At 26.8% G+C, this 72,089-nt stretch overlaps 1 protein-coding gene and 3 non-coding genes across 4 annotated transcripts; 3 read left to right on the top strand and 1 right to left on the bottom strand.

The window, feature by feature from the left end:
* Positions 1 to 31,972: 31,972 nt before the first annotated feature.
* On the top strand, positions 31,973 to 37,324 carry LOC129606459 (uncharacterized). The gene has a single exon (XM_055516799.1). The coding sequence runs from the start codon at positions 31,973 to 31,975 to the stop codon at positions 37,322 to 37,324; it is 5,352 nt and encodes a 1,783-aa protein (XP_055372774.1).
* A 21,916-nt stretch (positions 37,325 to 59,240) lies between these two features.
* Positions 59,241 to 59,313, bottom strand: Trnaa-agc (transfer RNA alanine (anticodon AGC)). The gene has a single exon. It is a non-coding gene; the product is annotated as a tRNA-Ala (tRNA).
* A 795-nt stretch (positions 59,314 to 60,108) lies between these two features.
* On the top strand, positions 60,109 to 60,180 carry Trnae-uuc (transfer RNA glutamic acid (anticodon UUC)). Its single transcript has one exon. It is a non-coding gene; the product is annotated as a tRNA-Glu (tRNA).
* Positions 60,181 to 61,737: 1,557 nt separating this feature from the next.
* Trnae-uuc (transfer RNA glutamic acid (anticodon UUC)) lies at positions 61,738 to 61,809 on the top strand. The gene has a single exon. It is a non-coding gene; the product is annotated as a tRNA-Glu (tRNA).
* Positions 61,810 to 72,089: the final 10,280 nt, after the last annotated feature.

Here is a 72,089-nt window from a genome sequence, read left to right as displayed (position 1 = left end):
AAATTCTAACAGAAAGTCTATATAGATACTTGCACTTTGTATGAAAACAACGTCACTTTTTTGTTGTTCTATTTTACATTTTCATAAATGAGTCTCATATAATATATTGAAATGACTTTTTGAACTATCTTCACTATATGGAAACTAAATATATAGAACAGGTTACTGCTTTATAATTTAGTGTTATTTAAAAATATGACCGCTGCTAGTGAGTTCATAGTGCTGGAGGATATTATAGAGAATCATATTCAATGCGAAGTTATAAAATAGGAGAACTATAGAAAATAAAAAAGGACAAAAGAAAAATAAGTAAAATTGCCCTATATTTACTCACAGTAACAGAACCTATTGTATAACAAGTATTTCGAAATTATCGATTTGCCTACCTTCGACAGTAGTACAGAACTTTGAAAAAGTCCAATTACAGGAAATTTATTTTTACATACATATGTTTCTATCTATGTAATGATGGTTTTTTCATTTCATATTTCGATATGCTATTCAATACAGAATAAAAAACTTATTCCAATCCTTCCTATTGTTTTTAAATTTTTTTCATCTTTTCCAAATATCCTCATTGATTTAATTCTATAGATATTTTTATTTTGTATCTTGTACACATAATAATTTATTACGTCTGCTTGTCTAATCTCCACATAATGAACTTAACATATTTAACAAATTGTATAACGGTTTCAACATTTTTATGTTGTAGAAATAAAAATGTTATATAGCTATATAATAGTTAAAAAAGTTTATTTTTTTAATAACAAGCTTCTATACCCATTCGTAGGATACAAAATAAGGTGCTCAATCGTTATCACTTTAAAAAAGAATGTATTTTGGATATCAACTCCATAGCTACGAGGATCGAGCTGTGATATCGATGATGATTTCATAAAGAAGTGCTTGACAAGATATTTTTAAACTCAGTTCTAACCTTAGATTTTTGTAATCCAGTTTTAACCATAGTTATTTTATAATAGTTATGCATAGTAGAGATGTATAATAGATGCATAGTTATTTTATATAAGTAGTGCAAAATAAAAAAACAAAAAACAAATATTTTATTAAAATTCTAAATTCGAAATAGAAAATAAAGAAAACGTTAAAGCAACGCATTAGCTTTGTTAGGGTTATACTTTGTACAAAGCATTAGTTGTAGCATGTTCCAGCTTCTTATAAGCAGAGCCATAAACTGCTGCAAAACTCCAAAGTTTTAACATGAGATAAAAATTCAAATGTAATTTTGCAATTACGATAGAGCTACACAATCGTATTATTTTGAAAAAACCAAACAGACAAGAAAATTTCTATTAAATATTTTAAATTATTTTCCTGATACAGTTTAATTTTTTCGTGCAATTTTCCTTTGAATTAGTTTCCTATATATAATATGTTAATTATACAAGTTATTTTTTTTTACTCCACTTGGTAGCATTGGGATCTTCCGCTTGACTTTATAGTCAAGCATCAGTTTCTACAGATTATTGGAGTAAACAAGGCGGAGATCAGCCTGCTGTAGTTTTTCTTCATATTATTATTATGACGATTATTGATATTTATTGTTTATTTGTGTTGGTGTACAATATCGAATAATTTAGATACATGGGCAATTACTTTTATATTAATATTTTATTTTATAGTATTGGATATTAAGTTTTCTAATATAAAGTATAATTGTTATACCGGTCTTTTAACAGATGCCCTTCCATTGGAGGATCTGTGGCATAACCACTGTACTGTCAGTACGGTCAGATATTTAATAAATTTTTTTAATGTTAACGTTACAATGTTTTGAGTGATTAGAGCACAAGAATCGAAAATTTACAGTAAAATTTTATATAAAAGTGTGGTTATATAATTGATCCAAGGTGCAATTGACAAAGTACAATTTAATAATATAGCAAAATAAATAAATTAATAGTCATTAATTTAATGAAGCAAGTAAAAATATTAAAGAAACTGTCGTTCATTTATTTTTAACTAAATTGAAATTTGATCAAAATGTAGGAGTTGAAACCTTTATGCAAAACAATTACATATCGACAAATTTACTCGGTTAGTTTAATTATATAAATTAAACCAATAATTTGGAACCAACACAAAAATTATACATTTAATGTAAAAACTAATTTCAAATTGGAAAAACCAGCAATAGTTTAAAATTTAAATATCAAAGAAAACAAGAAACTTTTATCATAATGCAATTTTGTAATAAATTTTACTTTGTTGTAAAATAAAATAAAATTATATTTTAAATTTTATAGGGCTTCCTTATTCCTATATAATTTTAACATTTTAAAGCAATTTGTTTTTATAATAAAATTCAAGATAATGGACAGTAAATTTAAATTTACTGATATTATAAAGTAGATTATTAAATTAAAAAATTTTTGACCCAAAAATGCAATTCATATAATAAACATTTTTCATATGAATTTTAATTAATAAAAGAAATTAATTAATATTAAAGTAATTTTAAAAAAAATTAAATTACTCAAGAGAATTGTTTAGTCTTTTCAAAAGTCTATTGCTCTTTAATTAATCTTATACAAATTTGAAACTTTTATTTTAAATAATCTTTATTAAAATTTTATTATTAAAATATTTTCATCATATTAATTTTGGAAATTTACTTAATTTAATTTAATTATTATTATTTCTTAAAGTAATGAATGTTTTTGTTAATCGGAGCTAAGTGCAAAATTCATAAATCTTAGAAGCAAACAATAAATATGAAATAAAAATCTTATTTATTTCCGAATAAGTGAAATCATCCTAAATATATGCAATTTAAAGATTAATTTTTATTAGACCAATTTTAATTTGTTACGATTAATTTAATATTTTCACTAATTTTCACTTTTATTCCCATCCAATTTTTTTAACACTATGTGTTTAATTCTACAAAACTTGTGTTTATAGAATTATAGAGGTGCGAACCTATTGGTATTTAAATTTTGGAATTTTAATTTGAAAATTTAAATTTGAAATCAAACTTTTGAAAATTTTTATTTCTGACACCAACATGGGTTGGTAGCATGTCTTTCTTAGTGTCTTTATTTTGTTATTTGTGTCATTAATCAATTTTCTGCCAGTATGTATGATATAAATAACTCTTTGTTTTTCCTTTTTCAAGAACAATGCCTATTCCTTATTTCTATATAAGAACAATGCATATTAATTAAATTCAACACCACACTTACTTTCCTGTTGTATATTTAAAATACAATATGTCTTTTACTTCAAACATAGGCAAACCAGCTTCCATTGGCATTTCAATTTTCATAATTATAATATTGTTCGACAACTGTGACAATTTATTATTAGGAATTTTGCTAGCAGATTCAAAATTTTAATATTAAAAAAAAATTTAAATATGCTTACCTTTTACAACACATATTGAAAAATGCCTTCCTAGAAAACATTAAAAATGTGTGACAAAATGCTAAATAAAGTAATAAAAACCTATCCAAAATAGAAATATGGACTTATGGACACAGAGTTTCAATAGTTTTAATAATAGCACAAAACCTAAAAATACAAAAAAAAAATAATTGCAATAACAATAAAAGTCAGGCTATATTTTAAAAAGCAAACTGAAAATATTTAGATTTTATGTTTTCCATTAACACAAAAGTTAATAAATTAAATAATAAATTAAAATGATTTCCCAAAAATATTTGGTAATTTCATTAAAATTGTTACATGCTATGCAAAATATTTTGTACACATTTTATTTTCTTTTAAATATTTAATTATAATTCATTATGTAGGAATTAATTTCATTTTAAAGTTTTGGTTTAACTCTCATGTGTTATTGGTTTTAAAATAATTTTTGCAATATTGTCTTATAAATTTAATAAATTATTTTATGTACTAAATAAAATTAGTAGAGTAAAAGTACAAGTTTAATTTCGACTTTTTTCCTATATTCTTATGTAAAATATTATTTTATTTATTACGAAGAAAATTTAATAATGTAAAATTTATTTGTAATTTTAGTAATAAATAAAAATTCGATTCAATGAAACACAACCATCTATATATTTTTATTTCATATTTAGATCGTATAAATATGGAATTTTAAAGAAAATTCTTCTGTTGTATAGATTCATATTCTCGTAATTTATTTGGTTATATTATAAATTAGTTTTCAAAGAGAATACCGTTCCATTAATGACTAACTATAATGAATCTGCAAAATTTTAGTTTTTAATTTCAAAATATTACAAAAACTAACACCAACCTATCATTTAATGAAGTATGTGCCTATACAAATATGCGAAAAAGACCAGAACTTTGCTTAACTTTAGAATATGTTCACAAATAATTATAACAATAGTATTTGGTCTATTTTCAGATTCGTGAATTTGGTAGTACTGGTACGTTATAAATTGGCCTGTAATTTGTTAAGAGTAATCACATAACATTTATGTTGCAAGTTTTTGGAATATTATCAATTTAAATTATTATTCAAGAGAAATTTTGAAAAAACTTCCAAGAATAAATATTAGGCTACTTTATATAAGTATACTTTATGTCACATTTGGATTATTTGGATGAAGTAACTTTATTATAAAGAGATAAGAGAAAATATTCGACTCAATTGATTTTAATTTTAAAATTATTTTGTAACTCTTAATAAAATAAATACAAATTTTCTAAAATTTTAAAAATCGGTAAAACAAACTTTTAAAAATTGGTTGAGCTTTAATTTTCAAAATTTCTAGTTGCTTTTCACATACATACAAATACCATTTATCTTATATTATAAGAATTATGTAAAAAATTTGGACATATTAAAAAGGAATAATTTTGAATGCTCAGTATATTTAAGAAAAATAAATCAATTTGATAGCTATTAACATATTCAATTTCATTTAACCCAACTATGTTCAATATTACAGCAAAATAAATTCCTGTATCCTATATTTATTCAGCATTACTCGTATTTATATATGAAAGTAATTTAGATTACTTTGCTAAAATATAGTTAAGGAAAAAAATATATAAAGGAAGTTAAATGAACAACACCTTTTAAACAATAGAACGAAGTCGGAGTAATAAAGTGTTAACTCAACAGATAGATAATAAAATGTGATATATTTCAAATTACGTTATACTGGATCATATGTCAGAATAACAAAAGAATGAATGCAACTATAATAATAATATAAAACACCTACAGTATTCATATACAAAATTTCATCAAACAAAAAAACTAATTTAATTTCCGTCGTAAACGAGATAAAATTCAAAGCAAAACGTCACTTCTTTTCTCAACTCAAATGAAATTTATGTGGAGTTATATTAGAAAATAAATATATTATTTTATTATATTACAATAGACATTACCTAAATGTTATTGAAAGACTTTGACATGAGATATCAAACACCTTCTGTATGATATTATTGGGTTATAATAAAATGTACAAATAAAGTTATTAACTATAATGTTATTGTGTTATAAAACTTCGAAACAGGTAGCAAAAATAACTAATAAAAATTTGTAAATGGACTTCAATTTCAAAGAATATAGAGAGATATAGAAAAAATACGATACATGGCTTCAATATAAATTATAATGTTGTTGTGTCAGTATAATATACGCACGTGTAAATTTGTGTAATATATCCATGAATGGCTATAATTTTGTATACCTATGTAAAAATATATAAACGAAATCAAATGTCAGTCAAACTCCAAAATGAAAACAGCTAGAACAATTTCCTTACATACAATAACGTAATGGTAAACATACCAAATACCAAACACACATACCAAAATGACAGAATTTTTAGCTAGAAAATCTACTTATGGTCGAAAAAATTTACAATGTAGATACTTTGAAAGTTTTTAGAGTTCGCATGTTTTGATTACCACAATTTTTAATCCAATAAATTCGGATCAAATAGCAGCTTTCCCAGTCAACAAGTTAAATTCTTTTGCTTAAAGGTAATCTACTATCTGTTCAAATTACTGTCATTTAAATACATACTAAAACTTTAAAATTATTGCATACATTCGGGATAAGCACAAAAATATGGGATGAGTGCTAATATAGGATAAGTGCTAATATAGTCTAGTTCAACGGTAAAGTAAGTGAATTAAGATGAATAACAAAATTTTTTGATGGATATGGCATTTAATGTTCCCTTTTCGCTTTAAAAAAAAAATTAGAAAACTTGCTGTTGCAGAAATTGATGGCACCAAAAATTAAAATTTTACAAATTCCGAAATTTTGGAATATATTGGAGGGAATGCAAGTGGAAAAATATTTCTTCTAACGAAATAGATTGTTTATTAGCGTCTTAAAACTACTAACATTTTCGATTTCAGTAACTTATCATTTTCGATTTCAGAAACTAATAAGTATTCTTCTTCAATATTTGTTTTTCAAAAGTGCCAAAACCCTAGTTATAAACCCTCATCCGTTCATTATTCACGAAAGTTTAGAAAGGTATGTACATATGGATTTATTCTGCATAAAATATAATAAATTATTAATTAAATTGATTGTAAATCTTCCATTTCTAATAAAATGCATGAATATTTCTAAGAAGTTATTGTGTTCTTTCTCTCCATATTTATCATTCTCAAGCTATATCTATCTGAAGAAAAGGGAAAGTAGTATGTCTAATATGAGGAAATACGAAAACATATTTGACATAATTTGATTTTATCTGACATATTTATTGAAAAATACTGAAATTACAAAGAAATCATGTATGAATTATGAGAAAAAAAAATAATAGAATCTTTAATAAAAAAACACAATTAATTATTTAACACTGCAATCAACTAAAGAATGGAAACTGTTCAGTACTCGTATATATAAAATGTTATACAAAAACGATTGGAAAATGTCTGCATGTTAATAAGATACATACATTGATTTCTTCTACAATTAGAGGGAAAAATATGCTTTTAATAACCAAGATTCCTCTATGAGAATTAAATATTCAAAAGCATATTTAGTTGTATATGGTATTTTTAGAGTTTATCCAACTTGATGTTTGATCAGAATTGGTTTCACATACTCAACTACTAACAACGTTATTTAAAATAATTAAACTGTAATAAAATATTTTTTACAAGATCATTTTTAATAATTTTTTATGATATATTTTCTGATAATTGAAATACATACATAGATTAAAAAGCTAAAAGCAGTTTCTTTGCCCCCAAAATATTGAAATTTTTCAAATACGAAGTAGATTTTATGCTTTATGCTGTTGTATGATATTATGCCCAAAATATTGAAATTTTTCAAATACGAAGTAGATTTTATGCTTTATGCTGTTGTATTATATTTCGATAGCATCTGTAAAACTTAAGAATAAAGAACAACGGAAAAAATCTAACTTAGTCATCATATATCCAGACGTACTGAGTATTAGATATATGAATGATATAAATTCAATTATATCAATTTTTAGGTTGAAATGCAAAAAGAAAATTTAGCATAAAATGTCCTTAAAACAATTCTTTAGAATCTTAAAAAATTTGTAACATTCCAGTTAATATAACCTCTAAAAATATCTATTTGGTTTTCATTATAAATGTACTTTCGGTGGTCCGATTTTCACAAAAAATTCGTTGGTTTTGAAATTAGTTTATTTATTAAAAAATGAAATTATGTCTGAGAAATTTTGTTTTTATTCGATAGATATGGTTCACCCACAATATCTTTCATTTAATTTTTATTTCCAATTCATGAGTACTGTTGTACTGTTTGTTGCGTTAACTAATGAGATTTCAGCCTCAAATCTTTATAATGTTAAAAATTATAGACAATATTATTGGATATTTCATAACAAATCTTATTATGGGGATTAAAGATTTGTAATTTTAGATATAAAATTTTTGCTGCTTCTATATTACAAAATTACAAAAGTAGAATTATTGTATTTCATTAATGTTCCTAAGGGATTTGTATAATATAAATATGTATATTAAATTATTTTTATTTACACATCAAATACATTATTTCCATATATTATGCTCATACCGTCGTCCGGATTCTTACTTGCCGTATACGCCATTTTGCCATATTTGAGTTAGGGATGCCATCATAGGTTTTAAAACCCAATTTTTTCAAATATCCAACCCGTTTTCCCGTATATTTTCTACTTTCGGAAATAATTATTGTGCACTTTGCCGTATGCGCCACTTAAACTTTGCTTTTCGAACTGGAATGCCGTAAAAGCTATTATTTTGTATATAGGGCAAATTTTCAATGCGAAATTACGTTCTTGTTTTACGAAAATTGATTTGCCTTACGTGCAGAAATATCTTGGAGATTTTCAGTATACTTTCACTAATTAGCCTTTTAAAAACTTTTAAGTCAAATAATATTAAACTTAAAATTATACAAATGAATGCTGAGGACTTTAAAAACTTTTCTAGAATTGCTTCTCAATTACATTTTAGCACACTCCCGATGGCAAAGGTGAAAATTTTACAATATTGTCAAGAAGATCTATTTTCACTAAACTTTAAAACTTCGATTTTGGAAATACAATTCAAAACAGTTAGCTTACTCTTGAGAGCAACAAAAAAGCAATTGGGATCGCCTCATAATCTTTTTGAAAAGCTGGTGTTAACAATAAGTACTGAAAAATTAAAAAAAATATCAAAAGAAAAAGTAGACGACATAAAATCACTTTTCGCATACCTTCCTACGAAGGATAAAAATTATTATGAAACTATGCTAACATAAGAAAATGTTAACTTAAGTAAGATTAAAAACTGATTATTTTATTAAATATGTTAAAACGTTTCTATATAAATATTATGTAATGAGTATAAGGAAATTTTTAAGTCTGCGTAACTGCTGTGGCCTCTTATTATCTTTAAGATGATTTATTGTTATTTTCATTATAAAAAAAAATTGACACATTAAAACTAAATTTAAAGTAAATTTTATAAATTTTGCTTTTTAAAAAAGCCAACTGAATTAAAAGGTGTTTATAAAATTTAAGTTTTTTATTATAAGAAAAAACAGAAAGTTTTTCTGTAACTTAATTTTATTTTTCATATTTTGAAACATATTTTATTAATTTTTCTTTATAGAAAAGCCACCTGAATTAAAAGGCTGTCAGTATATTTAAGATAAATTTAAGTGTTTTAGAATAAAAAAAAGTCCGAAGAGTGTTCTGTTTCTAAACTTGTTACAAAACATAAGTTATATGTTATATACACATGAGTTATTGAATTAAATTCAAATAAAAAATATTAATGTTTAAAAATTTATTAAATTTATTAATAAAAATACATGCTAAATTATATTTTTTAGTTGTTTTTATTAAACATAAAGTTTGAAACTTTCCCTTTTTATAATTTTGGCGTATACGGCCAGTAAGAATCCGAACGACGATACATTAATATGAAAACAACGAAAAAATGAAATTATGGTGTTTCAAAAGGAAACCTGAGGACTTTCAACTTTATTTGCAAAAAAAATTTCTATGAAATCAAATACCCATTATCAATATGATATACATATAGAATTTATCTTCTATGCGGTTGTCAATCACAAACCTGAAAAAAATAAACGTGTAAAATAGATGAAAAAATATAATGTGTACAAATATATAACCATCGTTAGGCTATCGCATACAAAAATGCGTCATTTGAAGAATTCATCATATTATTATTATTAACATGCACCAATACAAAAAGGAATTTCCCCATGTCCAAGAAATTCATTGTCATGTACAAATAGGAAAAAAAAGCATATTACTCTTTTCAAATATTTTAATTATGGGGTGACTATATATAATAGGATTTACGTTTCATTTCCTTTTCACAAAAAAAAACCATTCGTAAATCTAATAATGATGAATGCAGTGTTGAATCAGGACATTAAAATATAAAAAAGGACTCATTCCTTTTGTGATTACCTATTGTTTTAAATTAAACTAATTAATAAAATTAAAGTAAAAAGAGCTTCTCCTACTACGTAATTTTCTTTATTCCTTGTTACAAAATTTGGAGTTATTAACATTTCGTTCAGTTATTTTAGTATGTTCATTTTTAATTTTTCTGTAAAGGATATTGGGATTCTTAATTAGAAATATTAAAAAATTTTACTATTATGAGATTAAATTGCGCTTCATGATTCCATGATGTAATAAAAACAACTTCATTTTATCAATGAAATTTTCTTAAATAAACGGACACTCATTTTTATTATAATTTTCAGAGATGTTAGAACAGGTGTCAGGCGGATTCGCCTCGAGGTTTCATTCACAATGTGTACATCTTGAAAAATTTTTGAAACGCAGTAACTTGTTAGAATGCAGAGATGAAATGTTAACTCTAAAATCTTAGTAACTAAATAAAATACGGATGCAATAATTATTGAAAGGGTATTTATAAAAAAATTTATCACAAATAAGTGCCCTATTGAACCGTACGAATTGATCTACAAACTTTCAAAGTGTTAAACGCTACGTTATATAATAGAATTTTGGATAATCCAAAATTTAGTAATTTCTTCTTTCGAAAAACAACTATTTTAACTTTTCTTACATCAACTTAGGGTTTTTTTTATCCAATTAGTCTACTTAGCAAAACCTTTCTTTGCTTTCAAACTTTTATTTAGAAAACTTAACATTTTGTTAGCTGGTATTATAGTCATACATCATATGTAAATGTTTTCCATTTTAAATTTGTTAATCTGTAGACCATAATATCAATGCTGTATTAAGTTTTTTTAGTATTAAAAATAATATATCACATTGAATGTTAGGCTATTATATAAATTACTCAAGATATTTTTAAGATTAGATAAGAATTTGAGCCGGAGACCTCTAGTTTGTGGAACTGGTACCACAACAACTGCCATATCGGTTCAATTGAAACTTAATTATTGCAAGCCTTTCAAAGAAAAATAAAATTTAAAATATTTAGTTAAGTTCATTTGAATTTTCATTTAAAGTTTATTTTCTTTAATTCTTTGTTTTCAGAAATGAGACAAGAATGAAAAGCATTTTCAATATTTTTAAAAATCTTTTTAAATTTGTAAATTTTAGTACTGCACAACCATATAGTCATGTAAGTATTAAAATAATAATTAAAGTTTATCGAACTCTGATGAATGTTAACTCCAATAATAGACGAAGCAAGTACCAAAGGTATAATATTCGAATTATTGAGGTCACTATTACTACACACACGAGTGTATAAAACGTTATTGTTTGCTTATCTAAAAATATTGCCGTGGCATTATTTTTAGACTACAAACTAAACAAGAAAGAAAAAATTGCTCTACCTCACCTTGTTAAATTTTACTTTAATTTTCTTTATATATTTTTTTTATTTTATTTATATTTTTATATTTATTAAAAAATAAACACTTAACAAAAATAGTTGCGTGTTGTCATTTTATTTAAAAATGGCTGACTTAAATATTATACATTTTTTTTATTTTTTAATATTACAAAATATACCGTTAATTTTAGACAGGTGAAATAAAACTGATAAGAAAGCAATAAAAATAAATTCCCAAATTGATAAACTGTAAAAATAAAACAAATAAACAAAAAAAAATAACAAAAAAAAACTTAATAATAACGGTATTAAATTTTCATGTTGATCAAAAGAGGACGAAATAACAACAACACAAAAACGAAAGCCATGAAGAATTTTTATCGCATGCAATATTTTTTTTTTGTTTTATATTTTTCTTAAATGTTATGACTTGGGTAGGTTCTAGCCAACGCAGTTATATCAATGACAATGAGTATGTGTTTTTTTAAGCTCGTCAATAAATAACACGATATCAGTTGTGGTCTACATATGCTCGTGCGTATATGTAAGGTAAATATATATATTCATATATATAATCATTTGTATATATAACATATGTATGTAATATACAAAAGTTCAGGTGCAAATACAAAATTATTTCATTGTTAAATTAGTAGGTCATCATGTCCTTGAAATTTTTTCCACGTTTTACGCAAAAAACAAATTCACTTTGAGATTAAATACTTTGTACATTTTGTTGCGTTGGAGAAAAAATTTAAGAATACAAACTATGTTATGTTCAAATTCTATGAGGTAGTTAAATGAGCCAAGTACACATACATATATTAAACATAAACAGAAATGTAAAAATATTTTATTCAGTATTTTCACCTAAATTTTTTGTTCGATGCTTGGTTATGACAATGAATCTAAAGCCTTTTCGGAGTATTTAGGCAAAATATGTATGGATATAGAACTACTTACCTACCCCTTTCCAGTTGATATCTGGGTTCTGGAGGAAAAGTTCTGCATAAAAATGAGTGCTTCGAAAATTATTGAATTCTAGTACAATAAATAAAAAATTTTGAGAAAAATCAGATTTTAATAAACTTTAACGTTTTCAGATAAAATAAAAGAAATAATAAATATAAACATACATACATATAATGTATGTATGTATGTATGTATATGTACATAAAAAATGAAGAAATTAAAATTGCACAGGTATAAATATTTTCAGAGAAATAAGAAGTTTAATTATCGAATTTGCAAATCACCTCTTTTTATTAATCTTAAATTAATCGATGTAGCTGAAACCAATAGTAATACAATTTATCTATAAATTCTATTGTAATACAAAAGTAATATAAAATTAACATGTACGATACTTATAACCTTAAATCTTACCAAAAATTACCAAAAAATATATAAAATTAAAATTTCATAAAAATTAAGATTGAATTCAGAGTTAAAATGGAAAAACAATTGAGCTCTTTATTTACACTTCTATCTTATTACACTTCTATAATTACTATCAATCATGTTAAGATCCTAGAGAAATAACAAAATGAATAATTAATATAACCACAATTAAAATTATATTATTTAGAAAGTACGTTATTCAATCGGTTAAGTGCTGACTACAGAAGGCTTTTTTTTTAAATTATACGAAGAAATGTTTAGACTAATTGACTATTCATTTATAATTGACGTGTTACAAAATTTTTATAGGGTTTTCTCTTGTAGTAAAATGAAGATTTGACATTGAATTACTTATTCAGAAACATACTTTGAATTTTCTTTTGATAAATTAATTTAGATGTCTTATGTTTGCAAGTCCTTTAAGAATGTCGAGTCTGGTAAAACTTCCAAAATCATTCAACAATCTTATTTACGTTTTTATATTCCTCCCAAATATATGCTAAAAGTAGAATTAATTTAGCAGTAATTCCATTGTACGAAATACATGCTTTACTCATTTTATCCCACGTTTCAAAAAAATTCTAATTGCTGATTCAATTAAAATAAAAGGTTTTCTTTTGAAAACTGTTGTTTCTATATGCTCGTAAATATAAAATTAAAGTGATCTTACTTTATTTTAACAAGCTGAATTTCATAGTACATTAATGACATTCTATAAAATCAATATTATTTTTTCATATGTACATACATAAATAGCACGTCGAAAGAAATTATAGAAATTGCAATATGGGCTCAATTTTAAGAATAAAGTTCAATATTTTTAACTAAAGAATATTTCAACCTAGATATGATTAAAGTTTAAAAGTTTTTCTTATTCCTCCTACCATTCGAACTTTCAAACAAACAGGAAAATATTACAGTTTTTTCATTTTTTTTTTCCGAACTTCAAACTTAACTTTTACAATTTTTTTGCAGGGAAACGTACAAAAAATTATCTGTAAACAAAATAAAAAATATTAAACAACAAGAGCAAATGGTATAAACATTGTAAAGAGAGAAAAAAAAAATGTTTTTTGAACTTGCTTTCAACTTTACCAACAGTACTTTTTCATAGCAAACTTTTCAACAATTTTTATCAGAAAAACAAGAGTAGCAACAAAAAAAGCCACAAACACACATTGAAAAATTTAAAAGAATCTCATATATAATAACTAGAAACTTTAAGTTTTTTATAATGTGTGCAGAATACCCTTACACAAACCAACAATTTCTTGGGTTTCATATTTTTAATGATAATTTTTTTATGTGTTTATTTTGATTGCTGATTTTGTAGGAACACATATAGAAATTACTTTATATGCTGGTTAAAATTTACCTACATACATGTGTGTATGCCTCTTTCTATTGAAGTATATTTGAAGTAAAAAGAAAGTTAAAGACAAAGTATATGCATTGATATGATGGCTGTTTGATAAGAAATGAAAAACTGCCGTCAAGATAACGCTTCTAGGAATTTTCTTCTCTTCCTTTCTTTTAGGCAATTTTTTTCTTCTCTATTCATTTTTTACAAAAATTTCCTCAAAAATTTTCGTATGTATGGAAATGTATGTATGTTACCTGCACATGTGTTCCAAAAAAAAAAATAATATCAGTACATGGTGTTTTTTTGATTAAAAATGATAGCATTCATAATAAACTTAGGTTTTCCTTTAGTATATTTATTTCTCATTACATTGCTACATACTGAGTACTATTAAAGTAAGTAGAAAACAAGCTCTTAACAAAGTAATTTCGAAAATTTACTTTAATTTTAAAATATAATAATGAAAATTGATAACTAATATTCTAAAGCGAATTACAAATAAAACTTATTAGCAAACTAGACATAAATTATTCTTACTTGTTCTTGACTTTATCATAAATGGGTGAATGCAATAACTAGGTTATTAAACAATCTTAGAACAAGAAAAAAATGCAGCGTTCGGGCTTCATTAATATTAGATAATTTCAAATGAGTGTGTAGGTGCATGCTGCAGGAAGTACCGGAAAATTGAAATTGGAGAATGATATCAAAGAAACATGTGCAAATGTACAAAAAAGTAAAAGAAAATAGCTATTCTCCTACTCGTTTCATACTTTAAACATTTTTTACGCTCAAATGTAATTCAAATTCTAAAAACTAGAAATTTAGAAAAGCATCCTGCAACAAATACGAGTGTAAGTTGTCACCCATTTTCCAAGCATTCCGATAACCCAAAAAATGACTAGCGCTCCTGCAAAATTAAAAAGATATGAAAGAGTATACCGTTAAAGAAATAAAGTTGTCGGTAATTTACAATGCTAATGTCACTATGTATTTGTCTTATTTGTCTTAAAGCACTCATTTTAAATATACCAGGTTATATGTGTGCTTTCTTATCCTTATTCCAGGTCAATTTTTTTTTTGTGTTGCTACTTTTCCGTCTTCTGCACGCATAATGAAAATTTAAAGAACTAAGAATTTTCTTTTTTTTAATTCCTTTTCCCTTTCTTTTTCGTCTCGGAAAATTATAGTAAATAAACGAAAAAAAAATAATGTAAAGACTTCTGTCCAATTATCTTCGCCTTATGCAATGCAATAATTAAAGATTAACTTTTGTTTAATAGTATGTTGTATTTTGCACTCACACATGCACTATCATAGTTAGTACAACTGTATAGAAAATGTTTCCCTTTAAGATTTAATTTTCTTAAAAATATGTGTGTTTAATATTCTTTTCCTGATTTGTGGGTTCATTTTTAACACAAGAATGCCATTCAAACGCTTTAAAGCATCACCATTGGGAACTGTACCATTTGAAATTTCATTTACTAAGATTAAATATCACGAAAGGAATTTGAAAAGACCGGAAATTTGAAACAATTTTTTTTTTTTAATTTCTTATATCCAACAACAACTTTCTTTTATTTTTTTTATATACTAGAATTATAAAGTGTTATTTTATTTAATTAGACGAATGTCCTTCAATTTTTAATATTATGTTTGGGTGTACACACATGCGTATTCGAATATATTAAAACTATCTGAACCCGTATTTCGTTTCTTGTTCCAAAAAATTTTAAATATAAAAAAATTTTTAGTAGTAAATCTTAGTTTTGTAATTATCTTATTGCAATCCGTTGACAAATCCTTAAAAAAGAATTAGATATGACAGAAATTTATTTTAACCGTTCGTGTATGATATTCATATATAAACAATATTGTTTTAGGGGGTCAAAAAAGAATTAAGAATGGGGTAAGAATAAATAACAACAATTGATTCAAGTTAAATATCAAATCAGTCATTTAATTGTCATTGGATATTTTCTTAAATTAATGTGTATGTAAAAGAAATATTTAAAGAAAATCAAATTTGACAATCTTTAATGACCATGAAAAGTTAAAATTAAAGAAATTATTTTCATAACACTATAATTTTAATATAAAAAGGGGAGAAAGCAATTTTGGAAAATGTTTTTGAGAAAATGAGAACACATGAACATGAAATTTAATTTGGTACGATACACAAAAGTGATTGTCAAATAGTACCTAAAAAGTTTTATTAACCAAAACGACATTTCCGAATTGAAATAATTTTCACAAAAAAGCATTCATTGTGTTTATTTCTGAAAATACATTAGATATTTTAAAATTTAGACTTTAAATGGTATATGAAATAGTTCTGTTTTCTTAGAAGACGTTTGCAGCCTTTTGCTTGCTCCCAACCGTATTAATTTTCGGTTTTCTTTTAAAATTAACCAAAAAAAGAATCAAAACTCATTATAATAACTAAGCTATCTTATTCGTATAAAATAAATCGAATAATTATATTAATTTATAGTCAATGTCTGCAATCAATTTGACCATCTTAGGTCAAATGAAGAAAATTAGTGGGAAATGTTGTGATTTCTTAATTTTAAGCTACAATTCTTATACGGACATTAAACACGGAGAGTAGAATAAATTTAACAATATCCTTCAGACTTACCTACATTGGCTGATACTTACTTCGGGTGCTATTACTTTCCGGTACGTTATTACACTATTTTAAGAAGCAAGTTTTTTAATTTTTTAATCAGGCCGAATTTCTATTGATATTTACACCATTATAGTATTATATTTACGAAATGCCCCCCGGGTTTATTATACTCATAAAATGAAGAACTACCATAATATTTTTGATAATTTTAAACCAAAACTAATTATTTTCATCCCCTTAATTTAGTAAAATTGACATTAAGAAATGTTCAAACAATAAAAATAAAAAATCTTTTTATCTTTTCCATCTTTATTTTTTCGACAAAACATAAACAATTTCCATTTAATATCTTATAACAAACCTACACCACATATTCGTACTATATCTGAAGAATACTATCATTTAATCATAAAAGTGCTAATTCCAAACTCTATTTTCTTGGATAGTTTAATCAAACATAAAATAAAATTTATTTAAAGGCGTCTGTAATTGGAAATTTTCGTTTTAAAAATGTAGAGGGGGTGCATACCCCCTTGAATATTATTTAACTTGTTCCTCTTGAATTCGTCTTATATTTTTATTTCATGTAGCTTGCTTTAATTTCTTGAAATATGAGACAACAAGCACTCGCATTCATAAAAAAAAAAACACAAAACTAAAACGAATTATTCCATGAAATTTTACTATCTATAACTAATATATTACATTAAAGTCAGTTACTTGCATACTGCAACCTTAATTCACAATTTATGGAAGAAAGGGAGATCAGATTGCAATTTTTATTATACTTGAGCAACAAAGGAAAATATTGATGTGAAGAATAATAATTTTAAAATCAATGTATACACAATAATAAAAATAAAATAAAATAATATTTATTAATATGTATAAGTATATGTATACTTATATACATGTGTGTACTTGAAACGGATTATATTTGAATCATACTGTATATCGTAATATTTGTAATCAGTAAAAATGAGAATTTGACATAGGCCAGAGTAAAGAGCATTAAAATAAATTGGAAAACGTAAATTGGCACCCTCTTTGAAGAGAGTAATTTGGTACAATGTACATTATAATTTAATGCAATTTACTGTACAATTATATAAATAAAATATTCGGAGTAAAGAGTCAGATTTCTTCTCAAGCAATTAACAGCATAAAAATTGTGCCTCATGTATGTAAAAGGCTTCGTTGTGAACACTTATTTATGCTGCCAGCGCTTTTATGTATAGGAGAAGATTTTTGTATTAGAAGCAGAACACCGACTATTAAATTAATTAAATTCAAAATGCTAACTATATTTAAAACTTTATTTATATGCATTGGAATTTTATTTTACTTCGTAATTAATGAAAAATCATATTAATAAAACTTTATAAAAGAATTTATTGATATTCTCGAAAAGAATTGAAATTTTTGAATATGAATGTAATTTTTAATCTATAGCGACACTGGACCCATTTTAAACTACAATTTCAAACCACATATCAAGATTATCTTGTCGAATGCCTCCAAAATATTGTGACTAGTTCAGTTGATTTAAAAACTTACTCTTACCTCAATTACTTCAGTATAGAAATAGAGTTGCTTTGAAGATAGCAAGATTACATAGTTCCGTTGTAATACGTGTGACTGACAGTAGCAATATTGTTGTTCTACTCTATCTTGTTTAAATCATTTGTATTTTTAATTGAATATCAACTTATAGTAAGTTGAAATATTCATGAAAGAATTAAATAACCTTAAATATTTGTTAAATAAGAGTAATTTTGGATTTGTTATGTTAGAGATCTGAAAGAATAACAGCAGTTCTGGCGCTTTTTCTCTCCATTGTAATTGCTTAAAGAAGATGTATTGACGTTAAAATTTCCAGTTTCTCCAAAAATAAGCTCCAAAATTTATTTTCAGCTATTAATGTAGATATACGCTTCGAAATTTAACCAAACCCGTTCTATCGGTAACCATCCCTATCAAGAAAAACAAAAACGTAGTCAATTTCTGGAGTTTATAAACTATATTATATAGTATATTCTGTAATTTAATGATTAAAACTTTATATAACTACATTAAATTTTTAAGCATTTCATGTTAAATTTATTTTCATATGTACTAATACATAAATAATACAACGACTTGAATTACACAAGCAAGAATACTAAGTTATATTAAAAAAAATTCAAAAGTTCTAAAATAGCTAAAAAAACATGCAACTCGGTTCAGTGAAAATCTTAAAGTTTAGTTTGTTTAAGGAGTTTCATTGTATAAATCAAATAGAATAAAGCAAAAATTAATACAATAATAAAAATATAAATAAAAACTTTTCAAGGATATTGATCCCACTCCTCATCCCCTGAACATAATACAAATGCAATCAGAATTTAATATTAGATTTCATAACAAACTATAGACGAACATAATATTTATTGACAAACACTTGAATTTATTTCTTCCTTGCATAAATATTGCAAAATTTATCTTCTTAGTCAACATGTTAAAGGAGGTAAAACACTCCCTTTTAGTATTTAACCCTTAAACTCATTTTTCATATATTATGAATTTCAATTGGATAAATAAAGAATAGGCTTCAAGAGTGTACCTTTACCTTTCGTGTTTTCCTTTTTTCCATTAAAATATTGTGTAGAAAATAACATCAATATTTAATATTCTTTCTGAAAATTTAAAGACACATGCAATTATTGGAGGAAAAAGAATGTTAAATTATACCCGCCTTCAATAGGATAACATTAGTGATGCAATTAAGTGTTAAGTTTCAATTTGTGGTTGGAAACAATAAACTTTGAATTTCTATACAATATTTCCGTCTTCGCCATAATATTAAAACAACCCAATATAAAATTGTATTTTTGCTTAATGTTACAAAAAACAGGAGTTTTTGGTAAATTCCATTAATTATATTGACAAGACTCATATAAAAACTAAAACCAACTTTGAACTTCTAGTTAAATATAATTAAGTTTTAAATACTTAAAAATTTAAACTTTCGAATTCACAAGAGATATTTAAGCTGAAATTTATATATTCTTGCACTTGCATAATCTAAATGAAGAGAAATTACATTACTGTGATAAGTTTTGTTACACTTTCCTAATAGATTTTATGTATTGACATTCAAAGCTCGCAATCCTAATGAAAATGGTTAACTTTTAAAAACTTTCGTACAATGTTAAAAGACAAAAAGTAAATCAGAAGAAATTAAAAGAAATAATATCAATTCCTCATAATTTTATAGGCCTACAAACTCCACAAAAACAATAAAAGCGAATATGGAAAACTTGAAATTTAAAAGACACACAATTATGCATTGAATGCAACTCAACCAAATTAAGTGCGTTTCATGCATTTTTGATTGATGATTCATTTTTCCTCGGGGTATGATTATTTCCATCGATTTTGTAAGTAAAATAATAAAATGAGGCAGTTGTTTTATGGAAACACAAACAAAAAGTAAGTTGTTTCGTTTTCTTTACATTATTTTTACTATGACTATAGTGTATGTTGCTTACATTTGTATGAGTAGAAATTAATTTTCTTATTTATATACATACATACATACTTACGTATAGCTTTTTCTTATGATTCCTTGTGCTCTTTTCTCTAATTTTTTGTCTTCCTGTCTGTATAAACTTATACACAAGAATGAAATGTCAATGTCTTGAAAAATATTCTTAAAATATATGGTGAAAGAAAAATGCACCCCTATATTTTTACCACCCTCATTTTCTTTTTGCAATATCAATTCTACAAAATTATAAACAAAAAGAAAACAATGCAAAGTTTCATGCTTCTTGCATGCTTGTCTTGTCATTATATTAAGGTTGCTGCTTAGTTCGCAAAATTTTAAATAATGTAATATTTCTCACTTTAAAATAGAAAGGTAAGCCTATTTAATTTTACTAGTAAAATTTTTTTCCTTATTATTGAATCATGAACTAAATTTGAATCGTTCGCACAGACGATCAATATCAGACATCTGCAATCTTTCTTATATGTATGAGTATAACGAATTATTAAATTCCTTCTTTGACATGTTATCTCATCTTCTACCCTGGATAAGTTATAAGATCATAAAGAATTAAATTATTTCACATCAAAGTAATTTAATTGAATAAAAATTTAAGACGACGAAAAAATGTAAGAGTACACTGACCCAATAGTTAAGTTTCTGCCTACTAAAGCAATTCACAAAAACGATTTTATTATTGTAGTTCCGCAAAATGAAAAACTTTATAATTCTTTTCTCTTCTCTATATAATTATTATTGTATATTGTGACGAATTGAAAATTAATTTGATCCTTTATTTTGAAAATGAATATTTGGCAACCCTGAAATAATATATGTACGTACACATTTAAATATGTTTATATTTTATTTGCAATGATGCATCATTTAACCTACCGTTCAAACTTTTTAAACACGATATATTTTATGTGTAAGGGTAAAATCAGCTTTGAAAATGTTTTTTACTCCTACCACTAATTACAGAGTGATTAAATTTTAATGTAATTTTTTATTACAACGAAATTATTTGTAAATTCTAAACTAATTATTCAGACATATTAATTTTTTAATGTTGTTTTTAATAAACTATTCCTCCCGCGTAAAAGCACCAACGTTCAAAAATTCTTAAACTCAAACTTTGCTCAATAATTCAAATCTTTATAATTATACACAAAATTCTAGTATGTTAACTCTGAAATCACGTATTATTTTAATATGAAAAATAATCATTAAATTTAACAATAGAGTATAATGAATCACCTTGTAAATAAACTCATATTTATTAAAGTAAAACTATATACAATAGAATAAATGAAATTGAGTCCTTAAAGATAATATTAAACTATTCTGACTAGCTTAGTTGGAATGGTACAGCAATATTTTTATTGTTAAAAAAAATACACGCGTCTTTTAAGTTTTTTATTTATTGAAGTTTTTCATGCAAGAAGTTAGGAAAAAGTTAATAAACACTAGGCAAAAAATAGTTAAAAAAAAATTTCTTTCTTTAATTTTGTTAGACTCTTTGTATTTTTGCTACTTCACAATTGTATTAGCACCATCCTTTTAAAAATTAAATCTAGGCAATTGCAAAGTTAGCAAAGCAAATTCTTTATATAAAATTTAATAAGATGTTTCTGAAATGAAAACTTTAATTTGTTACTAATTTTCTTATAAATAATTTTAAACTTTAATCTTCTAAAATATGAAGTATTTCAAATTTGAAGGGGGAAACAATTAACTTAAAAAATTATCTTTTTTAAAAAGATTCGTGTTGCATTTTTTGTGTAATAGTTAGCTCAGACGAAATCTTTCGACTTTGGAACCTGCAGTCCAAAAACTCGATGTTTAAACAAAAAAATAATTAATGCAATAATTTGGTTGGCTTTGTTATTTTTGAATAAGTGAATCCTTTTATACAAATTCTTATATTTTACAAATTCTTAACCTCAAATATCAATCATCCAAATAAAACCATTATGATTTATTAAATTATTTTGTTATATATATGTACGTGTAGGGAAACCCTAAGCTAGTAAGTCTTGTTTTATTTTCTTTTTCAATTCAGCACGGAGAGACTTTATTCGAAGCTCGTAGTTTTTCACTGGGTTGTAGGTCAGCGTTTGACGTTCTGGTGTAATACTGAAATATGTAGATACCTAATACATGCTTACTTAGATGTATAACACGTTTTAAATAAAAGTTTTATCCGTTTTCAATTCTGCTTTAAACTATGCTACTTGGCATATTTATTATTATTTCTGAATCATTCTGGAGTCTGATAAAGAGTATTTGGAGATAAAAAAAGTTAAATTTTTAAAAAGTTAAAAAATATTTCAAAAATTTTAAAAGAGTGATTTTCAATAAAGATCGAATTTTGCGTTTAATTATACTTTATAAAATTTATTAAAAGTGTATACTTTAAATAAATCGATTTTAGAATTTATTCCAGATATTGGTTCAAGTTCAATTGAACCAGCTTTCAAAAAATCTTATTATGAAAATTAATCTTAAAAATCAATTTCAAATTTTTTAAGACATTGAGATTTCAAATTTGAAATAAATGTGCAAAAAAATTTTTGCAATACATGAATCTTTTACTAAAATAAGATAAGATACATTAGAATTTGGAAATACTATCAGCTTCGTTGTAAATACGTATGCTATGTGTGAATTTTCATACATTTTGTTAACATTATTGTTTGTTTAAAGTAAAAATTTAATTAAAGTTGCACAATATTCTCTACATTCCCACGCAAATTAAAACAGCGATCATCACAAAATAAATGTGAAAAAAAAAGCATAATATAAAAACTCCTTCAATTTTAAATGTATAACAAGCTCTTTCACATAAAATTTTCTATATCCATACATTAAAATTTTATGCCCTCAAACTTATTTAAATTAATTTCCTGTTAAAAATAAAAATCCACATGCAACACAAAAAAAAAGTTAAACTCTCCTTTTTGACGTAACTATTTTTACTCTTAACTTTAATAGAGAATATAAAACCTCTTAATTCTTTCATTTACACAAGAATTTTATTGGTAAATATTTAGTTATTTATCTTAACTCTTTTCATTGTGTACATACGAGTATATATATCTAGATATATATAGAAAAATCTATTATATATAACAATATGTACATAAAAAACTTACTTATATTTTAAATCTAGCTGTTAGCAATTTGAGATGAACAAAAAAAAAAATAGAAGAAATTGGTTCAGATATTTGCAAAGTTTTGTTGTATAGTTAAAGATAAATTACGTTAATCTTCATGTGTAAATATTTGGTAATATATTATTTCGAAAAAACATAGCTACCTATATAATCGTAGAATATAATGATGTTATATATAAGATATACATATGAAAATAAACTAAGCTATGTACATTTTAAACACTATATGCCCCTACATATGCATGTATATATACATATATTGAATTGAACTAATATTGGATTTTATAAGAAAATTTTAATCATTTCTATACGTATGTGTATGTAAACACTCACATGATAATATACAACAAACACACATACAATAGCCTTAAAATTTTTAGTGTAACTGAATTATAAATAAATATTTATATTTATATAATTTGTACATATGTATATGTTTATATTAAGATTTGTATAATAATTTTGTATAACAAAATTAATATAAAAGGATAAATAGTAAATAAAATAATAATAATAAAGTATACATTATGTACACAAAAGTCATATAAGCTTTGCATATATATAAGTATGTATGTACATAAACCAGTGTCCATTCTTTTTTGTTATATTACTTACTTTAATATTTTATAACTCTTTCTTTATTGTATATTTGAAATAAAGGTGCTTCGTTTATATATACGACAGCTAAAATCTTACAAATCATTTTGCTATTGCATTAATCTAACATTTCCAAATTTACCAATTTCGTCACCTAGATTAAATTACTAATAATTCTTGACCACAAATACTGCAAACCCCGTAAAAATGAGTTTAAATTCAAAAATATTTTTTAAGATTATTGCAATTTTTGAAAATCATTAGGTATTATTTTAAAATTATTTGAAATTTTTTGATATTTTTTGTTTTTATTACAATGACTAGTTTTGCGCCGGAATTAGTCAAAATTATTTGTTCGGTACAGTTCCCTATCCTTATTCATTATGTAAATAACATACGAGATTTTCATAAAAGCAATAGAGCAAAACATTAGCGTGATGCCTACGTTTATATAAAAGTGAGACAAATGATTTAATTGCGTACATCATAGCAATTTTACCATACTGTTTAATATAATTTAGAAATGCTTATGAAGAAGTTTGTTTCACAACACTTATTTATAAAAATCAATTTAACGCAGTTTTGACTAAATTGCGCGATATTTCGTGTTTATAAAAACCTCTATAATTTCAATATTTGTGAATTAAATAGAAATTCTCCTTCACATGTAGAGATTAAAAAAAATGAACTTTTTCAAAATGTACTATACCTTAAAACTTTTACGACTCAAAAGATTTTCCTTGTAAACATAAACCGGTATTCTTATATTATAATAATAATATTAATCTACAATATCGGTAGTTATATAGTTTACAATCAATAGGTGTTATACAAAATTAATATAAATATATATGTGTATATGTATGCATTTTCCACTTTTATTCAATATTAAGTTGAACTAATATGAGAATTGTATAGTCATCAAGTCCTCCAACTGAATATTTATCCTTACTTCTTTTACGTTACTTTATTACACAGGTTGTATTTATTTATAACCATAAGAATAAATATTATATTATGCCAATACATACACATATCTGTATAATATACAATCCACGTATATAAATTTTATAACATTGGTGTGTATGTGTTATTTTAATTTATATTGATTACAGGTAATATATTTTAAATCTGCACTTATTTTTTTTTCTCTCTCTCTTCATTTTCGTTTGCCCACTATAGTATTTATTGAAGTAAGAAAAAAAAATAAATTTTTTTTTTTACATGTGTTTGTATTTTCAATGAGCAACAGAGGTGAATATTGAAAAATTTTCTTCTTTAAAAAGAAAATTTTTACGATTTTTATTGTTATTTTTTTCCTTTCACAATTCTTCTTGTTTTTTTTTTTTGCCAATGAATTTCTCTGGTCTGGACTATGGATAAAAAAAAAGAGGAAGAAACAAAAACAATTTCAAAAAGGTATCCTGTTGCAGGATAACAAATAACCAAACAACATAATAATAAAAAAAATAAATATAATAAGAAAAAATAATAATAATAATAGTAATAAAAATAAAAATGAAAAAAGTAGTGTGAGGAAATGAAAGTTTTACTTTTAATATAAATGGATGCTTTTTATAAGTTCAAAATCACATGGGATATCATTAAAGGTAAATAAAATTGAAAATATTCTAAATTAAAATTCTTTGTTATATACTCGTTTAGTAGTTCTAAGAATAGTTTTAACCAAAATAAATCAATTTTCAGGAATAGTTCCTTTACGTATCAAGTACATATAGGTACACTTAAATATGCAGTGTATAAATACAACATTTTAACAATGAAAAATTTTATACTAATCCGTTTAATATAATTGTAACACTGAGCTAACCGGATGACGGAAAAAATGACAGAATTTAATGGTAGGTACATTAGCTACATGTTAACGACTTGTATATACTCATTTTGAAAGTAAAGGCTCCTATATTAAAATTAGTTTTTATAATTGTAAAAGTTCTAGTATATGGAGTATAGTTCATAAATATACTTAAAATAGCTTATTACATCAGCTGTTTTATTATACTATTTTTATATTATATGCTTTAACATATAAAAAATTTAATACTTGTAACGCAATCAAGAAGACCGCTCTCAAAGTACTTTGTTAGTACCTTAATTTATTTTGGTATTTAGGAATCATATCGTTTAGTTTGTTTTTAAAGTTTTCCAATTATACTACTAAAATTTGTTAAAATTTAATAACATAAATAAAGTTAAATGAACAAAGGCGAAATGGGAAAGTAATCCTAAGTTTTATACCAATACTATAAAAATACGAGCGTTAAAATATTAGAAAACCGTTTGTAGCTCACTAAAATTGTAATAGTATAGAATGAAAGTAAAATAAATTTTAAATATTAAAATATTATAATTTTATAATTATAAAATATTTTTCAACATTATTTTAAGTATTTCTTTCAGTGGATTAATAGAGCACAGAAATTTCTTAAATAAACACCGGCAATATAAGTGTTAAAATCTATTTAAATGAATAGGGAAATGACTGTTGTAGTAACTTATATACAAAAAAAAATGCTGTTGTATAATAAAATGTTCTCCTGGCCTCCATAGACCTATGTATTTATAAGTAAAAAGCAATGCTTTAAGAGTATGTCTATGTACATATACATATATATATATATATATATATATGTATTTATATATATATATATATATATATATATATATATATATATATATATATTGTATGAAGATATTCTCAAGTGATTTTTAGAAACTGTATAAAACAATTTTATACGCTCTATAAACTTATAGTTTTTCAATAATTTTTCAATTTTTCCTAATTTTCAATTATTCACAATACCTCAGATAATAATGCTACTAGTAAAACGTAAGAAAATTGATTTCACCCTCATCCTTTTCATTAAAAAGATTTTTTATAAAGTATAGGTATGTATGCATGTAAGTATATGTGTTTGTACACAAATATGTTCTTACTTCAGATTTAGAAAAACAAATAAAAGCACATTAAAACCAAGATGCTTGTATATGTAAGAAGGCAATTTTACATAATTGAAGAACAAAAAAAAAATACTTAGAATGAACTGATCGATGACCCGTAAGGTATTCTCGTTTCATTTATTGTCTTTCTTTTCATATAACTAAAAATTTCCTACTTGTAAATTTTAAAGGATAATGAAATAAAGAAAAAAAAATTTGTAATAAAGATAGAGAGAGAGAGAGAGAATTTTATTCAGCAATATTACTCTGGGAATTTAAAAATAGTTTCAGGCGTCTTGAAACTTACCAAAAATAAAAAAAAAGTACAAAACAATTTAAAAAGAAATTTTGTTTTTGTCATTTTTTAAATTTTTAAAAAATTTTATTAATGTGCAACGAATATTGCAAACCATTTTATATTATTAACAAGTAAAAACGTTTCAGTCGGTATAAACCGATTGAATTATACCCTGCACCTTTCGTTATTGTGTAGCAATTACTTGAACCTCTAAAATCATTCTATAGAAACTTCACGGACATGTCTGACCTATAATTGGACATCCGACTGCCAAGTTTCATGAATCTGATCTTATAATTTTTCCAAATATTTAAAATTAGCTTTTGGAGTTGTATGGTAAGTACCTGAACCTGTCAAGCAATCGCACCAAAACTTTAGAAATATGTCGGACCTATAATTGGACACACGACTGCCAAGTCTCATGAATTTGACTTTATTATTTTTCCAAATATTTAAAATAAGCTTTTAGACTTGTATGGGAGCTACTCGAACCTGTCGAGCAATTCCACCAAAACTTCAGAAATATATTTGAGCCATAATTGGACACATGATTGCCAAGTTTCATGAATCTGACTTTATTATTTTTCCAAATATTTAAAATTAACTTCTGGAGTTGTATGGCAGGTACCCGAACCTGTCAAGCGATTCCTCTAAAACTTCAGAAATATATTTGACCAATAATTGGACACATGACTGCCAAGTTTCATGAATCTGACTTTATTATTTTGCCGAATATAAAAAATTTGCTGTAGGAGTTGTATGGCAGCCACCCGAACCGGTGCAGCTATCCCATTATAATTTTTAGAGCATGTGCAGAATATAATTGGACACATGTATACAAAATTTTATATTTATACCTTTATTAGTTTTTGAAATATTTAAAATAAACTCTTTGAGTTGTATGGCAGCTACCCGAACCCGTTGTCCGAATTGGTCCAATAACAATAGGGCTCGTCCTTGGCACAAAAGAAAAAACTTGTGAAAGTTTGGTGTCGATTGCATTATTCGTTTTTGAGTTATCGTGCGATCGGACGGACGGACGGACGGACGGACGGACAGACGGACATGTCTAAATCGACTCAGAATTTTACGCTGAGCAAGAATATATATATATGTCCATACCGCAGATGACTCCTTCAAGTAGTTACAAACTCCATACCAAAGTTAATATACCCTTCACGAAGTGCAGGGTATAAAAAATATTTTTCCTTAAATATTATACTTTTATAACATTTTAAATCAAGGAAGATTTTCCAATTTTATGTGCCGCCGCAAAAAAGTTGGAACAAACCAATGGTTTGTAAAGAAGCACCTTTAACTTAAGCAAGTGATAAGCTGCTTTTAAAAACAATGTGCTAGATAAAATACTTTTATTTGTTGTTGAGAAATATATCATTATATTGCATACTTTTAGGACAAGCAAAAGGAAAAAATAATAAAGAAGCATTAACATAATAGACAGATGAATTTAACAGTTAAGTTTGTGAGTTAAGAAAAACAATTTTACTTTTTGATGGCATGGCTTATCATTACCTTTTTGCTTTTATAGAAATTTGGAAAAGCTTGAAGTTTCTGAAATATATCTAAGTTCCGTGCAAGTTGGCGGTCTAATAGAGAAACGATGGTAAGAATTTTAGAAAAAAATAGTAACGTTTAATTTTAACTGTCATTATATGTCATTTTAATATTCAATTGCGCTGTGCGATGATAGAATAAACAGATCGATACCTTTCTTCGTTTGCAATGTAAAAGTTTCTAATGGTTACCATTATGATGTAAGTCATTTAATCTCAACTTTCTTTTTAAAATTATAGTAGTAGACCCATTGCTTTATTTGTTTACATAACATTTAAGTACTGTAGTTTTAACAGCTTCCGAGATATGGTCAAATAAATTTAAAGGTTATCCAAATTGTTGTTTCCACCCATTCATAATAAAATTAAATACGAGTAAAACGAGAAAAAAAATAGAGTTGACCTTGTCAACTCTGTGATACCCGTACGAATTTGTTATCCTATGTGCGAATAACTAATGTGCCATAACTAACTATGGGGCAGACTATGACTTTAAGTTGCCGTATTACCATATTAATTTATGCAAAATTTCAGTACTATGTGTTATTCAAAATACTGGTTGTGCCAAACTACTATTGATGTTGTGTTCCGTCATGACGTCACAGTTAATTTTCTCCTTTCCTAAAAAGAAAACAACAAAAGAAAACCACAAAGAAACACTACTTGATATGAAGGAAAATTTTTGATACTTATCTAAATTTGCTATAATCCAGTGTAATCCACTCAGCGGGTTTTTGTTCTTCACCTAAAATTGAATATATTGGATTTAACATGTAATCTTATTTGCAATAAAATACTTACATGAATTTGCAATGTTTTCCAGCTATGCATCTACCAGTCCAGATAGGATTTTCAAGTGCCGGTCCAGCACTTTTTGGTTGCTCTTCACTCCTCCATCGTTTTTTCCTTCCATTGCTGCATTTCCTTTTTGAGCTCCGGCTCCTATAAATCTCCATTTTTTTTTGTGTAAAATTTTGATTTTTTGCTTTCTTTAAAAAACTTGCACTTCACATCACAATATAAATAAAACTGGTGAGTGACAGTTTGCAGCGATCATTTCTGCACAAATATTATATTTCAATGCTGCCAACTGTTACCTATGATCATAGATGAGTTTGTTTAGAGTTATAGTCAGCTATTGATGGAAGTGTAATAGAGTAAGAAAAGAAATAGAAGGTGAATGAAATGGAGAATGGAAGGGGAAAATAGCATAAAATAGAAAAGAAGAAACGTAGAATTTTACAACAACAATTTGTATTGCGATGTATATAAGAATGATACATTGCATTACAGGTTCGTTGAACTATACCATATGATCTATGTAAAAGAAAAGAAGAAAACGTTAACAACCGAAAAGTGGGACTGGCTAGGAACAACTTCACCGTTTACTCAACCGCTGGTTCCAGAAATTATAAAAGGGACAAAATCATCAAGAAGAAGTACTACTAAAGAGAAGATCGCTAACCGCAACGTATCGACTTTCGAGTTATACATTTTGTCAAAATTGAAATAATTTTTTGAATTATATAATTGAAACCGAAAGAAAGTATTGTTAAACAAAGATCATTTTTTTTTGAATTGTATAATTTTAACTTTTGTACACATAACTTTTGCATTGTGAAATAATTTGAAGAAAGAAAATTTGTATTGATTTGTATTGTGAAACAATTTGAAGAAGAAAAGAAAATTGAAGAGAAAGAAAATATAACATATATATATATAAACATATTTATTTAGTAAATTTTTTTTAAGAAAAAGAGAACATAAATTTTTTGGATTTGGTGCTTTCTATAATAAACTGAGAATTCTAAAAAACAAAAAACTTATTTTTTATTTAAATATTTTAAGAGTGTTAGCAATTATTCGCGAACATTTTTTTGGTCCTTCGAGCCGGATTTTTTTAGAGGCAAAGTTGAATTTAGAAACTTGGTTTTTTTTTTTATTGTAAAATTAAACTTATATACTTTAAATGAAGAACGGTGTTGTGTAATAAATTGGTGTTAAAATAGACCATAGACAAAGGTGGTAGTGCGATATATATATAAAAAAAAAGGGAAATAATTAATAGTGGTAAAAGTTTGAAAAAAAAAAAAAAAAGGTGTTGCTTAAAACATTCAAAAAAAAATATCAGTGAACCATTATATATTTAAGTTTTGTTGCAAGGGAACAGTGTAAAATATTAAGATTTACAAACATTAAAAAAAAAAAAAAAAATATATAAGAAGGGAACATTGTGTTTTTTTTTTGTGTGAATTTTTTGAAGCTAGTAGTGCAAAACGGTTTCGGTATCGGTTCGCGTTTCGCGCCAATGGAATAAGCGGAGTAAGTGCTTCTGGAGTAAGTGGCTGGCTAACAGAAAATTAAGTAAGTCCGTTCCAATTTTTTTTGAGAAAAATATTTTCTTCTTTTTGTTGAGATTTTGGTTGAAGATTTTATTATATGTTTTGTTCAACCTTTTTTAATGAAATTGGATTGCTTGTGTGGTGTCTAATTGATTTGTGGACATTGTTTTTTTTGGATGGATGGAATAAATTTATTTATATTTTTGAGGCAACAGATTATTTAAAAAAAAAAAAAAATAATAAAAGAAAGAGGATTTTAGAGTTGAAGGTATCTTGTGCGATTTAATCAGAACGCGGTAATAATTATAATTGAAATTACAAAAAAAAAAAATTAATTAAGGGATCATAACTTTATCGTTAGTGGTTGCACATATTACTAATCTAACATTCAACAACATTTTAAGATTATTTGTTTGAACAATAGAAGCGTTGTTTTTCGCGCGGAGATTCCGTTTTTTAAAAAGTGAATTCATGAGTTAACAACTTTTAATGCAAGAATTGTGCAATAAATTGATTGAAGGTGTTGTGTGAAATAAGTGAATTGTAATATAATTAAAATTAATTTAATACTGTACGGTATGGATTATTTTTCGGTAAAGTTGTAAAAAAAAAGAAAAATATATAAATTTTCTACAAAATAAAAACTTTGTACAAGGCAAAAATTAACTGAATTCTTGAATAAGATTATTCGTTTGATTAACAATAAGCGTTTATTTTTTTATTGCCCGTATTCGTTTACTTTTGTATTTTGTTCCTTTTACATTAACGTAAAAGGATATTTTCGTGACACACTTTTTTTTGAAACTATATACAATGGACAAATTAATTAAGCTTCAATTAGCGGACAAGTTTTTGATCGAGGAAATAATCTCACATTTTCTGGATGACACACGTGAAAGCAAGCCGAAGGCGTTTTACAGGGAAGCTCTAGATGACATAGGGGGCCTGTATGCGGAGCTGAAGAAGAGACATAGACAAATATTGGTTGCATCATACACTGACAAAAATGCAGACAATGTGAAGTACCCTTACTTGGAAAATAGCGTTTTCAACGAAATAAAAACATTTTATCAACATAAACATCAAATGATAGAAGCTGAAATGAAAACCAAATTCCCAGAGAGACCACCGGAGCTAAAGATGGACCCAAATCAAAGTATTAGCCAAAGGGTGGATGTTCCCAATATTTCAATAAATTTGCCAAAAATCACCTTGGCAAAATTTGACGGCGATTATCAAAAGTGGCCTTCGTTCTATGATCTTTTTAAATCTTTGGTCCATAATAATGAGATGATTCCAGCGGTCCAGAAATTACAGTACCTCAAATTGCACCTTTCCGGTGAACCAGAGCATTTGTTGAGAGCCTTTCAAGTAACAGAGGATAATTATGCTGCCGCATTCAACATGTTGAAGGAAAGATATGACAACAAGCGAGTATTAGTTAATACTCAACTTAAATTGCTGCTCAATCAAAGCTTTGTAAATCAGGAGACGGCTACGGCAGTTAAAAAATTACTGGACACTACTAATGAATGCTTACAGGCATTAAAGAATCTACAAATAGATGTGGAGGGCTGGGATCCTATAATAGTTTATCTCATCGTGCAAAAACTGCCAACCGAGACACATCAGCTATGGGAACAGAGCGTCAGCGCGGAGAATCAATTACCAACTTGGCGACAATTGGAAAGTTTCCTTGAAACTCGATTTCGCACATTGGAGGCTATATCAACGAGGCGATCTTCATCACATTATAGACCTTTACAAAACGAAGCTAGTAAGCACAGGAATAGTTGCGCTTTGCATGCTGCTACGGATGCAACGGCGAATAGTAACTCACCTTGCCCTATTTGTCGGGGCCCACACAAGGTGAAGCAATGCAAAAGATTTTTGGGATTAAGACAAAACAAAAGATTGGAAGCTGTTAAAGGTAGGGGATTGTGTATCAACTGTCTTAATTCTGGACATATGATGACCACTTGCCCTAGTCAACAGAGTTGTTTTAAATGTCATCAACGACATCATACCCTATTGCATAGGGACAACGAAGAAATTGGGGATCGAAGCCTATCACGGCGACAGCAGCAGACCGCAGTCGCGTCACAAGTACGTGCGCACTACGTCTCACATGATCCATCACCTCCAACCACGGCGGGTGAAATTTCGTCATCGGCGCCAGCATTCGTACCCGGCAGCAACAGCCATGTTCACACTTGCGGCACATCGGATGCACACACACGACAGGTTCTACTGGCCACTGCGTGCATTAAAATAGTATGTCCAGCAACGGGACGCTATCAGAGGGCGAGAGCTCTAATCGATCCTGGTTCGCAGAGTTCTTTCATCACCGAATCAGCGGTTCAGAATTTGAAATTACGAAAAAACAGAACAATAACAAATATACACGGTGTATCAGAAAGCAACATTGGCAAATCACTAGCAAAAGTGGATGTCATTATACGAGATCTAGGAGATTCCAAGCTGGTTCTCAAGAAACTGACCAACTTGCTACCAGAGCGTAATATTCAAACCAAGGAGTGGTCACACATAGACGGATTGATCCTAGCTGATCCAAGTTATTTTGCGATGGGAAAAATAGATGTACTCATCGGAGCAGACATTTTTGGCCAAATTATTTTGGAGGGACTAAGAAAGGGTCTCCCTGGTGCACCAATTGCTCAAAAAACTATTTTTGGATGGATCATAACAGGCAATGTCGATCAACAAAGTGTCAACACGACATCAACAGAGACGTTCCACATCCAATCCGATTTGGATGATAGTATCAGAAGGTTCTGGGAGTTAGAAGAAGTACCGGAACAAACAATATATACAGAAGAAGAATTATTATGTGAAAAGCATTTTTCTGAAACATTTCGTAGACTTGAGGATGGACGCTATCAGGTTGAGTTACCTTTTATACCAGATGAGCGTCCCATATCACTTGGAAGTTCGAGACACATTGCGATTGCCAGGCTTTTCGGCATGGAGAAGCAATTTTCAAAAAATGAGGTATTGAAAGCCAACTACAACAAGTGCATAGCTGAATATTTGCAGATGAACCATATGGAGCAAGTGAATTCAATGGAATTAAAAAATCAACGACAACAAATCATCTCGAATTATTTGCCACATCACGGCGTCATTAAAGAAAGTAGCTCAACTACAAAACTACGAGTGGTTTTTGATGCATCACGGCCTACTTCAAATGGCTCATCATTAAATGACAAAACATTAAAGGGCCCGGTCATACAAGATGATTTATCTACTCTTCTATTACGATTTCGAAAATATAAAATTGCATTTACAGCAGATTTGGAGAAGATGTATAGGCAAATCAGAATCGCACCGCAACATGCCGATTATCAAAGAGTAGTCTGGAGAGATTCTCCGAGTCAATCAATTCGGGACTACAAATTAACTACAGTAACATTTGGTACAAAATCAGCACCGTTTCTAGCAACACGAGTATTAAAACAGTTGGCGATAGATGAAAAGTTAAACTATCCTATTGCATCAAGAATAACGTTGGATTCATTTTATGTGGATGATCTGCTGTCGGGTGCGGATTCTATCGAAAAGGCATTGGAAATGCAAAAACAATTATTGAACATGATGACTTCGGGCGGATTCTCATTGCGCAAGTGGTCATCAAACGCAGCTGAGCTACTAGAAGCCCTTCCACAAGAACATCGAGAAATCAATTGGCCTTTAAAAATTGAAGAAGCTGAAACCGTGAAAACATTGGGCATACAATGGGATCCAGCAAACGACCAATTTTCGTATAAAATTTCCCTACTGGAAAATGATTCACAGAAATGGACAAAGCGAACAATATTGTCGGAGGTTTCAAAACTATTCGATCCTCTCGGCTGGTTGGCACCTTGTATCATTATGGCCAAGATAATGATACAAAAATTATGGCTTTCGGGTTCAGGCTGGGATGATGAGGTAGAAAGGAGCTTGCACGATGAATGGCAGATCTACAGGAAGACTCTTGTTCATCTGGAAGCACTACGTATAAACAGGTGGTTCTACTATTCAACATCAGCAAATAAAATAGAATTACATGGATTTTGTGATGCTTCGATAAAGGCGTATGCTGCGGTGGTCTACCTGGTTGTCATAGACGAAAAGGGAAGCCGAAAAACTAGCATGTTAATTGCAAAATCAAAGGTGGCTCCAATAAAAACAATATCTTTGCCAAGACTAGAGTTGAGCGGCGCGGCATTATTGGCGAAACTTGTGAAATATGTCCAGCGAGTATTGAAAATTGAAAATATATCGAAGGTGCAAGCTTGGACGGATTCAGAGATCGTGTTGGCTTGGTTGCGGGCTCACCCGAGCAAATGGACCACGTTTGTAGCAAATCGGACCGCTGAGATTCATCACACATTAGGCAAAAACATATGGCGTCACGTGCCCTCAAAGGAAAACCCAGCAGATTGTGCTTCACGGGGAATGCATCCACCAGATCTTATAGACTTCAAAATGTGGTGGAACGGCCCAGAATGGTTACAGAAATCCGAGTCACACTGGCCAACTAAAATACTACTTCATGATACGGATAGCGAGATACGAAAATCGACTCTGTGTCACAACACGATCATAAATGATAAAGAATGCAACGAGATTCACGAATTGGAAACACGATATTCATCATTTACAAAACTCATAAATGTAACGAGTTACATCAAAAGATTCATCGCCAAGGTAACCAAGAGAAATCTAAATTGCAATACATTTATATCGGTGTCAGAATTCAACGCTAGCGTGGAGATGTGGATACAAATAGTGCAACATAAACATTTTTTACAAGAAGTGACACAATTGCGGAGAAAGAAACTTATTCATACGAACAGTCGTTTAACGAGGCTTAATCCCTTTCTGGATCAAAATGGAATATTGAGAATGGGTAGCAGATTGCGACACGCAGATTTGAATTACAATGAGAAATTTCCGATTATATTGCCCGATAGAAGCCATTTTGTGCGACTACTTTTAGAAAAAATTCATCGCGAAACTTTGCATGGTGGTGCTCAACTTATGCTCAACGTAATAAATAGAAAGTTTTGGATCATTGGTGCACGAGATCAAATTCGACAACAAATACATAAATGCGTCACGTGCTATCGACAGCGGGCTGCAGTTCAAAAACAGCTCATGGGGGACTTGCCTGCTTTTCGAGTTAGGGCCAGTCGGCCATTTACACATACTGGCGTTGATTATTGCGGGCCATTTGAATTGAGAACTCATAAAGGCAAAAATACGAGGACATATAAGGCGTACATATCTATTTTTATATGTCTTGCAGTTAAGGCCATACACATCGAGCTGGTCACGGACCTTAGCAGTGAGGGATTCATCGCAGCATACAGAAGATTCAGTAGCAGACGCGGCAGGTGCGAGGTACTCTATTGCGATAATGGTACTAATTTTGTCGGCGCTAGCAAAGAGCTTGCAAAACAACATAAACAGATGTTACAGCAATTAAAATCAGAATTAGCACAAGTACACGAACGTGAGGGGGTGGTTTTCAAATTCATACCACCTGGTTCGCCTCACTTTGGCGGATTATGGGAGGCTGGTGTCCGCTCTACAAAGCAGCATCTTAAAAAAATACTCGGAAATGCGAAGTTGACATATGAGGAGTTTTCAACGGTCCTAACTCAGATTGAGGCTTGCCTAAACTCTAGACCTCTCTGTGAAATTAGCAGAAATCCAGACGATTGCACGGCCCTAACACCTGGGCATTTCCTGACTGGTGATGTAATTATTACACCACCTGAGCCTTCTTTGCTGGATTTAAATGAAAATAGATTGAACAGATGGCAACTATTGCAAAAATTGCATCAAACCTTTTGGACACGTTGGAATAAAGAATACCTATACCGATTGCAGCAGCGTCCAAAATGGACTAAAAGGACTGAAAACATGAAAATTGGTGATTTGGTTTTACTTAGGGACGAGAAGTTGCCACCAAGCCGATGGTTGATGGGTCGAATAACAGAAATTCATCCTGGTCCCGATGGACTTGTTCGAGTTGTTACGTTAAAAACGAAGGATAATATGTTGAAGCGTTCGATTGCAAAGATATGTTTACTACCAGTAGATACAATGGAAAATTATGATGAAACCGAAACGCAATCAATCGAGACCGATTAATCGCATTTTTGAGAAACAAAAAAAAATCGCGTAACGTATCGTTATCTAATCGTACGCAACTGGCACTACACTTAATACGCAATAAAACGAAAAAAAAAAAAAAACGGGAAGAAATCGCGCAACCTAACGTTACACCTAAGTTGCACCTAACATCGCACTACCTAATAGCACCTAACTTGCGCTACTTAACGATAAAAAAAAAAAAAAAAAAAAAATTAGAGGCACCTAATACAAACATTTCTAACCTACGCTTAAATTTAACTTAAAATTTAAAATTAGTAACACTTAAATTAATTTGTTAGTTAACTTATTACTAATAGATTTTTTTCTTTATCCTAATTCGTCCCACTTCCTGAATTTCCGGAAAGCGAGATAAAGCGCTATAACTTCTTCCTTCTATCCCTCTGCTCTTCTCGTTACAGGTGAAGACCTAAAAGGAACATGACTTTAGTGATGGGTACAACTTGCATTTGGAACGTTTAATCGAAACTTGAAAACTTACCAATTATCATCACAACATGGCTAATTCGGTATCAATATCACTGTTCACCAGCAACACACCTTTTATGTTCCAGCAACCCGTCAGCACGTCACTGTTTTGCCATCTTTCAACATGGATGCCAAGGCCGGGAGAATGTTCCGTCATGACGTCACAGTTAATTTTCTCCTTTCCTAAAAAGAAAACAACAAAAGAAAACCACAAAGAAACACTACTTGATATGAAGGAAAATTTTTGATACTTATCTAAATTTGCTATAATCCAGTGTAATCCACTCAGCGGGTTTTTGTTCTTCACCTAAAATTGAATATATTGGATTTAACATGTAATCTTATTTGCAATAAAATACTTACATGAATTTGCAATGTTTTCCAGCTATGCATCTACCAGTCCAGATAGGATTTTCAAGTGCCGGTCCAGCACTTTTTGGTTGCTCTTCACTCCTCCATCGTTTTTTCCTTCCATTGCTGCATTTCCTTTTTGAGCTCCGGCTCCTATAAATCTCCATTTTTTTTTGTGTAAAATTTTGATTTTTTGCTTTCTTTAAAAAACTTGCACTTCACATCACAATATAAATAAAACTGGTGAGTGACAGTTTGCAGCGATCATTTCTGCACAAATATTATATTTCAATGCTGCCAACTGTCACCTATGATCATAGATGAGTTTGTTTAGAGTTATAGTCAGCTATTGATGGAAGTGTAATAGAGTAAGAAAAGAAATAGAAGGTGAATGAAATGGAGAATGGAAGGGGAAAATAGCATAAAATAGAAAAGAAGAAACGTAGAATTTTACAACAACAATTTGTATTGCGATGTATATAAGAATGATACATTGCATTACAGGTTCGTTGAACTATACCATATGATCTATGTAAAAGAAAAGAAGAAAACGTTAACAACCGAAAAGTGGGACTGGCTAGGAACAACTTCACCGTTTACTCAACCGCTGGTTCCAGAAATTATAAAAGGGACAAAATCATCAAGAAGAAGTACTACTAAAGAGAAGATCGCTAACCGCAACGTATCGACTTTCGAGTTATACATTTTGTCAAAATTGAAATAATTTTTTGAATTATATAATTGAAACCGAAAGAAAGTATTGTTAAACAAAGATCATTTTTTTTTGAATTGTATAATTTTAACTTTTGTACACATAACTTTTGCATTGTGAAATAATTTGAAGAAAGAAAATTTGTATTGATTTGTATTGTGAAACAATTTGAAGAAGAAAAGAAAATTGAAGAGAAAGAAAATATAACATATATATATATAAACATATTTATTTAGTAAATTTTTTTTAAGAAAAAGAGAACATAAATTTTTTGGATTTGGTGCTTTCTATAATAAACTGAGAATTCTAAAAAACAAAAAACTTATTTTTTATTTAAATATTTTAAGAGTGTTAGCAATTATTCGCGAACATGTTGTATGGCAGCTACCAGAAAGAGCCAAGAAATTTTAGCGAATTTTATCAAGCACATCGGCCCTACTAATATATTCACTTGTGTGCAATCTCAATATCACAGCTTTTATAGTTTTTGAGATATAGTCAAATAACTTTTGAAGTTGTATGGCAGGTACCAGAAGGAGCCAAGTAATTTCAACTACTTTTATGTGACACATTGGCCCTATTAATATATTCGTTTGTATGAAATTTCAGTACCGTAGCTTTAATAGTTTCTGAAATATAGCCAAATAATTTTTGAAGTTGTATGGCAGCTACCAGAAAAAGCTAAGAAATTTTAACAAATTTTATCAAAAACATTGGCCCTAGTAATATATTCGCTTGTGTGAAATTTCAATACCATAGCTTTTATAGTTTCTGAGATATAGCCAAATAAATTTTGAAGTTGTATGGCAGCTACCCGAACCGGTACCCCGATCATGTCCAATTTAAATAGGGTTCTGGCACTTACTACAATAAATCATTTGTGAAAATTTGGTGAACTTAGCTCAATTAGTTTTTGAGTTATCGTTCGGACGGACGGACGGACGGGCGGACGGACAGACAAAGCTAAATCAACTCAGAATTTGACGCTGATGAAAAACATACACTTGAGTCTATATCTAACACCGTTATTTCTTAGCGTTACAAACGGTAAGGCAAATTTAGTATACCCTTCGAACATACGTTCGTACGGGTATAATTATGACATTTATCGTTATATTCCGTTTCTAAAAATTTGATTAGTTTAACTAAATTGTTTTTTGAGTCTCCCACTTCTGAAAACTCAACAGACAATATGTGCTGTTAGTAGCAGAAGACTACCCAAAATGTGTGTTACGATCAAGCGCTCAGGCACAGATTTATTAAAATATCTCATTATGTAGGATTTGAACTCATTTTTACTTTGATTAACTTATTGAACTTGTTACTGTGACAGTATAAAATTTGATTTGTAAATTAATGCTTTTACTTAGTAAAGCATTTACGGAACAATGTTTTAACAACTCACACAAATTACATTAGAAAAACATTAAATTCACTATACTATAACTGTTCTATAAAAGAATTTTACAATATTTACCTGTAATTTGTAAAATCTCTGGCAAGAAATTTAGAGTATAAGAATAATCCAAATTTATTTATTGCAAAATCAATTACCTATAAATTTTAATAGCTTTACACAAAAATGTTTTTTTTTTCTTTTGCAAAAAGTGAAATATAATATTTTAAAATTGAAGAAATAAATTTTATTTTTTTAAAGTCACGAATCCTTTTTTAATAGTTTTAACACTGGTTATACAGAAAACGTGTTTACTTAAATTAATCCTTTTGAAAGATTCTGGACGATAAAAGAATGAAAACCCATTTATTTTCAAAACAAAAAAAAATTACAAAAGAAAAAAAAATAAATTTTATCTGTGTCCCCATTATTTTCATTTGGTTATAGCCCTCCGCCCTTTTTGAAATATTCATTTGTAATTTAATTCCATCTATTTGATTTAAATTTTCTCTGTGATCTCATCCATATGTGTTTTTTTAACGAATTCTTTTCTTAAAGAAAATCTTTATAATATTTGTAACACTTGTGTGTTGCAAATGCATTTTCTTAAACCAAACAAAAGATTCTTAAAAATATAAAGTAAAAAAAATGTCAATATAAATTTTAGAATTTTTTGAGTTTTTCACCCTTTCTTCCAATATGTATGGACATGTTCTCCAGTCTATGTAAGTATATATGTTTGACCAATAAGTATATAATATGTTTGTAAAATACACTTCGTATATTCTCATAAAAATCCTTCAGTAATATTCGGTCTCGTTCACTCCTTTTAAAATTTTTCTTTAGATGAAATCTGTAAAAGAAATTATTTAATCCGTTCTTTGTCCATTTCGCATGTATCTATGGACATAAGTATAAATTGAAACCACGGTATTATCCCTTAAACATTACTATTTTTACCTTTTCTTATACAATGTACGTTACAGACACTTGTATACGAATGTGTGTGATCTGTTACCTCTTAAATGATCCTTTTTTCTAGGAATTTTTTTTTTCTATTTCATTTTTATTTATATAAATTGCACTACATCAATTATAGTCTAGTCCTTTCTATTGAACTTTACAGCTGGCATTCTTATGTACATTATGTAAATCTTTAATTTTTTGTACATAGAGACAAAGTACAGCAAATATTATACAGTGATGAACCTTAGGCGATTTGTGTGGTACGTGAAATCTGAAATAGTTTGTTGAAGAAAAGCTACTTAGACGCTTTCAATTTAATAACGTAATTGTTGAATATTGAATAATTAATAGAAGTTTCGGTAAGAAAATTTCAACAACGGTAAATCGTTGAAAAAGAAGACAGCACAGCACTTCAATTCTAAATATGCCCAATTGCCTATCTTTTTTTTATTATGTCAAATTGCGAGCCAACTGTTATTAATTCAGTAGTTTAACACTGAACATATGTATACATACATGTACAACATATAACAGATTAAAGATATAAATGTAATTTAAATGTAAAGCTATTTTGAACTTAAAAGTGAAGTTTTGTTCTTCATTTTTGTTCTATTTCAATATTTATATAACATGGTGAACGTGATGGTCAATACTCTTTTTCCAATGATGAAGAAGAAATTCCTAAACGAAGACCATATATATTATAGACAACACATAAAAACATTCATTATGCAGATATACATACATACGTACGTAATATGTAAATGTGTTCGGAAATTTATATAATATTGTTTAAAGAAAAATCTGTTAAATACATTCAGGTACCAAATCGAATTAAGGAATGAACAAGAATTTCAATAAAAAATTAAATGTAGGTTTAAAGGTCTCATTTGTTAAAAGAATTTTACAACTTTCCTTTTAAAAATTTTTTTTTTGTTATAATATGTGTGAATAAGAGGGAAAAGTTTTTAGCATTTTTCTTTAATTTCAAATTTCTTTTCCTAAATTAAACTTTCAATATAAAAATTTAATTTAATAGATTGAATTTTTATTAACAAGTATCGATAACCTATTTTTGAAAAATATTTTATTAAAAAAATTTAAGATTGAAACCATAAATTTAAAATTCCTTTTTAGTTTTAATGAACGTGTTCTTAAAATATATGCCACGTGATGGAATTGAAAACTTTCTATAATAAATTCATAAAATTTTTATAACTGTTCTATTAGTGACTGTATGAAAATTTTTTATAAGAGTCTTAGAAAATATTATTTTCATTATGGAAAGTGGATAAGATTTTCTAAAATTTCCAATACAATTATGATATTTTAGAAAGTGATTCGTAGTTAACAATAGCTAGAGTTAATAGTACTATAATAAGTGAAACTAGTACGGAATGAATCAAAAAATACAATAACGAAAACTACTGCCGTGTTTATGCCATAGAAGCCAGCGTCTCGTGTAGAATTTTGATATGTTCATCAGTTCAAATTTGAAAATAATCTAAGCTAATTTGATTTGAGGTGTCTAACTCAATAACAGAATTATTTTATTTGCCACTGTCAACACAAAACTGTCAATTAGACGAGTTAGGGAAACTCCATTTACTCAGGCCTCTTTAGCTAAAATTTTGTTACCTGGTACGGTAAGTACAAACAGATTATGATAAATAGTGTGAAATTTTAAATCAGGAAACCAATAAAGGTGGGATCACTACTGCTGAGGCTGTTAGCTCTTTTACGTTAGGGACATTTGAATGAGTCAGTAGACTTCAAAATAAACAGTTTGAATTTACAGTATATCGGTAATGATTTTCTATTATATGAAAAGAGTTACACACGTTAGAAAATCACGAAACGTATAATTTAATTGCTAAATTTCTGTAAAAGTATAACATTGAATGAACTATGAAAACATATACATATACATGCATACATAAATAAATTTTAATGTTTCATAGCAATTAACAAAACATGAAAAATATTCTTTTATTAAAATTGTCTAAAGTTATTACAAATAATTCAAAACCCTTGCATGGTAATGTTCATCTATAAATTCTAAATAAATTTTATGAGTGAATAATAAAATTGATTATTAAAAAAAATATAATAGAAATCAATGTAATTTTTCGTTCAGTGTTATAAAATATTAATATTTACTATTAAAAACCTGAAATTTTTAATGAAATGCAAAATTTAGGTTAAATATCTACCAGTTCGGGTAAATCTGAATCCGACTCTTGTATATTTCAATAAACTCATAAATTTAAAGTGAATATGTATGTACACATAAATAATATTAAAATACCGTATAATTTTAATTATATAAAGAAACTTTTAACTAGTTTATTCACCTATTCAATTTTATTTAATTTTAAAATGCTCATCACAAGTACTAATATTAATTATTGTTGAATCATCAGCTAAATTTATTATCCACCAATAATATGCTCGTTTTTTCTCCTCAAAAATTAAAATTTTGTTAACCACGATAAGAGAGGTTGCACACGATAAGAAAGGTATTGTGATTGTAAAAAATTTTTTTCACCAGAAATGTATTTTTACATGGTAGAGAAGATATCGATGTATCGTTGTGTTGGTCTGCCTGTGTGTACATCTATATCTTAATTTGTGCTGAAGCGATTTTATCTTTGATCAAGCTTTAGCTTAATTGATAAGCTTTTGAAATATTATATTTTAATTAATAGAGTCACTTTGAATTTATTAAAAATTAAGCTCTTTTATTCAAGAAAGAAACTATCAAATCAGGTTTCATAAAGTGACTTCCCTAGTTAGGACAAAATTTACATTGCGTCAGGCGTTTGAAGTATATAATTTGTTTAAAACATAAGCAAACATACCGAATGCGGCTATGAGCTGACCATATCAGATTATTTTTATTAATCCTATGATTGTATATTTTTAATATACATACAGACAAATTTTCAACAACCAAATTCATTAAACTAAAATAAATTGATTGATAAAACAAATGAATATTATGAACCCCACATCAATTTCAATTAAAATTTCTAGTTTTCCGATAATCAGATAATAAAATTAAAATATAAATTCATTTTTATTATCTGTATTAAAAATGTTATATGATTATAATTATATTAAAAATTGCATGAAACTACCAATAAGAATCAAATATAAATAATTTTCTTTAAAATTTTCTATAAATACTTTCTATACAGATGTGCCAGAGGTGGAAAAGCTCCATCTCAGCTAATTTTTTTCAATTTAAAATTTGTCGACAAAAACTGTATTGAAAAGTTAATTTGTCTAAAATTTCAGCTTACAAATTATATCTTTAGCTAAAGTGATGCAAATTGCTTCCTTCAAAGCTCAATATCAACTGTCGATTCCAATAAAAGTCTACAAATTCTAAATCAGTCTGGAGCTTATTGTTTACGAGTCATTAAGCCACTGTTTACCTTAATTGGAGTTATTTTCGATGAGTCATATAATTTTGATTTGGATTGGAAAAGAGAACATGTGACCCGCGGGCCGCAGTTTGGACACCCCTTTTCCTTTCTTTCGGCTCGCAATTGCATTACTAAAAAATAATTAATTAATTATTGAATATTTATAGAATTAAATACATAAATAATGAAAAATTAAATATTTAGTCGATCATTATTAAATTATCAATAATGTATGACGGTGTTGTATCAACTCTCAACTGTCAGTTTTTATTAAGTTTACAATGAACAACATTTTTTAATTAATAATAATTAGTGTTAAATTTTTTGATAAAATTTATAAAATATTTCAAAAAGTGAGAGAAGTTGTGGTACTTAATACTTTACATTGCCAACATTGAAACATACGTATAACACGATCATGAATATTCATGTGGACTTCTTAACAAAATTGACTTTTCTCAAATTATCCATAAGATTTTGACACATAGGCTGTTAATTAGTGTTGTTATTTTTAGAACACTGCACTGGATCAATTATATATGCAAAGTAAACATATGCATTGAGCATGGGAAAACAGCGGCGCGGTATATGTTCATTGTTTTGAGAGAGGCAGGTACACACTATTATACTATTTCTTGATTTTACAAGTGCTTATGAATGTTAGCCTTGATTTGACAACTGCTTTTCATGGTCTTACAAGTAAAAACTATGGTTCAAAGTAAAGGGAACTTATTTTCATATTTTAATATCTTTTTCCTTTAAGTAGTCATTGAACACTCCAAGAATCAACTAACTACTCTGCATGATTTACTTTTAAAATGTTGCATTAATGCATGGAAAAATAAAATGAATTCGTTATTCATTAAACTTTCTATCATTTGTATTATTTTATTGAAATAATCCCAAAAATTTTTACATTCAGACTGGATGCAGAACTTCTATTAAAAGTTGAATAACCGAAACAAAATTAAATTGAAAAGTTAATCTGAGTTTATTTACTTAAAATAACAAGAAAAAATAGCAATTCCCTTATATGTCATACACAAAACTTATAAACTTTTACAACCCCTCATCTCTAACGTAATATTATGTACTTTATTTCTTTATATGACCATTCATGTACCTTTATTGTAATAATTACAAAGACGGAAGTAATTTCATATTTTCAATTATCATGAAAGTGTCATAATCTGCAACCAATCTTCTTAAAACTTTTTTTTGTTCCCACTTTCTTTCTCTTATTCCATCATCATTTTATCGCTTATACGAGTATTATTCTTTTTATAAATTGCATGTAATATAAAATTGTAAGGATACCAATTATTTTATAGTGCAATATTATAAGTAAGGCTCACGTTGTGCATCATCATGTGTTCACATATTACTTCACATGTATATTTAAGCGAAACGTACACATATATTGTATGTAAAAAATATTATCGTAAGCAAAAGGACGATATTGTCCTCTCACATAATGTTTTTAATTTTTTTTTCTGCTCTCGCGTCTATTGTTATGGTCATAATAATTTTGATTAATAAAAGTTAAATAAGGACAATCCCATAATATAAAAATGTTGGCATGAAGAAAAAAAAAGAAACAAAAAGGACAGGAGAGAAGAGATGTAATAAAATTGTCATAGATAACGTCAACGTAACTGTAATACCATTTATTTTTGCAATTTCTTAATTTACCACCACACGCTAAAAGCAATTATTTCTTGTCTTTTGTATTTTCTAAGAAATACAAAAGACAAGTAAATATTACGAACCAAAACGAAAATTTCTATAATGGTATTAAAATATAAAAGCCTAGAAGTTAACGGTAAAGACGGTAACTTGCATTAGAAAAAATTACAGTTTGCACAAAGAAAAATTTTTTTTTGTTTTTTGGGCTTGTGTAGAAGCTCTATTTGATATCATATTTAACCATATTTCATCCACGTGTTTACCTAAGGATAAAGAATTAGAAATAGACATAATAAAAATAGAACTAAAACTAAAAAAATAAACGAAATTTGAATCATAATAACAAAAGCGGCTATTTTTAGCTTTGTTCAGTCTATTAGCCAATTTAAGAAATGAGTTATTTTATTTGTTCTTTTTTTTTGTGCAAATTATAAATGTTATTGTTGTCTTGTATTTACGACTCCAATATTCTACACCGTTTATAATTTTTGTGACGACAACTCATTATTTCACTATTAGATAGCTAATGTGGCTGCTAATAAATTTACTCTCCGATCTAATAATCAGGACTCTCCGTTTTTCTAATGAATATTTCATTTTTCCAATAAGATTACTCATTTTTTAAATTGGTTGTTTGCATTTTTTTCTCAAATTATTGACAGAACATCTCACTTTCAAAAACAGAGTGAATAAATTTTGTTTATTTTAGAATAAAACGAGACACGCAGTATGGGAAAAATTCTTCCCACTCGAGAATTACATTATACAAATATATGACAGTTACTCACTTTCATCTTAATTGCCGAATAAAATAGCGAGAAAGACAATCAGGCTCTTAGTCTAATTTGAGTACCATACCTTAATTAACACGGCACCGGACAAGATCAAAATTTATATTGGCGCTCTTATGAAGTTTTTCGAAATTTCCGGCAACAGGTTTGAATTGAAATTTTCATTTCCAAAGGGATGTTGATTGAACTAAAAACTAAAGCAATCCAAAGAACTAACTACGTTGTCGAAATTTGCTGAATAATTGTAAATATTTTTTGAAGCTGTTTTATAAATATACATGGATACATACAAAAAAAAATTTAGCACGTCTTTAAAGTGATTTCACTTTTTAATGGTAACACCTTCTCGAAACTCTTTTTTTTAAACCCACCATTTTGACAGTTTCATAGGTTTTATCGAAATTTTTATAACCTCAAAGTAGTTTAACAAGAATTTCACCAATAGTTTTCAGGAATAAACATTTGCAAAATAACTAAATTAAAACAAATTTTTGGCATTTTCATTCTCTCATATTTTTTCTCGTGCAATAAAGACGACAAAGTTTTTTTTTGGGAAGAAGTAGGAAAATATTTATGTTGCGAAATTATTTCTCAATAATTTTCGCTGCCGCCTTGTTTTTTTTTTGTTTATTTTTGGTATTCTACACTTTAGTTTAGCTACTCTACTTTATTACTTTCCCTCAGATTTTTTAATACATATTTCTTTTTTTGGGGTTTATAATGTGTGGTTATATTTTTTGTTACTTTTCTTTTGTATCACACTTTCAGTTGCAACCGTTCCCATTTAACTTTTATGAAAAAAATAAAATGGAAAAACAAAAAATTCTTAAAATAGAAAAAATAAAGAAAATTTGTTGGCATAAGGCACACGATTATTAAAGGACTTATTTACCACATTAAAGGGACATAAAATAATGGCAACACAGTAACAAAAGCAACAGTAAAGCTAAAAAAAGAAAGAGTAAAATAATAAACCGTTTGTTTACCTTAAGATTTTATATGAAGTTATGGTGGTTGATTGTTAAAATTTTTTTTTACTATAATTTTTCTTGCTTTTATGCTTTTCAATTTAAAAAAAAAACTGTTTACGGTGATTGGTATAACAATAACAAAAAACGCAAAAAAAAAATTGTGACATCCTTTTACGTGTGTATTTTTGCAATTTTACTAACAATAAGGCAATCTTCACAGAAAAAAGTACGTTATTTTCTTTTATGACTCATATAAATTATGTATGATTCCCCCAATTCGGAATTCTTTTTACTCACTAGCCGTGCAACCCATCATAAATTAATTCGTAAAATTATAACGTCTTATATCTATTTTAGTCTGACAAAAATTTTGTTCTAGCATCCGAAAAAGTCATTTTTTGCAACACATAATTCAAGCACGCAAGTGTGGAATAATGTAAAGAATATTAAAAAAAAATTGTAAAGATAAAAGGAAAAGCTTGTAAATGCAACGGTTAATTTTTGCTTTTTTTTGTTTTATTTATTCTTGTTTGAAGATTTGTTTGTCATTGATATTTTAGAGAAAGTAATTTTTAATGTTCACCAAATTCTATATTCAAAGAACGTTTTCTGATGATTCTAGTTCAAATATATCACACACTTTGTTTACATAGAAAACAATAAAGTGGTAGAAATAAAATATTAAGGGAAACCTTAATAAACTTAAATATTGTAAAATGTTAAAAAAATGGAAAGCGATCAAAAGGATTATGACAATTTTTAGATAAAAATTTTTATGAAAGTCAAGAAGAATATATGGGTCACCTAAATAATAAAAATAAGAACTATGTACATATGTACATAGGTAATAAATATTGTTATATATGCAAAGGGAAAATTTGATTTTAAACATTCTACGTTTTTAATTTACACAAAATTCCGAACCAAATTTTGGCAAAAATCACCTTTTTTACAATATGGTCCAGAAATTAATACGCTTATGATGCTGAAACAGATTTAAAGGCTTCATTGTATAGAATTCAATGTAATATAAATTTTAAATATTGTGCGAAGCGTTTAAATGAGGAAAAATTTAATTTTTTAAATTGTCAAGTTGCGGATAGATGCGATATTTATAAGAAAAAATATGTAATTATATTTAAATGGGGCTTATATCGCATACATAACGTACTCATTGCAAAATTAATTGAAACTTTAAAACTTAATTGTGAATTTACCGATGAATTTTATTTCAATCAAGATGAGGTAAAGCTTAGCAGGCAACAAATTATTCAGCCTTACTCTACTAGACGCGTTTCATTTTTTTTTATGTGCAACGCGTCTAGTAGAAGAAGGCATAAAAACGCAAAATCACGGCGATTGTTTTAAAGTAAGTATAAAAATTTTTCAACTGTTTAGCAATGAGAAATAAGTTTTTTATAAAGAACCTTAGTAAATGATTTTATTGAGATTCAAAATCAATTAAACTCATATCATAAAACTTTAATACAAATTCCACAAATTATATTCCTCTTACAATTCTTTCATGATCAACAAATTTAAACATTACTAATTGAAATATTTTTAGTTATTCGTTATAATTTGCTGTACTTAATTCTAATTTACTTCTATGTAATATCGTATAAAAGCTAAAAGATTTTATCTTAACCACATTGCAACAAAAAGTTGTCTCATAAAATTGTCTTGTAAAATCAAAAAAAAAAAGTTTATTTTATATTTTCTACTTAAAAACTCTTAAAAATAAAATAAAAGTAAAGTAAGAATTTTAAATATCACAAAATAAAGGTGTATGTACATATGTGTGTTATTCATTTAATATCCACTTTCATATGATCTTCAACTTTATGTAAATATATTGCGTATGCCAACATGTTTCAGTATTTCAGTATGTTTATATGAGCATTTTATGAATTTTCTTCTAATATGTAGGTATGTATTATAAATACACTCAACTACATATTATGTGAATATTTACATAAAAGATGAAATGACTTCATTTTGTTTAACCGGTAACACTGATGTCGCCTATCGTTTCTTTTTTTTTTACAAGATGTTTAAGCAATATTTTGATGTTTTGATGCTAACATTTCTATGTATTGATAATATTATTTACTAAATTCTTTATTATCTCCATGCTTAAAATTACTCAGCCAATTGCCAAATTCCTATACCGAAATTCACCGCAAAAATCAAAAGTTAACTTTATATCAATTTGAATATTGACTAACGCATTTTATACTTATCGTAATACTTATCATCAAAATTTTACAAAAAGTATCCAGATTTTTTTGATCGGACGATCTTTCGGAACAAGTAAGAGTGTAAATTTTTTTTAAGATTTACAATACTGAGTCTGATAAAATTTAATAAACGTGCAAAGCACTAAATATTTTCATCACAATTCATACATTTTATTTTTATGAAACCAAAATTCTGAATTCTTGGTAAAGAAAATATTGAATCCCGAATATCAAATTTAACGTTTATTTTAGAAAAACGCGTATTTGAGTGTTTTAATTAACGCTTTAACATCACCAGCAGTTTTTGTTAAAATTTTGTTCAAATTTTGAAAAAGATACTTATAAGAAATCAAGTAGAAAAAATTAAATATGAGAGGCCTTAATATCTAATTCGATTTTCATTAAACGATTTTCGATAATTTTGTTTAGTACTACCTTTCCATTTCTGCAAATCCACGAAAATCAAATTACATAGTAAGGCCCCAGCTCGATTTTCATGTTATAAAAAATTTCCTACCAAATTTATTCTATCTTTGCTCGAATTGATTGTTTATTTCATTTACAACTACACCTGTCTGGCACACATCTGCTTATGCATAATATGCAATAAAATCTTATGCCACTTTATTTTTTTGTTGAAAGTCAATAGAAATTACTAGAGCATAACTAATTTGTTTTATCAAAGATTTCTTTTAAAAAAAAAAATTATTTTAAATACATTTTTTGCTACAAACTTTTCTAGATTTTCAATTTTCATTATTTTTTTTATGATGTTTTTTTTTCAACTTTCATCTTGAATTAGATACTAATATTGTCATTAAGAGTGCACTTGGAAGCAATTCAAAAACATACTTTTTTTATGGTATACATACATACATTTCTACTCCATTCCCTTAATGCTTTTATTATGTCATTATAGTGTGCAGCGTTTTGATTCTTCTTGCACATTATAAGTACCTAAATTGAATTCATGTTTCTTCTGCGTGCCTATGCACACAATATGAAAGAGCTTTTAAAAACTGCTTTTTCCATAGTAGGTAGACATGTAATTTTATATAAGTATAAAATAATATATTTAAGGATTTTCTGTATAATAACATCACATTGCTTCCTTTAGTAAAATTTTTTGTTTTTGGGTCAGTAAGTGCTCATATTGTTTTAAGTTTCTAGGTATTTTTTAAAAGACTTATTGTGGTTATAAGAATAATATTCTTGATTATATTCCGTTTTTAAAATCTTTCTGCTTATATTAAAGAGCTTTAAGATGCTTTAAAGGTTTACAAGAAATTTGTATGGCAAATAAATTTACATAAATAGAAAAACTATTTTTATTACTTATTGCTTTCTAACACAATACTTTACGTTCGTTTCTGAAATTTTTTTAACAAAACTTAATAATACTTGCAGATAACAGAAAACTGCGTGACATACGTAAACTACAAAACATACGTGTTGTGATTTATGATAATTAAATTTAAACTTCAAATTATTTTCATTGTAATTGAGATGTCAAAATTAAAATTTTTATTTGTCAAAAACACAATATTTTCAAACGAACTGTCCTGTGCTGACGTCAAACATGTGTTAAAGGAATTTCTAATCATAATTTTAAAGTTCTTCTCTCATTTTGTAAATTGTTTTTGTTTACTGCCTTACAAATTCGTTTCTAAAAACAAATTCCATAATATTACCACCTACGGTATACTCAAATTGCTCAAATTTTTATTTCTTATACAATAACACTGCTGTGATCATAATCTTTAATTCATAATGAAATCGACACATTTTACCTAACACATATTGTATTATAAAGAGACGTTACGTCAGCAACTGACATTTTCATGTGACGCGGTGTAGTTTGTTTATATGAAATACTATAAGGTAAGTCACAACTAAAAGACTAATTTAATTCTCCCTTTTACAACAAAAAGAAATATTTATCCTATATGATTTTATCTTCCGATTTCACACAAGAAATTTTATTTCTCCGACTTTATTTATAATATGGAGTAATATGGAGTATGGTGGGGGAATACAAACTTATCAATTATTTAGCATTCAATATGTATGTATGTACATATACGTAAGTAAGTTTGTTACATGTTATGAAATTATAACTGCATTTCCTCCGTTTAAATTTTTTGTTCTTAATTTCTCTACTTTTCGCCATCTATATTTACACGTCGCTTGTTCTGCATTTGTTAGTACTTTAGTTCTGCTTTTTAATGTTAATACCTTCTCTTCAAATTCTACTAACCAAAAAAATCGATGACGTTTAAATCCTTTGGTAAAAGAAAAATGAAGAAAGAAAAACTCTAATATCATTGATAAATCCTTATTCCAGACAACAAGATGAATCGTTTGGTTCGCCAAGAAATAAAGAAAGAAAAATGCAAAGATCAGGGTTGAATAATTTCTGCATAAGAAGTGTAAATACATCAACAATTTATATTTCCTAACATAATGAATTTGCCATGTTTCAATTACTGGTTTCGGTGGAATTTTTACGAAAATAAAGTTCCTTTCTTATATAACAGAAAAATCTATAAATAAGAATATGCAACCGTCGTTAATTAAAATAGTATGCACTTGTTAAGAGTGTAATCTGCCGAATAATACGAAAAGGTAGTTCAAAAACTAACCTAACAAGTGTTTCTATTTTAAGTTTTGGTTTCCTTATAATCTTTGAAATAATTTTACTAAATTTGATGTTTAAAAACTCATTTCTTAACAACTTGGCCAAAGAAATGTTCGCGTAAGCCTACAATTTAAAATAAAGGAAAATTTTTACCACGGAGATTTCATATATACCCCAGAATATTCATTCTAAATTTTTGGTAGTTTAGTCTTTTGGCAGCACAAAAGCATAATTATAAGCCCATTGTTGCAATTATTAAATCCTGCTTGAAACGGCGTATAAAATTCAAAATAATAAGGATTCGATACAACTTACATAAAATTGCCGCATTTTCTTTTTCGTTACATTTTGTAAGTAGTTACTTAGTTTCATTTCTTTTCACTTTTCATTTTATTCAATTTAATTTATTTTGCCAGGATTACTGCCTGAGATGACTTTTCATCCTTCTCTATATGTATTTTTATACTTATGTGAAATAAAGTAAGTAACGAAAGTGTAAAATAATATTGTTTTCTCTTACTACAAAGTCTCATGAATTTTTCTATTAAAGTACAATACAAAAACGTCATTAAGCTTGGACTTTGCCACCTTTATCTTATTGAGATACTTCAATTACATAAAAATTGTGATAGCGGTGATTGGTGTAAAATTTGGTTAATTTCAAACCCAAAAGCATGAAAAGTATCTTAAAACAAAAAATTCATTCTATATTTTTTGTACCTACTTTAAGTGCTATAGGAACTTTCTATTTAAGTGCTATAGGAACTTTCTATTTAAGCAATATTTTAGGCTTAATATCTTTGGTTTTGAGTAAAATTATTTTAAAGTAATTGTAGGTATATAAAATTTCATACGGAATGGGACAAAATCTACAATCTAATGACGAAAACAATTTAAATTTAAAAGAAAAAAATAAGTTACATAATTTATCTGCGGAATATTTCTGATATTTTTATAATTTATACTTTAAGTAATTCAAAATTCGGACAATAATTATAAACATGTAATATGATCATATTTTATAATTATTGTCCGAGATTATATCATGAAAATTTCAGAAAATGTAAGGAATAGCAAGACAAATCTACACAATTTTATGTAATATGCTAAACTTTTTATTCGCCTAATATTTCAGAGTCTAATACTGTTAACGATAGATATGCTGATAGAGATAAACGATAAAATATTCTGAAAGAGCATCGTAAAAATCTTGTTATACTCAAATTAAAGAAAAAAAGAGGAAATTTGTCCGAAAAGACTGTTAACGCGACGGTATAGCAATTAAACTTGGTGTATTTTTTCAAAGGTTTCTACCCGATCAAATGATTATTTTTTACTAATTATATACAGAACTAGCATGCAGAATTAACATAAATTTTTATGCCAGCTAAGTAAAATAATATAGTTAAAACAACCAAACCACAAAAATTTTCTATAAAATTTTCAGAATATATGACCGTTCGTTAAAATAACAAAATTTACAAAATGACAATAATTGGTTCATGATTTTAGTTCTTTCCTCCCATACTCTAATTTTAAAATAACTAAGTACTAAACACATGAATTTTGTGTTTAGAATTTTAATTAATTTTTTCTGAACGTTGAAATGGCTTAAAGCAAATAAATGAAAAACCATAAAAAAAGTGCATTTACAAAGTAACATTTTGTATATACGTGCATATATGTGTACTTATATGTTCAGTATGTGCATATAATTAAAATAATAATATATACAGCCATTTATGTATATTGTAAATATACTTACATGTATACATACATTTAGCATGAAACATTTTTCAAATGTAAATAATATATTTTATTATTTATACAAATGGAAACTTTTTCAATGAAGTGGAAATTGAAAAGTGAAAATAAAATCGAAAAATCAGAAAGCGAAAAAAAAAATAAATATGTATAAAGGAACTATAAGAAAGGACAAAAAAAGTAAAAATCAGCAGAAATTGAACAAAAAATAAAAACTATTTAGTAACTTTGTGACCATAAATTAGTGACCGGTCACTATCCAATTAATTAATTAGATCTACGGCCATTTGAAGGAATTAAATGAAAGGAAATGGAAAATGTTAAAACGTATAGGGGTCGTATATGAACACATATAAATACACACACAATTGTACTCTTAAAAAAAAGAGAACATAAAAATTCAAAATAAATCTCATATGTGAATTATTTCTGATATAAAAATATTTTAATATTCGAATTCCATGTTGCTACAAATGAAAAAGAGAGGAAAGGAAATTGATAAAGAAGAAGAGAAGATAGTAAAAATAAAGGACATTTTGAAAAGGACGTTTACTATCTAAGTTTTATTAGAATTTTCAATAAATTACAATAATTCTGATATACCAATGTTTCTTGTACTTTCTTTTTTAATGACAAGGGTTAATTCAAAAGAAAAAATCCTAAAAGAATTTTTGCTTTATTCATAAAAATTCACTAATTTCGACAAGTCGTATACTAACACAAAGTTTGTCGTATACGTTACTTTCAGTAAGTAATATGAAAATTAATACAAAATTGAGTAAAAATACGAATTCGATATCATTAAAATTACTAAACGTGAGTTAAGCATGCAAGTAATTTGAACGTATGAACCAAATTTTTTATTTCTTCGGACTAAGGTTCATTTAATATATAAAAAACCTTGAATAGGAAGAGATTTCTTGTTCATACTTGGTTCACATCCAAAAAATTTCTTATTATCGAATTTATTGGGTATAAGTTTTTTGATATATAATTAGAATATTCACATTTCATGCTACGAGTTTTCGCAGTCTGAAAGATACGAAACCATAAATATTGCAATCGAACTTTATCGAGTTCCTGAAAGAAAAACAATAAAGACAACAACAAAATGATATTAAAATTGTAGTCTTAGAACTTTCAGACTTCCAAAAGTTCCAAAAGCTTTTAGAGCTCTAAATTATACTGAAAAAATTTGTTTTTCCGGGCTTAAACTTGAAATGTTGTTTTTGTGCATAGCTTTTTAACTTTATCATAAACATCTTGGGAAGTAACATTTAATTTTATCGATTTTCAAAAACATAACAATGTAGAACCGAAAGACTCTTGTAAAATTACGATTTTAAGGCAAGGTTTACACACCCAATATAGTTTAAGGATTTGGTTTGATTCCATTAAAAATTGATAAAATGTGATGTTTTCATCGAGTTTGTTTAATCGCAAAATTAAACGCTATCTAAATACATGAATAGTGTTAAATGCGCAGGAAAAGGTACTTATTTGCAAAATTTTCATTTACTGGCCTCAAAGCTGGGCCAGCAAACGCTAGTCGATTACCGAACCTCTGTCATCTCGTTATCCTTTCAAGTAAAACTTAGTGTCTATTCTTTATGCATAAATTTCGTAGTAATTAATTTTTTTTTATATTATATTTTTTTCTGCAATGTTTTTGGAAACCCTTCCAATTTTGTTTAATTTCTGAAATAATAACGTTTTGAAAGTGCTGGTGTAAAAACCATTGATCTACTTTTCTAATATTTATCTATTTAATAGCTTGTGTTTAATGTATGACATAAGTTGGTATAAAATAAAAATTAGTGAAGAGAAAACGAAAAACAAAAAATATTTCATAAGAAAAAAAACAAAAAATATAAAAAAGAAAAAAAAAATTTAAATATGGTCCTGACCTAATTTATAAAAGCCATTTAATAAAATAAAAATGTATACATGTACTCAAGTAATATGTCCTCATATACATACATATGTCCTCATACCTATTGATATTTATTTATTCAAAATCAAAAATATCCAGATTCTAGACTCTAACATTCATTTATACATCCATTAAGCATGTAAATTTCAACAACAACAAAAACAATAAACTAAAGAACAAAATAATAACCATTTTACTTATTTTCTTTTTGCTTTATACCATATTTTTTACATCCTGATTTACTATTTTCATATACGTATATACTATAATTTTCATATGTGTTCTAGGAAGGACATTTTTTCAATATTATGAACTTTCTGTTGTACATTTTGTATACGTAACAAAAGTGGACATTACAAATACCCTCTTTTTTTTTGCAATATGTATTTTTTTTTTATTTTTATGTTTTGGGTAAGGATATATTGAAAGAATATTGGATAGTTTGACGATTAGAATAAAAACCATAAAAAATGTTTTCTATAGTTATTTATTCATACAAAAGTAAGGAAAGGGTGTTTTATTGGCAGTTGCATTATTTGACGTTTTCCTTTTGAATAAAAAATTTCGAAGTAACCCCAAAAGTTGTAAAAACAATTACACGATTAAATAACTTTTTTTGAAAATCAATTACTCAAAATACTCAGGTTTTGTATCGCAAATAGTTTCTGAGGCAAGGCCAAATATTTTTTACAGTTTTATGGAAAAAACTGGAAATGCATGGCGAAAAATAGTCGAAAAGTACTCGTGAGAATTTGGTCATGCGTTTATTCTATAATATATATATGTATATATATATTTCAGAATTTTGCTTTTGGTTGTAAACCGAACAATTAATATTTTTTTTTGTTCTGAAGAAATCCAAATACCTCCATATCATATTATGCCTAAATGTTTGATTTATAGGTGTAACCTATTACAAGAACATCATACGTGAAGCAATAAAAAATTTCTCTACAAATTAAGAACCCTGTATAATAAAGGTTATTTTTTTTTTGGTATCTACATATTCGGTATATACGTATACCTTCACATTTTTCGCAATTACATAATATTACAATGATTTTGACCGTTTCACAAGGGTTGTCCTATGGGTAAATTTAAATTAATTCATATGGTATATTTTAAATAATCGAAATGAATTAGAAGGGGTCATAACGGTTTTTATATATAATATTAAAAATTATTATTCGGAGTGTAAATTGTTGATTTGGAATTACATGTGCAATTTAATAATATTAAAAAGAACATTATGACGTACCAACATGCACATACAATTTAGTAATATGGTTAAAATTCAATGCAGATATTTGCACACTTATCTGAATTTTGAATATGCAAAAGATGCTTAATGTTTCGGAAAAAAAATTTTCACGATCATACTCAAGAAAATTAAAAATTTTAAATTGATAGTAAAATTTTATGATGATTAATTTGTTAATGACATAAAATTAATAAAAATTAAAAGAAATTGTGATAAATTGTCATTATTTATCGGTATGGTTGAATAAAGATTTATTATAGTACTTTATTTTCTAAAATTAGGTTATAATTTGCTAGCCTGTAATATATATGTATTGTATATGACATACATACGTTTATATTACGCACATCTGCTACTGAATTTTGTTATTGCACTTTAACATTTAATAAAAATAATTTGTAAATTCAATAAATGTTAATTTTTTCAGTAATTTTAATAAAATAGTTTTAAAATTTTTTAAAACTTAAAAAAATATACTTTAAAATATACTTCCCTTATAGTTAGAAATCTTTAGAACGGTGGATTTCGTTACGCGTTCCGAATTATTGAACGGACCTTCGAAATGCACCGAAAAGCAAATCGTGCTTTCATATAATCGACGATAAGTATTGCTAGTACAGGTTAGTGAATACATGACATAATGATAATTTTTGATTTTTACGTTGAATTTTATAGTAGAAAATCAATGATAAGCTGCTAATATTGACGAAGATGATAATGACATAATATATAATGTCCATTTAAAAATAATATATATAATGTCTTATAAACCTAAAAGAGATTAAAATTTGCATCCAAACTTTAGAGAAACTTTACTCTGCTTTCCATATGAAGCTCTTTTAAATAGGCTCGTCTATGGATGATTAAAAGTGTATTGTACGTATAGTATATACGAAGAACTATTTCTCTACAGAAATAACTATGAGCTTGTCTACAGAATAGCTACAGAAAACTAATAAGAGAAAATCAATTTTTTAAAATTATTAAAAGAGATTTTTTAAAATTATTTTTAAAGCACGTTTGTGTAATTTAATCATTATTGTACAATTTAATAAAGCACATTCATAGCTACCTTTATAGACGCGTTAAATTATAAAACAAACAAAAATTACATACACTTTATAACTATGTACATTGATAGTGAATTTTATATTAGAGAAAATTTTATGAATCATGAAATGAAAAACAAACGAGTTTTGTAAAATTACTAAACAAGCGTCGTAATTATAACATTTTTTTTTATTTTAATAATTAATAATATATAAAAAAAGGTAAAAAAAAAACAGCTGGAGATGCGGGGCATCGATCCCCGTACCTCTCACATGCTAAGCGAGCGCTCTACCATCTGAGCTACATCCCCGTTGTATATTTTGTTGGCAATAATCAAATTTAATCGTACGACACACACATATATTACATTATAAAATCCTAAAATTACATTATATTAACACTCATTGTAATTTTACTCATTCTAAAATAAAAATCACTCATTTTGTAACTCTATAATTTTGAGTAGTTTTATTCGTTTATGTAGTTGTAACATCGATTTTTTGTCAACAAAACAAAAACCACGTGGTAAATACTATATTGAAAAAAATAAAAATTTTATGTATACATATGTATGTAAGTACGTACATAACGTATTATGTCATGAGTTGGTTTGGATACAAGTAGAAGAACGCTAATTACGTAGCTATACTTTTGTACATATGACTTTCTATAAAGTATTTATCATTTTATAAATACAATGTAAGTCTGTTACATTCCAGCTTTTTTTAAGGCTTTTATTCAAAGATAATTTGGTTTTAAGATATCATATACATATAACAGTAAAATAAAAATATAACAGAAATGATAAATTGTTTAATATTACAATGGTTCATTTGTATGGATTTATTATCTTAAGGTTGATAAATAATTAAATTTAGAAATTTTGTGAAATATTACACATAAATATACACACATGTTCTGAAACGTGTAGTATAAAATGCTTAAAATTTCTAAGCTTAAGTAAACATAAGTAATTACTATACATATTAAACATACATAATTTATTATTAAAGTATACACATAGCATTTTGTGTTAGAAAATTTTTAAATATAAATTAAAAACTTTTGGCTGGTAAAAACTGAAGTTGAGTACAAAATATTTATATCCCATATGGTCTAGTGGCTAGGATAGCTGGCTTTCACCCAGCAGGCCCGGGTTCGATTCCCGGTATGGGAAAATTTTTTTCATATTTTTTTTTTTTTTAATTTGAAAAATGATACAATTGTGTTATTTATATTGTGCGTATGTGTATGTTTTTTGTAAAGTAAGTTCTTCAATTTGAAAAATAAGTAAGTTTTATAGCTTCTGTTTAAAGTCAAAAATTCAAAATTGCCTTCATTCTTTATATTTTTAATATTGGACACAATTTTCTAACATGTAGTGATACTGTATTTAGAGAGCTATAAAGATAATTATGAAAATAAAATAACCTATGAAGATAAGGAAATGCATTTATGATTCATAATAAATGACTTATAAAGAGAAGTTGGAGACTTGCATTGTTATTGAGTTTTGAATTGGAAGCTTCCTTGGAAATGAAAACCAATAATATTTAACAGAAAAATATCGATAGGTTTACTATTTTTGAAAAATGTGAGGTAAATACAGAAAAAGTGGAATTTTCTAATAAAATTAATTCACTTGAAGTAATTTATTAAGCAGTTTAAAATTTAGGTACTGGTGCGTCGCTTCGTTACCATTATCACCAATATTTTTAACATTGCAAAAAACTTCATTAGAACCCTGAACCTCTTTTAATATTACAGCAGATGAAGAAAAATATTTTGTTTGATTTTCTGTGTGTAACAAAAGAAAAGAAACAAAAGTTTTTAAAGTCAACATACGTTAAAAAAAAGTGTTATTAACTACAGATTCAATTTAGAATACTTTTTCTACATACATGCTTAATTAGTGTGAATTAACTCTTTAATGAATCGCAATATTTGCCAACAGAATGTTTTAATTCTAGTAGATGAGACGTAATTTCTCATGAGAAAACGTATTTATCTTTCCAAATTTAATTTGCTTATTTGAACGAAAATTTTAACTGCATGTAAGTAAAAACTTTTTTTGCACACATTTTGAGTAAAAGAATAATACCGTAACATCTCGCAGTCTTCAATTTTTTAACTAGGTATGTTGTTGAAAGCATAAAATATTTCTCCATATTTTGCCCCAAATCTCGTAAGGACATATCAAAAATTACGGCGTTTATTCAAAATTTTGAGTTCAGTTTTCGAACTTTTATTGAAGTGTGATTCTTGTTAAATTCAGTACTGCGACATTTTGCGATATCGCGGTATTGAATTTTCACCTAATCTTAAAAAATATTTTAATTTAGTTCAGCGACATATTCTAATAGTACACGCGGTTATTTTAAATCATTTACCGCAACATTTCGATTTATACCAATTTTATAACAAGAAATTGAGATTTAAACCACAATAATTTGAACATTATTGCAATTTTATAGAATTACCAAAATAAAATATGTACATATATCATTTTTTTAATGCATATAACAAAGCAATATTCTGACGTTTTTTTTATACTTTAAAAACAATACTAAAAAATGAAATGTTTGCCATAACTTTGACCTCAATTTACTCAAAACTATAAATTTAGAAATGTTGCGGTGTTATGCTCAAGGTATGAATTATTTTTACAAGAAATCATAGATTTCAAAATTATTTTTTTTCTGTCAAAGTGGAAAATGAACACAATTTAAATATATCCCATATGGTCTAGTGGCTAGGATAGCTGGCTTTCACCCAGCAGGCCCGGGTTCGATTCCCGGTATGGGAAGTTTTTTTTAATAAAGTTTTAATTTTTTTTTTAAGTATTATGCTTTGTATAAACATATAGAATTTTAGAAGAATGAAAAATCCAAATTTATGTTACAATAAATAAAATTTTGCAATTGTATTGTCGATAACTTAAAATATAAATAAAACTTCGAAACGAAAATCAAGAACAAAATAAAACTCAGTCACAATCATAACAAAAATAAATATATTTTATTTAAAAATTTTGAAGTAATGCAATTTAAGTGGGTTTCATTAATTAAACAAAACTATTAATTTGATTAATAGTTTTTTACTATAAGTAAAACTTGTACTTATACTGCGGTTGCTGCTTCATGCTTTTAAAATGTACGAGTACATTAATTCAAAATGATAATACAAAAATGACAATTATTGCAAGAAGCGTCCACAATTTTACACACTCTTAATACTTTTTAAAATGAAATCACATTTTTTGCTACCCGGTTTTCTTTTTACCGTAAGTGTACAATAATTTGTTGTTGTTTTTCTGTTCGTTGGTTTGTATTTCGACGGCTCCAAATAGAACTATTCCAACTAAACCTACAATAAAAAATTTTCCCTTCTTCTGTGAATGCTCTATAACCATGCGCATGTACCTACAAATTTTTGTAAACCTAGCGTCAATAGTAATTCCACAAATACAATTTTTGTTGTAAGTTGTTCAAGAGGCTTTCAAATATTCTATTTGCACTTGTAGAAGCTAAGTTTTTGGAACATTATTTTAAAGTGATTTACATTTATAAGATATCGTAAAACTTTTATTATTTGTTGACTTACATTCTTCATATTGCTTGAAAAAATATGAGTTTTAACTAAAAATCTCAAAATATTGTTTTTGTAAAATATTTTCATACAAAATGCATTTGTCCCCCACTTCTTTTCTTACATTTGAAGAAATTGCTCTACATCATATTTATTCATACATACAATAATTAAGCATAATACAAATATTTTACTATAAATGTTGCAAATCGACATAAATCTAATATCGCATACATTTTGTGGAATGCTTTTAATTGTAAGTATACACAATGTTATTTACTTCGCGGTTAAATGTCGACATACAGTGTAAAACTGACATTTTTTAAACGTTTATTCCTTATGTTCGTACTAGTTAAAACCTGTTAAACTTTTGCAGATAAAGTTTCAATTATAAAAATATTTTGAATTTTTTTTCTCAAAACCAACAAAGATTTTTAGAATTTTTCTAAAAACGTCATCTTTATTTTAAAAGCCATCAGTTCATACTATTAGACAATTCGATGTCGAGTATTGTACTAATTAGTATGATGTGTAGTTATAATCATATACAATCATAATACACTATTCGTCATTTGACTTTTAATTGTGATTAGAACCGGTGAGTTCTTATCCCAATTGATGACAAATTTTTCAATGCAAATTAAAACTATATAAATTATGAAGTAACTAAAACGTATGTGAGATATAATTCTGAAATAAAAATTAACAATATTCAGTTTCACTCATTTTTATTTGAATGTATTTTATATAAATACAAATAAGCCAAGCAGTTTTCCTGATAAATGTAATACTTATGATTACGCACACATATTTTGTAGATACTTTTTTATAACCAGGTGTAAATATGTATAGAAACAAACGTATGTATGGAAGTGGAACAAGAAAAAGTAACATAAAGGTCAATAAATTGTTTTCACTCCAAACACAACAGGTAATAAGTATATATTATAGTAAATTATAATAAATAGTGTTTATAACTATGCAGTATTACTATGTAGTGTTGTAATGTATTTTAGGTTTTAGAAAAGCTAAATAATTAAAATGTACTCTGTGAAATGTTGGTATTTCACATTTAAAGTGAAAACTGTTCTCAAAAAATTTAATTGCATATAGGTACATACGTACATATATATGTACAATACGTAAGTATATAATGTGCGCATATATGGCATTAATACATACAATTATATCGTAAATTTATAAATCTTTCTGCATTTTAAAATTTATTTTGAGCTATTTTTAATTGATAATCTTTCAAAAAATTTTTAACCGTGTTCTTAGAACCATAAAACGTTTTAAAAATAAAAGTTAGAGAATTTATTTTACATCTAAGTACAACATACATTATGTATAATGTATTACAAAGTGCAGGGTATTACTCAGTTGGTATAAACCGACTGAATAATACCCCGCACTTTGACAATCTGAGTTTAAAAATTTGTTTTTGAAATATTTAGAAATAACTCTGATTGCTAAATGGCAATAACTTGAACCTGTCAAACCACTCAATAGAAACTTCATGGAAATTTGAATGGGAAATTGAATTAATAACAGAAGATCTTGGGGTGATCTTAATTTAAAATAAATATTATGTATGGATATAGAAATTTATATTCTACGTAATAATAATATAAGAAATTATAAACAAAACGAGAAAAGATAAAATTGAACAGATCCTTTCAACCTGTACGAATGGTTTATAAGCTAATGTTAATATTCTGATAGAATGTTATAACTATTTTACTAAACCTGTTTTAGTAACTACACCTTTTTAAGTAATATTGTACTGTACTTTAGTATTGTATTTCTTAATTGCTTTATATAATATGACAGACGTTGTTAGAATATGTAGTACCACGATCAAAATATCAAACCGCCTTCTAACTTTTTTACGCAAATTTTAATACTTTGTTCGGTCGGTATAGTTTCTAAGACATGTGACAATATTACTTTTGAAGTTTTATGACAACTATTCAAAAACTGACACAAGCACAATAAAATTTCATCGCAATAATAACCCCACAACTTTTATTTAAAATAAATAAAAATATAATATAACATTATATTATATTGTCATATTACTACTTCCATATAACTACTGGAAATTTTAAAAATTTTTTTTTTTAAGGACATTATAACTAACCATTTGTTCCAAAAATTTTTCTGACAAACTTAGATATCAACAGTTATTCTCTTCTCGGGATCATAAAATCTTCTAAGAAAGCATTGAAATATGGATATGGCATGTTATACACTTTTGTAAATAAAAATATATTCTAGTTTTTTTAACGTTTCGTTTCAAGTTGCAATCAATGCAACATCTGCACATATTCATTTTTACATTTCATATTTAAATGTTCATGTTGGTTATTTTCATATAACTGCAATGCACTTTTAAAAACATTTAAAACTAAATAAGTGATGTTATTCAGTTCTGATTGATACTAATTCCAATTGGAAAAAGTGTATATCTTATTTGATAAAGAAAAATATCCTAGAATTTTAATACTATGTAATATTCAGTAGCAACATTTTAAAACGCTTTTTTTAAAAACATCTTCCCGAAACTTCCAATAGTTAAAGTTTTAGTGAAAGAAAATTAACGCGAAAAAATTTTCAATGGTGTTTTACTTGAAATGACAAAAATGTAGATGTCATGTTCTGGCAAAAACCCTTGAAATATATAAACTTTTATTTCTTAATGTTTTGTTCCAGACAGTTTGTACAAAGTAAATGGACAAGAAAGAAATTTCTTGGAATACGGTTTGAAATTTCTGAAATTTCGAAATTAGAATTTATAAAGAGTTAAGATAATTTAAATTCGAAATCGAACAATATTAAAAATATCTTAATTAATTTTTTTTTTTCATTTCCATATTTTTGTATTAAACTGTATTTTCATAAAAGAAAAAATTTCCATCTGTCAACATTGATTACCTTATCATATTTTGGTATTTTAACGAACAATGCTTAGCATCAGTGTTTCCAATTGGATACATTTTTGTTTTAAATTTAGCGTTGACACAAAGATACTCCAATCTGCTAAAATGCCGCAATTGGCTACATTTTTCTAAAATACATATATATTTTTAAAATATATATTTTTCTAAAATATTGATACATTTCTTCCTCAAACACGAAATAAATATCAAAGTGCTGCTAATATTAAATCACTAAATTGCTTTATTTTCAAGAAAAGTTGTATTTTCTGGCTTTACATATTCATATTCTGGCTAAACATATTTCAAATTTTTTTTAGAAGAAAGTAACAAACATACTAATATATTAAATTAGTATACCAACATGCTTGTGTTCAAATATAGAATAAATAATATACAATAATAAACCATAAAACAAATTAATATTAATTATGAATTAATTTTTACAATATAAGACGACTTAGTATTATAATTTTACTTTACGAGGCTGGATACATTCTGTTCTCGAAATTATATACATTTTGTTTTTACTAAGTGGGAACACCGCTTAGCATTATAAAACACGTGGCTGTATATAGTTTGCATCTATATGAGTGAACTAATACTGTTGTAATGGCAATACTGCCTTTAAAGATCAAAAAAATTAAAGTATTTCATTTCTAATAATTTTCCAAGGTCAACTAACACATTACAGATTTGCCTTAAGTCGGTCAATGTCGAAAATGTTTGACAAAATATTTTAGATTTTATTTTACTATTCTAACATTGAAAATTCATTTAAATTCAATATTAATTAGTTCAAGCAAAAACATTTACAATCTTTCTAAAATGTTTATTTTGTTTTTGATTCTTAAAACAGAAATAATTTTAGTTGCAAAACAATACGATTACAAACATTATATATGTGGGCACTCTTGTTTGTAGTTGTGTACAAATCCACTCATTCAAACTCCATTTCACTCATTTTAATACAAAAATTAAAAACTATTTTTCAGCAAAATGTGGTATGATCATCACTAAATTCAGCACGATCAGGCGCTCATCCTAAATGTATGCAAAAAAAAAATATTAATAAAAGGAAGCACTTTTACTTTACATATAAATCAAACTAAAAAAGTTGCATTAAAACTAAATTTTTTTTCTCTGATCTATCTTTTATCTCTGATATTATGTACACACTTATAATTTTAAAATTAAAATAAATTACTCACAAGCGCTTATGCAAAATAAAAAATATTATATTATAAAAGAAAATACTTGATATACCTATAGTATGTTTATGTGTGTTCTGCTGCAGAGCAATTGCATTGCAGTTTTGCTGTTGGAATGAAGTGTTGTTAATATTAATACCGTGAACAAAAACGTAAAAAATATTTTCAATAAGATTTTTGTAAATAATACAAAAGCGTTTTGTATATGGTCCGGGTCTTAAAAAAGGCAAGTTTTGTACTTGGCAGTTTACTTTTGATCCTCCATTTTCTTCAGCTTTTGACCAATCGTTTTAAGAAATTGAAATTAATGTTATGAAACAGAAGAGTTCTAAAAGTAACACAGAAATAAGCTTTGTTTTTCGAACTTCTTCAAAATTTTTACATTCAGATTTGAAAAGCTATAAGAACTATATCAAACTTTTTTAAAAAAATCAAATTCCCAAGTGAGAAGTTCTGAATCGGTTTTTTTTTTTTGATACGTGTCCTACTTTTTCCAAATAAATTTCAGTTACTAATCACCAAAATTAAAACTTAGAAAAAAATAAAATGACTAATCACGTCAAAAAAACTATTCCTTATATAACGGGTCTTTTCTTTGACTATCGAATAACTAAGTGATAATGGTAATTATTATCGTAAAAAGTTCGATATTATAATTACAAACACAAAAGTTTTTGAAACTTTTATACTATAAAAATATCACTATAACATACAGATTCGATACTCAGAATAAGCCCAAATAGTTGTTTTTAAAACTGATACTTTTGGCATCCTTAAATAAATATGTACCAAGTAATTTAGTGGAAATATTTTAATGATACGAACTTTAATAAAGGGATTGATCATAAAGTTTCGTTAATGAAAATTGCGTAAATGTTTGAATTCAATTCTTTCATTAATTTAGCTAGTGTTTGGTTTAAATGTAAACTATAGCCGCGTGCAGATCCTGATCAACAGGTTCCTACGAATAATATGCGGAATATTTTGGCCAAGAATAATCAGTAACAAAGATCTCTCAGTACATGTCCTGATCATAAGGAAAAAGTGGAGCTAGTTAAAAGCGTGTGTAGACCATAAATAACATCCCACAAAAAGCCATTGAGTGCAAGTTAAAAAAAGAGTAGGCAGACTTGAAGAAACTTGGCGCAGAAACTTTTTGAAAAAGAAAGAAGGGCGATCGAAAGGCATGGTCTGAAATGAAGGAACTGGCCAAAACAGAGCCAGATAGCGAAGCTTTGTAGAAGCTGTAGATGTTCGCAGAGAGAGTAAAAAAGGAAAAAAATAGTCCTCATAATTTCTAAATTTTTTAGCTTTAGTTCGCATACAACTATCTATTCATATATTGTGCAAGTTTTGATTTTCTGATCAAAAAATTTGTTCGACAGTCGCAGTATAATTTTGAAAATTCGTACACATATATCAACATATATATAATATAATATATAATATAATTAGTTTCAACAGTATGTGCGATTGTGCAGGTTTATATATGTATATTTATATGTATATATTTATAACATGCTTTTAAAAAGTTTTTTAAATCTAGAAATGCAATGGCAACTTAATAAATCTACAAAATTTTGAACAAATCATGTGTCTATGAATGGAATTAACTATGTATGTGATGAATATATCATAATCTAAAAATCTTGTTAACAAAACGAATTTCTACTTCAATAAGAAATAATATTATCCCTCAATTTTTAATTAGTAATGTTTGACCACTCAATACTGGCGAACCCCTTTCAATTATCTAAAAATTTCCGCATTCGGGCAACTACAAAACTCTAACAAAAGAACAAATAAAACAATACGAATGTCAGAGAAAATTCAGGATTTAAAAATTTTTTTCAATTGTCTTCTCCTAACTCTATAATAACTTTGGAAACCCTTTATAAAATATACAAGAAAAAAGCAAAAAAAAATCATTATAACAATAGCAATTGAAAAACCGCATCGGAAAAAAGTATGTCAGCTGGCGCCCAAAACATTAATAATTTCAATATAAAATAGAAACCATTCTATAACGATTTTTTATTCTTATTTCTTCTTTTTTGAAGGAATGTTAAGTACCTCAAGTCAAACAACGCGATTTCAAATTTCAATATTACTTCTTTTTTCTCATTTTATAATATGCTCGCTGGTATAGTATGGTTCAAAAAACAAAAATATATTTCGAATGCATCCATTTTAAAAAAATATTCCAAAATTAAAATATTTTTGTTTTTCAATTTTTAAATAACAAAATTCCTTTCTAAATTAAAATCAGATTAAAAGCATTAAATTATCATAATTATTATTGTATCCTTATATACAAAGGATATATTCACATACAAGCATACATATGTACATATATACATATATTCAAGTATCCAATTAGACACATTAATCTGTATTATTATTTTCTCATTTTATATAAATAGGAATCTTCATAAGGATATAAAATAAAACCAAATATGCATAAAAGATAAACATTAATCCTTTCTGCGGGTCATTTTCAAAATTATACGGAAGCGATGATATATTTTAAACAAGAAGCATCTGGCTTCTCATTTTAGAAATTTTTATCTCATAAAAATTATCATCAGATGTTGTAAAGTTGATAAAAACTATACTTTAATATGAAAACATAAAAAATAAAGGATTCAAATATCCTTTGCAGTATACAATAATTAAAGATTAGACAAGTGACCTGTTAATTTAAAAATCATTTGTATTGTTTGGGCTCTTCATGTTTTTTTTTTCTAAATGAAAATTAAATTACTTCAGAAAGCAACTGATGCTTTGTATTAATGATCTCTACAAATTTTAGTGGATTCACTACTTTTTTTTCCATGTTCTTAAAATTTTTGTATTGATTTTCGGAAAAACATGTATATAGTACTACATGAACATGCATAGACTTTTAAGTAAAAAAGGCAAACTCTAAAAAATTAAAAGACTGTGCTGCTCTGAATACCTTTGAATAATATAATTTTACCTGAATTTTTTTTTTGTGTTTTTAATTGAATCCTTGTAATATATATTAAGGATTTTTTTTTATTATTTTTTATCTGATTTTAGCTATTTCATCTTTATCTTTTCGATCATTGCAACTGTTATCCACTCCTATTTTTTTCTTTTTCCAATACCCTTCAAAATCCTTGTATTTTTCCTTTCTCTTTAATAAAATTATAACTATAGAAGAAAAGTAAATAAAATGAAAAATTTTTATTTATTACTACAGCTCAGTAGAGGGTTATTTAATATTAATTATGTACATGTATGTTATGATCACGATTGTAAATTAATGATTTCAAAATATTTATGTACTCGTATACGTGTATGAAATTTGATTCTTTATCAAAGGACCATAAATATCAATTTATATAAATATGGTAAGACAAGAGCATTAAGAATAATAAAATGTCAAAATAAATATTGTTACGCCCAAAATAATTTTTTGATTAAAATGGTTTTAATATTTATTGTATACCTTTATAAATAACTTTCTTTGGAATTTTTATTTAAAAGAAAGTAAAGTATTTACTAATTTTTATATTAAATATTGAATGTCTTTAGTAATTAAGAAAAACGAATTTTCTGTCATGTTTTTAGAAATAAATTTACTGAAAAATTGATAAATTTGAGTTATTTTAGAATTGAAATAGTACAAACATTTGAAGGTAGTAGCTATAACTGTCAATATAGGTTCTAGAAAAAATTAGAAGCAGAAAATAAAACCCATATTCGATTTTTGCGCGATCCAAAATTATAAAAAACTAAAATGTTAATTAGAGTTTATGTCATAAGGTTCTTTTTAAGCAACACTTCCAAAATTGGTTAATAATAAAGTATTATAGATCTAACATCACAGGCACTGCTTATATGTTTCGTCCTCTTCCATTCTTGTGTTTGTAACACATTTTTAAATTATTTTCGCTTTTAAATTATGTTGTAATTTCTAATAAATTGTCTGAAATTCTAAAAAAATGATAGTGCGTTTATTCTACAAAAACATTCATAATTCGAAATTACTACAGTCGGATCTGCTGCACATGCAAGGTAAGCATTTATTATATTAATTAGTACCGAAAATAGGGAAGCTATTGAAAACTTTAAAAAAAAATTCGTTTCTTAATTTTTTGTCAGTTTTTTCCATTACGTACTTTTCAAATATTTTTCTTTTCTTTTTTCTGCGGAATTAACTTCAGAACACATATCTACATACAAACATTGCAAAATAAAAAGCTGCAAGTTTAATTTAAGCCTTTAATTCTATTTATAATATTGCCTTCAGCAGGATAAAGTTACTAGAAATTCATTTATTTTTTGCAATTTGCAATTTTTATTGCATATTTTTCATTGCTTCGAAAGCGACCATTTTGGAAACCGCAAAGGGTGCCGACCAAGCCAGAACCGGGTCTGAAAGTATACATTTTATGATGCCGAAAAAAAAATAAAAAATTTATGGCAATATTAATTGATTGAATATACAAATCAATGTGTCATACTGTGTAAATTATTTTCCGCAATTATTCACTATTATATTCTAAAAATAAACAGTTTAGTAAGGCAATAAAAAGTAGTAAATTTAGAGTTTTTCAGATTTTCCAAGACTGATCTCCAGAATATTTTGATTTGGAAAGATTTTAATTTCCTTATACAGTAACAATTTTAAATATGGCACCTACACCAACTTTCTTACTATGCATAATTTTTCATTTAAACAAAACTTAACTCTTAAACTTACTTAAGGGGGCAAATATTAATTAAATTGGTTACTAAATGATGATACTTCAACATTTAAAAAAGAAAACCAAAAAAAAAAAATTAAATTATAATAATTTGTTCGAAATTCCTCTTGAAAAATTATTCAACGTCGCCGTTTACCACAAATTCATGTAAAAATACCACATTTTGAATACTAAACTTTAAAGAATTCAATTTTTTTTTATTTTAACAAATAAAATCGATTGTTAAATAATCAACTTATACTCAGACAGAATTACAATAAAAAAGAAAAAAAAGAACAGGAAAACAGAGAAAATATTACGATAAAATTTTGTAAGGATATCTTGTCTAGAATATTGTATGCTTTGAATAAAAATATATACATACGTATATGAAAATGTGCATTGTATTTGCATCTGTAGATAAATAACATATATATACATACACATTACTTATTTAAACATATTTAAACCACAAAATAAATGTTTATTTAATTGGCCCGCAATAGGAAATCAAATTAATTTACTCCTTTACTTTTCATTTACATCGGCTGTTATATAAAATACCTACATTATTATCACAGTCTAGCCAATTCTTATGTACCTTATATATACATTATATTAATTAATATGTAC

Source organism: Condylostylus longicornis, unplaced genomic scaffold (assembly GCF_029603195.1).
Source record: "Condylostylus longicornis isolate FDR11 unplaced genomic scaffold, ASM2960319v2 ptg000018l, whole genome shotgun sequence".
NCBI lineage: Eukaryota > Metazoa > Arthropoda > Insecta > Diptera > Dolichopodidae > Condylostylus > Condylostylus longicornis.
Note: the sequence above shows the minus strand (reverse complement) of the source record. Positions and strands in the feature narration are given on the sequence as shown.

What these genes read in the sequence shown, in the direction of transcription:
- LOC129606459 (XM_055516799.1), top strand. Translation starts at nt 31,973, where the DNA reads ATGGACAAATTAATTAAGCTTCAATTAGCGGACAAGTTTTTGATCGAG.